This window comes from Scyliorhinus torazame, chromosome 3, assembly GCF_047496885.1.
Source record: "Scyliorhinus torazame isolate Kashiwa2021f chromosome 3, sScyTor2.1, whole genome shotgun sequence".
NCBI classification, from domain to species: domain Eukaryota; kingdom Metazoa; phylum Chordata; class Chondrichthyes; order Carcharhiniformes; family Scyliorhinidae; genus Scyliorhinus; species Scyliorhinus torazame.
The window spans coordinates 234,351,993-234,404,124 of NC_092709.1; the positions used below are offsets into that span (position 1 = coordinate 234,351,993).

Sequence of the window (52,132 nt, forward strand, 5' to 3'; positions counted from 1 at the left end):
GTACTGGCACTGGAGGGTGTGCAGAGGAGATTCACTAGGTTAATCCCAGAGCTGAAGGGGTTGGATTACGAGGAGAGGTTGAGTAGACTGGGACTGTACTCGTTGGAATTTAGAAGGATGAGGGGGGATCTTATAGAAACATATAAGATTATGAAGGGAATAGATAGGATAGATGCGGGCAGGTTGTTTCCACTGGCGGGTAAAAGCAGAACTAGGGGGCATAGCCTCAAAATAAGGGGAAGTAGATTTAGGACTGAGTTTAGGAGGAATTTCTTCACCCAAAGGGTTGTGAATCTATGGAATTCCTTGCCCAGTGAAGCAGTAGAGGCTCCTTCATTAAATGTTTTTAAGATAAAGATAGATCGTTTTTTGAAGAATAAAGGGATTAAGGGGTATGGTATTCGGGCCGGAAAGTGGAGCTGAGTCCACAAAAGATCAGCCATGATCTCATTGAATGGTGGAGCAGGCTCGAGGGGCCAGATGGCCTACTCCTGCTCCTAGTTCTTATGTTCTTATGTTCCCCCATATCCCCCCTCCCCCATATCCCCCCTCCCCCATATCCCCCCTCCCCCACTGACCGAACACGAGGAAAGGGCCCTGGAACTGGCTGGCGGACCTGAGGACCGGGAGGTTGCTGATGCAGAGGTCGGGGGCATACTAGCAAGTGAGCCACCGACAGCCCATCCCCATATCCCCCCTCCTCTATATCCCCCTCCCCCATATCACCTGATCACTGCCTGCGTGTCTAACCATGCATGCTTCATTGTGTATCGCAGGAGCAAACGTCGAGGCACTCATCCCCGCAGATGCAGACCGCCCGCATGATGCCCCTCGGAGGCCACGGGAGACGGAGAGACCCGGACCCTCCGGCATGCGACGCCCGCAGGATGCCCCTCGCACACCACGGGAGACGGAGAGACCCGGACCCTCCGGCATGCGACGCCCGCAGGATGCTCCTCACACACCACTGGAGACGGAGAGACCCGGACCCTCCGGCATGCGACGCCCGCAGGATGTCCCTTGGAGACCACTGGTGACGGAGAGACCTGGAGCATCAGGGAGACGACGCCCCCATCTCGTGCGGGTGCGACGACGCAGGCGTGTGCCACCCAGCGACGAGAGGGGCAGCCACAGGCCCCCGTCACAGCCGAGCCAGGACACCACTCCCCAGGACACCACTCCCCAGGACACCACTACCCAGGACACCTCTAGCCGGGACAGCACTACCCAGGAAAATGAAATACCGGACAGTGACACAGAGTGGATGGGTGGAGACGAACCCCCACCCCAAAGTGCCATGGACTCAGAGTGGGACGAAGAGCACGACACAACGCCACTGCTGTCACCAACACCCTCCACCATCGCAGAAACACTCACCTCGGTTGGGCACTTTAGTGATGAGGCGTCTGGTACACTCACTGGTGCGCACAACACAGCCGTCCCGGTACAGCAGGCGGAGGTAGGAGCAGCAGAGGGGCCGGGCGGTCGGAGGGCATCCCAGCCCAAGCGAACATCTGCCGCCCAGATGGATCCCGGGTTCCTGGAGTTACCACACCCACCCACAGATCCGATGCAACCACTGAACGGGAGACGAGCGAAGAGGGTGACGGCCGGCTTGCGGCGGCTGCAGTTGCAGGTGGAGGAGTCCACCCGCGTCCAGGAGCTGGGAGTGGTGCCGGTCATACGTGCCACCCAGGCCGACACCGCACGGGTGGCGTCCGCGGTGGAGGCAATGGGTGCGACAGTGTCAGACATGGGGAACGGTTTGCGAGGCCTGGGGCTTTCCGTGCAGGCGGCGTCTGTGGCCCAGGACATGGCTGCCCTCTCACAGGAGGCCATGAGCCAGTGCCAGCGCCAGATGGCAGAGGCGCTCAACGCCATGGCCCAGTCTCAGCAGGCCATAGCCCAGTCTCTGCAGGCCATGGCCCAGTCTTAGCAGGCCATGGCCCAGTCTCTGCAGGCCATGGCCCAGTCTCCGCAGGCCATGGCCCAGTCTCTGCAGGCCATCGCTGAGGGCATCGGCGCCATTGGCCATGTGCGAGCCGGCGTCGCACAGTCACAGACAGGGTTTGCCAATCCCCTGAGCTCCATGGCTGCAAACCTGCAGACCCCTGTCGATACTAGCACGGGCCTCCAGGACTGGCAGCGCCAGATGTCGGGGGGGCGTCGGATGGCCAGTCCGTTCGCATCCCCCACCCATGTAGAGGCCTGGGGGCCATCGGGCACCCCGAGGGAGGAAGAGGTGCTGTGGTCCGTCCCGGGTCCCTCTGTAGGGGAGGTCCCGGAACACCGCGACACCTCGGACTCCCCCCCCCCCCCCCCTTCCGTCCCAGGTGCATCGAGTGGGCAACCGGCAGGACAGGCTGGCAGCTTGCCATCCCAGTCGCCCGGGCCGCAGCCTGGCCCATCTAGGCCAGGACGCCCCAGGAAACGGCCGCCAAAGGGATCCCGTGTCAGAGGGCAGGAATCACAGGAGTGCACCTCCAGTTCTGCTGTACCGTCTTGGGAACCACGTAGACGTAGTCATAGGGTCCGTAAGGCCAAACAACTAGACACTGAGTAAGTTGGCACGGGTGCAGGGCACAGATGAGTTTTAGGGGCTAGGGCACGTGCATGAACTCTGTTCGTTATTAAAATCAATGTTACACCTACAGAAGCTGCCTTTGTGCTCTGTCCAAAGCGTGCGGGGGGTGTCATGTACGTTGAGCGCAAGTATGTGTGTGAGGGGTGGTCTTACCTCAGCCCCAGGTGAGTCTGCCCCCTTCCCCCTGGGCCGCCATCAACATCCCCCCGGGCAGAGGACGGGACCGTGCGCTGCAGTGTCACAGCCGAATGCAGGGATGGTCCGGGTGGATGGTGGTACTGTGGCCATGGGTCAGACATAGTCTAACGCTGTGGAGCCAGGAGCTCATCGCAGGGCGGGTTGTCATCATCCTCCATGGCCTGCAATAGACACGCGTCCACCGGCAACTGTGTGAGCCCAGCCGTTGGGTCGAAGGTGGATCGGCAATGGGGGGTGGTGTGCATGCGGGTGGGGTGGGTGGGGTTGGGGAGGGGGGTGAGGGCGCTGGGTGGGTGGATGGGTGGGGGGTGTGGGTGGTCGGCTGTTGCCACGGTGTGCGGTCTGTGGCCATACTACCCGATTCCCACGCCCATCTAGTCAGTGAAGCGGGCGGCTATCAGCCTGTTCCGTGCCCGCTGGCCCAGCCGGTAACGGTGGACAGCCACCCGCCCGTGTCTAGCCCATCTGCCCTGACCATTGCCCCCATTCCCCTCATCTGGGAGGACTGCGCCTCTTCCTGCTGCTCCTCCACTCCGCCCTCCTCTGCCTGCGGCACATCGCCCCTCTGCTGGGCTATGTTGTGCAGGACGCAGCCCACAACAATGATGCGGCCGAACCTATCAGACCGATACTGGAGGGCGCCCCTAGAGAGGTCCAGGCACCTGAAACGCATCTTCAGCACGTCAAAGCACCTCTGTATCACTCCCCTTGCCGCTACATGGGCATCATTGTAGCGGTTCTCCGCCTCATTGCGTGGCCTCCGTATAGGCGTCATCAGCCACGATCACAATGGGTAGCCCCTGTCGCCCAGCAACCAGCCCCTCAGCCGGGGATGGCGTCCCTCGTACATGCCGGTGATGGATGACCGCGACAACACGTATGAGTCGTGTACACTGCCCGGGTAACAGGCGCAGACGTGCAGGATCATCATGCGGTGGTCGCAGACCACCTGTATGTTCATCGAATAGGTCCCCTTCCTATTGGTGAACACGGCCCTGTTATCTGCAGGTGGCCGCACGGTGATGTGCATCCCATCAATCGCGCCCTGGACCATGGGGAACCCGGCCACGGCAGAGAAGCCCACTGCCCGGGCATCTTGGCTGGCCCGGTCCACAGGGAAGCGGATGTCATATAGGGCGTCTGTCACTGCCCGGATGCACCGATGTCTGCGATGTGCCGGACAGGTCCCCACTCGGTGCCTGGAATGACCCCGTTGCATAAAGGTTGAGGGCCACCGTATCCTTGACGGACACGGGGAGAGGGTGTCCCCCGCCAGTGCCACGCGGTGACAGGTGTGCCAGCAGATGGCAGATGTGTGCCACGGTTTCCCACCTCATCCGGAGTCTCCTCCTGCATTCCCGGTCCGTGAGGTCCTGGTATGACTGCCGGGGCCGGTACACACGGGGCGCCCTTGGGTGCCTCCGTTGCTGTGGGGCCGCGATGTCCTCCTCCCCCTCCTCGTCCTGTCGGTCAGGTGTCCCTCCAGCCTGGGCGGCTGCCACCTGCCCCTCTGCGGCAGCCTGCGCCGCCTCTCTGGCACGCTCCTCCTCCTCATCCAGTGCAACACAGACATTAGCGGCTGCCGCCACGGCGGCCAACATCGCTGGCTGATCGGAAAAAATGATGGCCTGGTGTGGGGGGGGGAACGACGACATGTCATCATTGCCCATACCCCCTCCTCCCCCCAGCCAGGTGGCATGGACCGCATGGGTCCAACTGTTGGAGGCTGGCACCTGGACAGGTGGACCAACTCACTTGCCCTCGCACCCACCCTCACCGTCACGGACCCCACCATCCCCCCTCCCCGGCACGGACCCCCCGATCCCCCCTCCCCGGCACGGACACCCCCCATCCTCCTCCCCGACACGGACCCCCCCATCCCCTCTCCCCGGACCCCCCAATCCTCCTGCCTGGCACGGACCCCCACATCCCGGGCACGGACGTCCCATCCTCCTCCCCGGCACGGACCCCCCCATCCCCTCTCCCCGGCACGGACCTCTCCATCCCCCCTCCCCGGCCCGGACCCCCCCATCCCCCCTCCCCGGCACGGACCCCTCCATCCCCCACACGGACCCCCCCCATCCTCCTCCCCGGCATGGACCCCCCCCATTCCCCGGCACGGACCCCCCCATCCTCCTCCCCGGCACGGACCCCCCCCCCATTCCCCGGCACGGACCCCCCATCCTCCTCCCCGGCACGAACCCCCCCATCCCCAGCCCTCCCCGGCACGGACCCCCCCAGCCTCCTCCCCGGCACAGACACCCCCCATCCCCGGCACGGACCCCCCCCCACCCTCCTCCCCGGCACGGACCCCCATATCCATCCTCCCCGGCATAGACCCCCACCCATCCTCCTCCCCGGCACGGACCCCTCCATCCCCCCTCCCCAGCCGGGCCCCCCCCTCCATCCCCGGCACGGACCCCCCAATCCCCCCTCCCCGGCACGGTCCCCCCCATCCTCCTCCCCGGCACGACCCCCCCATCCCCCCTCCCCGGCACGGACCCCCCCATCCTCCTCCCCGGCACGGACCCCTCCATCCCCCCTCCCCGGCACGGACCCCCCCCATCCCCGGCACGGACCCCCCCATCCTCCTCCCCGGCACGGACCCCCCATCCCCCCTCCCCGGCACGGACCCCCCCCCATCCTCCTCCCCGGCACGAAGTCCCCCATCCTCCTTCCCGGCACGGACCCCCTGTGGTAGTATGTATTGGGGGTCATGTGGGACTGGAAGCCCTAATGTCATTGGCTGACAGATCCCGGGTCCTGGTTGGCCGTTGACCTCTAGCTCCGCCCTGAAGGCGGAGTATAAGAAGCCGGAGTCCTCCCCCGCTGGCCATTCTACTATCGAGCTGCGGGGGAACAGACACGCTTAATAAAGCCTCATCGACTTCACTCTATTCGTCTCACAGAGTCTTTGTGCGCTACACCCCCCATCCCCGGCACGGACTCCCACATCCTCCTCCCAGGCACGGACCCCCCCCAATCTCCTCCCCGGCACGGACACCCCCATCGCCCCTCCACGGCCCGGACCCCCCCATCCTCCTCCCCGGCACGAAGACCCCATCCTCCTCCCCGGCACGGACCACCCCCCATCCCCCCTCCCCAACCCGGACCCCTCCATCCCCGGCCCGGACCCCCCCATCCCCCCTCCCCGGCACGGACAGCCCCCCATCCTCCTGCCCGGCACGGACCCCTCCACCCCCCCTCCCCGGCACGGACCCCCCCATCCCCCCTCCCCGGAGCCCCCATCCCCCCTCCCTGGCACGGAACCCCCCATCCTCCTCCCCGGCACGGACCCCCCCACCCCGGCACGGACCCCTCCATCCCCCCTCCCCGGCACGGACCCCCCCATCGCCCCTCCCCGGCACGGACCCCCCCCATCCCCCCTCCCTGGCACGGAACCCCCCATCCTCCTCCCCGGCACAGACCCCCCCCATCCTCCTCCCCGGCACAGACCCCTCCACCCCCCCCTCCCCGGCACGGACCCCCTCATCCTCCTCCCCGGCACGGACCCCCCCATCCCCCCCCCCCCGGACCCCCCCATCCTCCTCCCCGGCACGAAGCCCCCCATCCTCCTCCCCGGCACGGACCCCCCCATCCCCCCTCCCCGGCACGGACCCCCCCATCCTCCTCCGCGGCACGGACCCCCCCATCCACCCTCCCCGGCACGGACCCCCCCCCATCCTCCTCCCCGGCACGGACCCCTCCACCCCCCCTCCCCGGCACGGACCCCCCCATCGCCCCTCCCCGGCACGGACCCCCCCCATCCCCCCTCCCCGGCACGGAGCCCCCATCCCCCCTCCCTGGCACGGAACCCCCCATCCTCCTCCCCGGCACGGACCCCCCCACCCCGGCACGGACCCCTCCATCCCCCCTCCCCGGCACGGACCCCCCCATCGCCCCTCCCCGGCACGGACCCCCCCCCCATCCCCCCTCCCTGGCACGGAACCCCCCATCCTCCTCCCCGGCACAGACCCCCCCCATCCTCCTCCCCGGCACAGACCCCCCCCATCCTCCTCCCCGGCACAGACCCCTCCACCCCCCTCCCCGGCACGGACCCCCCCATCGCCCCTCCCCGGCACGGACCCCCTCATCCTCCTCCCCGGCACGGACCCCCCCATCCCCCCCCCCCAAGCACGGACCCCCCCATCCTCCTCCCCGGCACGAAGCCCCCCATCCTCCTCCCCGGCACGGACCCCCCCATCCACCCTCCCCGGCACGGACCCCCCCATCGCCCCTCCCCGGCACGGACCCCCTCATCCTCCATCCCGGCACGGACCCCCCCATCCCCCCCCCCCCCGGCACGGACCCCCCCATCCTCCTCCCCGGCACGAAGCCCCCCATCCTCCTCCCCGGCACGGACCCCCCATCCCCCCTCCCCGGCACGGACCCCCCCATCCTCCTCCGCGGCACGGACCCCTCCACCCCCCCTCCCCGGCACGGACCCCCCCATCGCCCCTCCCCGGCACGGACCCCCCCCATCCCCCCTCCCCGGCACGGAGCCCCCATCCCCCCTCCCTGGCACGGAACCCCCCATCCTCCTCCCCGGCACGGACCCCCCCACCCCGGCACGGACCCCTCCATCCCCCCTCCCCGGCACGGACCCCCCCATCCTCCTCCCCGGCACGGACACCCCCATCCCCCCTCCCCGGCCCGGACCCCCCCCTTCCCCCCTCCCCGGCACGGGCCCCCCCATCCTCCTCCCCGGCACGAAGCCCCCCATCCTCCTCCCCGGCACGAACCCCCCCATCCCCCCTCCCCGGCACGGACCCCCCCATCCTCCTCCCCGGCACGGACCCCCCCCCATCCCCTCTCCCCAGCACGGACCCCCCCCATCCTCCTCCCCGGCACGGACACCCCCATCCCCCCTCCCCAGCCCGGACCCCCCCATCCCCCCTCCCTGGCACAGACCCCCCCATCCCCGGCTCTCCCCGGCACGGAACCCCCATCCCCCTCCCCGGCACGGACCCCTCCATCCCGCCTCCCCGGCACGGACCCCCCCATCCCCCCTCCCCAGCACGGACCCCCCCCATCCTCCTCCCCGGCACGGACACCCACATCCCCCCTCCCCAGCCCGGACCCCCCCATCCCCCCTCCCTGGCACAGACCCCCCCATCCCCGGCTCTCCCCGGCACGGACCCCCCATCCCCCTCCCCGGCACGGACCCCTCCATCCCGCCTCCCCGGCACGGACCCCCCCCATGCCCCCTCCCCGGCACGGACCCCCCCATCCTCCTCCCCGGCACGAAGCCCCCCATCCTCCTCCCCGGCACGGACCCCCCATCCCCCCTCCCCGGCACGGATCCCCCCATCCCGCCTCCCCGGCACGGACCCCCCCATCCCCGGCACGGACCCCCCATCCACCCTCCCAGGCCCTCCCCGGCACGGACACCCCCATCCTCCTCCCCGGCACGGACCCCCCATCCCCCCTCCCCGGCATGGACCCCCCCATCCCCCCTCCCCGGCACGGACCCCCCCATCCACCCTCCCAGGCCCTCCCCAGCACGGACTCCCCCATCCCCCCTCCCCGGCACGGACCCCCCCATCCCCCGTCCCCGGCCCTCCCCGGCACGGACCCCCCCATCCCCTCTCCCCGGCACGGACCCCCCCATCCCCCCTCCCCGGCACGGACACCCCCATCCCCGGCCCTCCCTGGCACGGACCCCCCATCCTCCTCCCCGGCACGGACCCCCCCATCCCCCCTCCCCGGCACGGACCCCCCCATCCTCCTCCCCGGCACTCACCACCCCCTCTCCCGGCACTCCTCCGGAGCCCAGGCCACTCTTACCACCGCCCCCCCCCCGCCCCCGCCGCACACACACACACAAAACCCTAGACACACCTCTCCCCCACACATTCAGACTGCGGCCACGCCATCGCCTGTCCAGCGGCCAACCCCCCAGGCCGTCACCCACCTCCACGCTGGTCGGCGTAAACCTGGAGCACAGGTTGACGCCGATTAAAAGGAGGTTTGATTTACGTCGACGTGACCCGTCATCACGTCGACGGGACTTCGGCCCATCCGGACGGGAGAATATCGGGAGGCCCAAAATCGACTGCCTTGCGCCCACCCGTGCCATTCTCCGAGGTCTGCGACGCCATTGACGCCCCGCCAACTTTTCTCCCTTCGGAGACTTCGGCGGGGGCGGAATTCACGGCGGCCAACGGCCATTCTCCGACCCTCTGGGTGGGTCGGAGAATGGCGCCCCAGGTTCTGACGCTAAACTCGTGGCGGGCGGCGATTTGACACCAAATCGCAATTCTCCCATCACCGCGACAGTAGTGTCAATGTGGTCCGGAATGCACCTAAACACCGTCTGCATATCATTAGCGGGCCTGACCCGTTACTCTCCGGGGCCTCCGCGATTCTCCGCCTCCTCAAACTGGGAATCAAAATAAAATAAATCAACTTCACCACTTTGAGTTGATTTCAGTCAAATTGCATTTGCACTGTTCTCTACGTGTTAACACAAAGTGGTGGTTGTTAATTTTTAATACAAAAGTTACGTGTTTCAAAAGGGGCTTGTTTGTCCTTCTCATCCAAATGACAATGCAATTCATCACTTAGTAAAAAGCTGTTTGTAAAGCAATAATCGAAGAATTTGGATAAAATGAGAAACTCCACACTGCTTGGGATGAAGTTCCTGATGTCACTCGTGTCCTGGTTTTTAATGCACTATAGTGTAGTAATTAGAGAACAGCTCTTCTCCCTTTTCTATGTCTCTAAGTGCCACAAGAACCACACATCGCAAAGGCCTGCAATACAAAACAAATGGAAATCTTGAGGTTCAGAAACAGATGAAACATTTAAATTGCGAGCACCACAAAGCACCGCAGAAGTGTATGTGCAGTAGGAAGCTAATTCAATTCATTCTGACTGTGCTTGCTCTATTTTGTCTGGGTTTTTTAAATCTTTCTCTATTTCTTTTAATGCTTGTCTTCAAGTGCTTATCCAATGATGGAGTTGGCTTAAATAATAAATAATAACATATTCCCTATTGTAAACATTTTGCAGGAAAAAAAAATTATTCCAACCTACCTCTTTATGCTCTAAAACTAGAACAAAGAACAAAGAAAAGTACAGCACAGGAACAGGCCCTTCAGCCCTCCAAGCCTGCACCGACCATACTGCCCATCTAAACTAAAATCTTCTCCACTTCCGGAGTCCGTATCCCTCTATTCCCATCCTGGAAGACTAATCCAAGATTTGTACCCATGTTACTGATTCACCAATCAATGGAAATAATCTTTCACTATTTACACCCTGAAACCCTTCACAATTCTAACACTTCAATTATGTCTTCCTGTAACATTTTCTATTACAGTGAATAAAATCCTAGGTTTTCAAGACTTCCCTCATGATTATACCCACTCATTCCAACATATTTATATTAAATCCATGTTAATCTTTTTCCCATGGTTCCAATATTATTTCTTTATCAAGAAATCTAGTGTTCCAACAATGCTTCAGTATATTGTACAAATTGATCGTCAACACCATATTTTTGTATTCATGAAGCCCAGAGTCCCATTAGCACTTCTGTGGCCTTTTCTGTTTACACGTCAGCTTTTAAAAGTTATGTATTTTCTGTATTGGATTTCTATGTTCTTCCATTCCACTGGCAATAGCACTATTTAGGATACATTTTACATAAAATGTACTACTTTGACCTTTATTTTTGGTTGAATTGGATTTGCCATATATTTGTCCGCTTTGCTGGCTTGTCTAGGTTCTCCTGTAGTTTTCAAAGTCCCTTAATTTGGTACTATGAACAAACATTCATATCGTTCTCTCCATACCCAGGCCCAAATCATTTATGTATTGGAGAATAACAGAAGTCTCAATACAGAACACTGGGCTATAGCAGTAGCACTAACTCGATGTCCATTTGCTCCAACTCTTTATTCTTTTATCCATGCCATTACTTTAGCTTTAATAGAACACCACCGATGTTTGCAACAATTATATTCAAAACCTATTTGAAAGTCTAAGTATGTCACACCCAATGCATTCCCTTTGTCCATCCAACAGGTAATTTAGTTGAGGAATTTGATGGAGTCAAGTGTGATCTGTCCTTTACAATCTTAAGTTGCCTGCCGGTAAGATTCTTACTAATATCGTTTTCTATTCTAGCAGTTCTCCTACATTGGCAGCTCCCACATGGACATTATGACTGGTTCCTATCTTGCACAATCTTTTCTAACTTTTGTGATATGTCCTTCCTTTGGCACCTGGAAGACAACAAAACACCTGGAACTGAAAGTTTGGACTGCAAAAGATTATGTCAGCCCCTCTAAATACTGTCGCTATTGCATTTCCAGTTGTGCATTCGAAGCTCCAAAATTTGAGACATCTGTAGTTTGTTAATGCCATTGATATTTATTTTTTGTCTTTGCTCATGTCCTCCAGAAGAGGCTAAAGTTTCAAATCAGTTTGATATCTAAGGCCTAATTCTCTGGCCGTTCGCTGGTGGTGGGATCCTCTGCTCCGGTGGGCAGCACACCCCCGCTCACCGGCGTGGGGTGGCTTCAATGGGGATTCTCATTGACAGCGGCGGGAGGAGAGAATCCCACAGTGGGTTGATGGGCCGAATAGCCTCCTTCTGCACTGTCGGGATTGCTTTTTTTTGTTGTTATTTACAGCACAGAAGGCTATTCGGCCCATCATGTCCGCACTAGCTCCCAAAAGAGCTACCCAGCTAGTCCCATTCTCTATTCCTATCTCCTTAACACTCTAAATTAATCACTTTCAAAGAAGTACCAAGCTCTCTTTTGAAACCTCCTGTGGAACCCTCCTCTGCCACTCTCCCAGGCAGTGCATTCCAAATCATAACAACTCTGAGTAAAGAAGTTTCTCCTCATCTCACTCCTAACTCCCTTGCTGACCATCTTGAAATTGTGACCCCCTAGTCACTGACATATCAACTAGTAGAAACAGAATATCCTTGTTTAGCCTGACAAAACTGTACAGAATCTTGAACACCTCAATAAGGTGCTCCAAGGAGAACAAGCCCAACTTCTCCAATCTTTCCTTGTATCTAAAATTCCTCATTCCTGGTATCTTTCTAGTAATCTCATCTGCATTTCTTCAGGGTTTTAACATCCTTCCTTAAATAAGGTGCCCCAAACTGAACACAATACTCCAAATGTGGTCTGACCAATGATCTGTAGAGGTGTAGCATCACTTCCTTGGTTTTATACTCTATGCCTCCATTTATAAACCCAAGGATACTGTAAGCCCTGTTAACAACTATTTCAACTTGTCCGGCCACCTTCAGAGAATTATGCACTTGAGCCCCAAGGTCCCTCTGCTCCTGTACTCCCTTTGAAGTTGTACCATTGAGCCTATATTGTCTCCCATATTTCTTTTACCAAAATGCATTATTTCATCTTTCGCTGAATTTACGTTCATCTGCCAGGTGTCTGCCCATTTGGCCAACTTGTCAATGTCCCTCCTGAAGTCACTCAGCGTCATCCTCCCAATTCACTATTCTCCCTAGCTTAATATCATCTGCAAATTTAGAGATTTTGCAATCAACACCCATCTCTAAATCATTTATATAAATTAGAAAAAACAGTGAGCCCTGGGTAACACCACTTTCAACTCGTCTACAGTCTGAGAAATGCCCATCTATACATACCCTCTGTTTCCTATCTCTTTGCCAACTTCTAATCCATGCTGCCAAGGACCCATCGATCCCAAACATTTTTAATTTGCTCCCAACCTGCCATGTGGCACCGTATCAAATGCTTTCTGAAAGTCCAAATATACAGACTGCATCCACGGCACTACCTTTGTCCACTGTCTGTCATCAAATAACTCATTTGTCAGACATGATCTGCCCCTGACAAAGTCATGTTGACTGTCTAGTATTAACTAAGTGTATACTTATCTCACCAGTAATATGGCCTCCATCAGTTTTCCCATTGTTAATGTCAAGCTGATTGGATTCTATGAAAATGCACATTCTGAAATCTTGCCATAGCTTCTCACAGCCTTGCTTGAATTTTAAGACTACACTCCTTATTTAAAACTCCTCCATTAGAGAATATTGTTTCTCTCTTTATCTATCTCCAGTAACTTTCCCATGTGAAATGTTTTATTTCATTAAGTGTGCAAGTTGTGCAGTTGCATTTTGCACCATGTCACTGTCCTGTGAGACGTTTTGGCTGTGTTATTAAATATGGTACCAAATAATACTCATTAAATGGCGCAGTGGTTAGCACTGGGACTACGGCGCTGAGGACCCGGGTTCGGATCCCGGCCCTGGGTCACTGTCCGTGTGGAGTTTGCACATTCTCCCCGTGTCTGCGTGGGTTTCACCCCCACAACCCAAAACATGTGCAGGTTAGGTGGATTGGCCACACTAAATTGCCACTTAATTTGAAAAAAAATAATAATTGGGTACTCTAAATTTATTTTAAAAAATAATATCCATTAAATACTTTGTGTATAAATGACTAACAATTGGTGTCACATATTTCATCTATTAAGTTTGAACTACCACTTCTATACTGTATATGCAATCACTGTCGAAATTTATCTTAACTGAAGAAGGTTTGGACAGATATTTGTAAAGCTCTCCATCCAATGCATTTTGATGCTGCTTTTTGATGGCAAAATAGTAAATGATAGTTCAAATTCCAATTGGAACCAACCTTTCTGCAATATGACCATAGTTAACATTTGGAATATACTGACGGAGCTCTACAGGAAATGTTGCAGGAACATCAAACTCCTGATAACATACATTAGCTGCTTTCTCTGAAACAAAACAATATATAGGATTAGTTTTTATTTAAACACACTAATGAGATCTGCAGATTTTTTCCCGTTAATTTTCTGAATGCTTATTTTTATTATAGTACCTGAAATTCCTAGTTGCTGCTAGCTTTCAAATTCTGGGATAATCCACAATTATTAGTAAGGCTTTTTGTGTCATTTCATTGATCTTGTGGCATGTGGTACATACTTCTGGAAGTCCACTCCTGAATGTTGTATTGATTTCTCTGTCATCTCCACAGCCTCTGACAGAGATTGTGCACTTTTTAAATATGTTACCATTATATGGCGCTCCATCAAAGTTATCACCATGGTTTGTTTCCTTTCAAATATTTCTATATGTGCTAGCTCTTTAACTGAGTTTTCCAGGGGATCTCTGACCGTCCACATTTGAATTCTTCTTCACATCAATAACCTCCTGCCTTAATCATCTATTTTATCTGGCAGCAGAGGCATTCTCCTCAGTAAACCTTTAAGATCCTGAGGTGAGGGCAGCACGGTGGCGCAGTGGTTAGCACTGCTGCCTCACAGAGCTGAGGTCCCAGGTTCGACCTCGGCTCTGGGTCACTGTCCCTGTAGAGCTTGCACATTCTCCCCGTGTCTGTGTGGATCTCACCCCCACAACTGAAAGATGTGCAGGGTAGGTGGATTGGCCATGCTAAATTGCCCCTTAGTTGGAAAAAATGAATTGGGTACTCTACATTTATTAAAAAAAGACCCTGAGGCGTATTGGACTGGATGGATGTGGAGTGGATCATAGATCATAGAATTTACAGTGCAGAAGGAGGCCATCAAGTCTGCACCGGCTCTTGGAAAGAGCACCCTACCCAAGGTCAACACTTCCACCCTATCCCCATAACCCAGTAACCCCACCCAACATTAACGGCAATTTTGGACACTTAGGGCAATTTATCATGACCAATCCACCTAACCTGCACATCTTTGGACTGTGGGGGGAAACCGGAGCACCCGGAGGAAACCCACGCACACACGGGGAGAATGTGCAGACTCCGCACAGACAGTGACCCAAGCCGGAATCAATCTGGGACCCTGGAGCTGTGAAGCAAATGTGCTATCCACAATGCTACCGTGCTACCGACTTGTCAGAGAATCTAGAACTAGGGGTCACTGTTTAAAAATAAGGGATTGCTCATTTAAGTTCATCAGATATAAGAGCAGAATTAAGCCCATCCAGCTTGCTCCACCGTTCTATCATGACTGATATGTTCCTTATCTGCTACCTACAATGCCACAGACCAAGAGCTGGATTGCAAAATCAGCCAGAGCATCTCCTCCCTAGAACACATCACCTAGGAGCAGGAGTGGGCAATTTAGCCTTCCGAGCCTAAACACCTTCAATGTCCAACAGGTTTTTTTCAAATCACTATCTTTCGGAGCACTGCTCCTTCCTCAGGTTCACCTAAAGCTGGTGTTTTGAAACAAACCTGCTGTACTTTAACCTGGTGTTGTAAGACTTCTTACTGTGCTCACCCCAGTCCAACGCCGGCATCTCCACATCATGACCTTCAGTGTGATCATGGCTGATCCAATTCTGGCCTCAACTCCACTGTCCTGCCCGTTCTCCATAACCCTTCAACCCATTACCAATTAAAAATCTGTGTAACTCCTCCTTAAATGTACTCACTGTCCCAGCATCCACCGCACTCTGGGGTCGCAAATTCCACAGATTCATAACTCTTTGGGAGAAGTAGTTTCACCTCAAATCTGTTTTAAGTTTGCTACCGCTTAATCTAAGATTCTGACCTCTTATTTTAGAATGCCCCACAAGAGGGAGCATCAGCTCCATGTCTACTTTATCCATACCTTTTAGCATCTTGTATTCCTCGATTTGATCTCCCCTCATTCTTCTAAACTCTAGAGAGTATAGGCCTAAACTGTTCAATCTCTCCTCATATGACAAACCCATCATCTCTGGAATCAATCTAGTGAACCTCCTCTGAACTGTCTCCAATGTCACTACATCTTTCCTCAAATAAGGAGACAGAGATGAGAATTTTTTCCCCCTTAAGAGGCCTGTGCGTCTCTGGAACGCTCTCCTTCAAAAGGCAGTGCAGAGCAGTCTTTGAATATTTTTAAGGCAGAGATAGTAAGGGGTGAAAGGTTATCGAGAATAGGCAGGAATGTGGAGTTGAGGTCACAATCTGATCATAGAATCATAGAATTTATAGTGCAGAAGGAGGCCATTCGCCCATCGAGTCTACACCCGCCCTTGGAAAGAGCAGCCTACCCAAACACACACCTCCACCCTATCCCATAATCCCATCTAACCTTTTTGGACACTAAGGGCAATTTAGCATAGCCAATCCACCTAACCTGCACATCTTTGGAGTTTTAAAAAATTTGATTCCAATTTGTTTGGTTACCTGGAACGTTAGAGGTTTGAATGGCCCAGTGAAGAGGGCATTTGCCCATCTAAAGAAGTTAAACTTCGATGCTGTTAATTTACAGGTGACCCACTTCCGTGCCAGGGATCAGACCAGGCTGCACAGGGGGTCAGCTGGGAAATGTTTTCATTCAATGGCAGGGCCAGGGGTATGGAGATTCTAATGAATAAAATAGTTCAGTTTTCCTCCTCTCAGATTGTAGCTGACCCCAATGGTCAATATGCTGTTGTTTGTGGCTCCCTGTTGAACACCCCGGTAGTCATGGCTGTTAAGTAATGGGTTAAGAGACATTGCAATTAGTTGTCTCATTTAGTATCTATTAATTGACACTGATATGTAAAGGGACTTCAGGTGGCCTCTGTCAGGTGATGGATGGTTACAGTTTTGTGCAAAGTCTGTTGGAATGAAATAAATGTGTTTGTGAAAAAGGAACAGAACTTTAGACTCTTCATATCACAGCAACTAAAACATCTAACAATTGGTAGCAGAGGATGGTTGCTGTGTAAATATGAGGGGTTGAAAGATACAACTTTTCCAGATCAAACCAAGGAGTGAGTGAGAAAAGAAAAAAAAAGGGACATATGGCTGAACCGAGGATAGAGATGGCTGGATATGACTGTCCTCCCTTATTTTCTGAAAGGGAATCGTACAACCAATGGAGAAGTGCAGTAGTTATGTGGACTATGGTAACTGCTTTGGGAAAGAGAAAACAAGGTATGGCATTGGCTCTTTCTCTACCATATGGCAGTAAAATCCGAAACAAAGTGCTTTCTGAGCTGGAATTGGAAGAGTTAGACTCAGAAGAAGGTCTGGAGACCTTATTACATTATATGGATAAGATTTATAAGAAAGATGACTTGTTAAGTGCGTATTGTCATGATATTCAAACACACACATCATGATAGACACACCAACAGACAAATCAGAACACACAACACCACAACCAATAACAGAAAGATATAAAAGCACAGACACGACCCCTGGTGGTCAGTAAGAGCTGCAGAGGAGAACCAGGACACAGCTATTGCCAAAGACACTCAGGGAGACAGCACGTGCAGAGTATCCAGAACGAACTGTATTATAAGAGTTATAATAAAATAGAGTTGTACCACATACAACTGTGTTGGCTCATCTGTGCACCAGAGCACCCAACACCACACGTATGAAGCATGGTCGGATTTTGATAAGTTCCGGAAAATGGAGGATATCTCCATGGAAGACTATATAATGGAATTTGGCAGACTGTATAAAAGGCTGCAGAAACACAACCTGGAATTTCCACAGTCTGTGTTGGCCTTTAAATTACTTGACTGTGCTAGAGTGAGCAACATGGATAGGCTCCTGGTTTTGACAGGAGTTCAGTTTACTGATAAGGATACCTTATTCGAACAGATGACAAAAGCTTTCCAAAAGTTTCTGGGGAAACATTTGATTCCGATGGCTCTGATGACCCAAATAGGTCAGCCTGCAATAAGGCAGAATATGGAAGATACACTACTAACAGGATGGCAAAATCGTATGGCTACGAACAGGGCTCAAGACTATAGAAGGAGACCGAGACAAGGAAATTATGAAGACAGAAACCCAGTTAGAACCTACATTAAGAAGATGAACCCCAGAAATGCACGGGGCATGATAAATCAATGTTTTCGATGTGACTCTCAATACCATTATGCTTTCAACTGTCCAACTCGTTATGATAGAGTGTTTGAAGCAACACATGACACGGAAGAGTCAGAAGAGGAAAAAGATAGTGACCAGAAAGAAGGCATTGTCCTATTGACAAGCAGTTTTACACCGGTAATGAGGGTGTTGGTTGCAGAATCCTTCAACTGTGCTGTATTGGACAGTGGCTGCACATCTACTGTGTGTGGAATTGACTGGTTAAAATGTTACCTGGACTCTTTGAATACTGAAAATCGTAACAAGGTTAAGGAATTTGAAAGTTCCACAAGTTTCAGGTTTGGGGATGATAATACTCTGAAGTCGCTGAAAAGAGTGGTGATCCCTTGCAATATTGCCGGAGTGAATCATTTCATTAGCACGGATGTTGTATCAAGTGAGATACCTTTGCTTCTGAGCAGACCGTCGATGAAGAAAGCACACATGAAACTGGATATGGAACAGGATAAGGCAACAGTTTTTGGAAAGATGGTGGACTTACAATTTACAAGTCGGGACACTATTGTATTCCATTACTGACAAATTATATTTCAAGTAGAGTGGTTAAGGATGTGTTAATGGCAGTTGAAAATGGGACTTTAGCTGCTAAAAAGCTTGTGGTATTAAAACTGCATAGGCAATTTGCACATCCGTCTCCTCGGAGGCTGAAAAATGTATTAAAGGATGCAGGGGTAAGGGATGACGACTATACTAAACTGATAGAACAGGTTAGTGACCGCTGTGAAGTTTGTAGGAAGTACAGAAGGACACCAGCACGACCGATAGTAACCCTACCTTTGGCCAGGGATTTTAACGACATTGTGGCCATGGACCTTAAGATCTGGGATAAAGCAAATAATATATTTATTTTGCATTTTGTAGATTTAGCAACCAGATTTAGTCAATCAACGATTGTACGAAGTAAAGAAAAGAGAGTAATTCTGGATCAAATCGTGGAAAAATGGATAGAGACAGGAATGGGTCCACCGGCAAAATTCCTTACGGACAATGGGGGAGAATTTGCTAATGATGAGTTTAGGGATATGTGTGAAAACATGAATATCAGAGTTATGAATACAGCTGCAGAAAGCCCATTTAGTAATGGTGTCTGTGAAAAAAATCATGCTGTCATCGATGACATGCTTCGGAAAATTTTGGCAGATCGACCAAATTGCAGGCTAAATTCAGCTTTAGCATGGGCAGTACATGCAAAGAATTCATTGCAGATTGTTGGGGGCTATAGTCCTTATCAATTAGTGTTTTGTAGAAATCCTAAAATTCCGTCCATTTTGGATGACCAGCCTCCAATTAGCTCTGGTTTTGCTGAACATTTAAATGCATTACATAGCAGTAGAAAAGCTTTTTTGGAAGCAGAAGTCTCTGAAAGAATTCGCAGAGCTTTAAGACATAACGTACGGCCATCAGAAGAAAAGCTTTTTTGGAAGCAGAAGTCTCTGAAAGAATTCGCAGAGCTTTAAGACATAACGTACGGCCATCAGATGCCATTTTTCAGCAAGGAGGCATGGTATACTATAAGAGAGACAATTCTAATGAATGGAAAGGCCCAGGGAGGATCATAGGCATAGATGGCAAAACAATTATTTTGCAACATGGTAATCAAACTGTTAAGGTACATTCATCAAGGATAATGGGTACAGATTACAAATTTTCAAATTTAGACCGAGCAGACAGACATGACGAGGAATCAGAATCATCTGGTAAACATGTGTTACAGAACTATGAGGACCAATTAGCTGATATAGACAGGGGTTCTGTGGAGGAACACAACACTTCTGATGAATTAGAACAGGCCATTTTTCCGAAAGGGCAACTGCCAAAAGTTGGTAAAAAAGTGACATACTTGCCTGAAGGGTCTAGTCAATGGAAGGATGCAACTGTTATTAGTAGAGCAGGGAAGGCCACTGGAAAGTATAAACATTGGTTGAATGTACAGCATTCAGGGGAAGGAGTCAAGAGAATGGATTGGGAAACGAAGTTCAAAAATGGAGGGCACAGAAACGCAATGCCAGTTCAGATAGTACATCGGATAGTGAACAGGTCCGCAGGAAAAAGTTGAGAACTATTGAAAGGACATCCCACAGCAGAAGGGAAAGGTCAAGCAGTAGCAGTACAGAACGAGATACCAGGCGGGAGAGGGGGCGTAGTTTGTCAAGATCTCGGAACATGAGTAAGACTACGAATACTAATAGGAGTAGAAGCCCACATGCACGTGAGATTTTGGTGGCTTCAAATAAATTAGATGAAAAAGTTATTAAAGAAGCTAAACAGCAAGAATTGCATAGTTGGAGTGAATTTGGGGTATACACGGAAGTACCGGATAGGGGACAAAGAGCTCTATCCCACAGATGGATTTGCATGGAAAAGGTTCTTCCGGATGGAACTTATAAGGCAAAGGCGAGGCTTGAGGCAAGGGGATTTGAAGAAAACTTAGAAGATCAGGATTTAAGGGTAGATTCACCTACAGCAGGAAAGGTTATTTTAAAGATCTTCTTGGCTCTATTAGCCACAAAGGCATGTGAATGCAAACCTATAGATATAAAAGCTGCCTTTTTGCAGGGGCATCAGCTTCAGAGAGACATTTTTCTCCGTCCTCCTAAAGATGCAGCTAACACAGAAGGGGTATTCTGGAAGTTGAACAAATGTGTATATGGATTAAATGATGCATCTGGTATTTTTCGGTAAGGTCAGTTTTATTAAAGTTAGGCTGTTGCCAGTTGAAAGCAGATCCTGCAATGTTTTACTGGCACTATAAAGGAAATCTTTCTGGCATTTTTATGATGCATGTCGATGATTTTTTTGTGGGGTGGGGCTAGTGATTTTGAAGCTATTGTGATCTCTGGTTTGAGGAAAGAATTCAGGGTTGGAAGTCAGGCTACCGGTGCATTTAAATATATTGGACTGGAAATTGGACAAACTAAGTTAGGGGCAACTTTACGTCAGCAATTTTATTTGGAAAGCATCACCCCAATAGCAATTAGTCGTGGCCGAGTTTCACAAAAAGACGCAATGTTTTCAAAGATAGAAAAAGAGCAACTACGAAGTTTAATTGGGCAACTGAACTGGTTAGGTAGACAGACTAGACCGGACGTGAGTTTTGATGTCTTAGAGTTGAGTACAAAAATGAATGATCCCAAAGTGGAAGACATAATAAGAGCAAATAAAGCATTGGCCAAACTAAAAATGCAGGAGTGTGTTTTGAAGTTCCCGGTTTTAGGTGACCGTAAGCACTTGAAACTCATAGTTTATAGTGATGCGTCCTACGCAAATTTATGTGATGGGGTTTTATAATTTTCCTTTTGGGGAACAATGGTAAATGTTGCCCGCTTGAGTGGGAAACAAAGAAAATAAGGAGAGTGGTAAAAAGCACTTTGGCTGCTGAGACGTTAAGCCTTGTAGAGGTGGTGGATATGGCTTTTTATATAAGTATGATATTGACAGAAATTTTGGGATTAGGGGATTTGGGTAATATACCTATTGACTGTCACATTGACAAATCCCTGTGGGAAAATGTGCACTCTACAAAAAATATCAATGAAAAGAGTTTACGGATAGACATCGCAAGTTTGAAGCAGATGTTGGACAGGGGGGAAATAACAAAAATTAAATGGGTCGACAGGAGCTATCAACTGTCAGACTGTTTTACGAAGAGGGGCGAGTTCACAGAAACCTTTGGATATTGTTAATGAAGGGCACTTGTTTCTGTTACTGTGTTTTTTTTCTTTCTCGTCCAAACAAAAAAAAAAAGGGGAGGGAAATCATGTGTGTGTTTTTGAGTTTCTTGAAATTTTGTTTTCACTTAATTATTTTTTTTCTCCAAGGAAGGGGAGACTGTTAAGTAATGGGTTAAGGGACATTGCAATTAGTTGTCTCATTTATGTTAAGTATCCATTAATTGACACTGATATGTAAAGGGACTTCAGGTGGCCTCTGTCAGGTGATGTATAGTTAGAGTTTTGTGCGAAGGCTGTTGGAATGAAATAAGTGTGTGTTTGTGAAAAAGGAACAGAACTTTAGACTCTTCATATCACAGCAACTAAAACGTCTAACAATGGCTAATATTTATGCCTCCAACTGGAATAATATGAATTTTATTAACTCACTGCTGGCTTTCCTCCCCAACCTCGACTCACGCCAGCTTATTTTAGGTGGGGACCTGAATAGCGTTTTGGACCCTGGATTGGATCGTTCTAAATCTAAATCTCTTGTTCCATCTGGGAAAACCAGGGCTTTGTCTTCTTTATGACAGATGTGGGGTGTGGATCTTAGGTGCTTGTTTTGCAGCCAAACAATAGAGATTTCTCTTTTTTTTCACATGTCCACCATGCATATTCAAGGTTGATGAATTCCATTTGAGAGGTGGATCACCTGTACTCGCTTGATCCTACTCCGAAGCTATTGGCAAGTAGGGAAAAAAATTACAGACCCAGTTCGAGCTATTGTCGACCAGCAGGGCGGTACTACAGTTACAACACTCCAATGGTACTTTTTATGAGTACGAGGAGAAGGCCAGTCGTCTTCTGGCTCACCATCTCAAATGTCAAGTGGCCTGCCATGGGATCACTCAGATACTCAATTCGGGAGGCAACCTTGTGTCCGCCCCTCCCCAGGTCAATACGGCTTTTAAATCCTTTGACCATGAATTCTATAGATCGGAGCCCTCTGCAGACATATGGGTCAAGTCCAACTTTATGGACAGTCTACCCATCCCAATGGTTGAGGTGGATAAGAACAGTGAGTTGGACTCTCTGTTACGTCCCAACGAGATTTTAAAATGTATCGGGCTGATGCAGTCTGACAAGGTACCTGGTCCGGATGGCTTTCCAATTGAATTTTACAAGAAATTCTCAGAGCAGCTAGTACCTTTATTATTGGACATGTTCAATGATTCCCTAACCTGGGGGCGCTGCCTCCGACTCTCACTCAAGTCTCTATTTCCCTGCTTCTTAAGAGGGACAAGGACCTGACAGAGTGTGGCTCATACCATCCTACCTCATTTATGAATGCGGACGTTGAGCTGCTTATTAAGATGTTGGCACTCCGGTTGGAGCCTTGTCTCCCAAATATCATTTTGGAAGGTCAACCGGCTTTGTGAAAAGCCAACAATTGTCGGCCATTATACATCGCTTGTTAAATGTACCCGAATCTGAGGTGACAGTATCTCTTGATGCTGAAAAGACATTTGACAGAGTGGAATGGGAGTATTTATTTTAGGTTCTCAGGAGGTTTGGATTTGGTCATAAATTTACTTCCTGGATTTGCCTGTTATATAATGCCCCTACTGCCAGTGTTCTTACGAACACTTCAAACTCTGATTATTTTCCCTTGAGTAGGGGTACTAGGCAGGGCTGCCCACTTTCTCCACTCTTGTTCATCCTGGCAATGGAGCCACTCTCTATAATGTTGCGGTCCTCTAGTCAGTAGAAGGGTATTAGCTGAGATGGGGTGGAGCATCGGGTGCCTCTCCATGTGGTTGACCTACTTCTTTATATTACAGCTCCCTGCATAATGAAGTTACTTAACCCCTTCAGCTCTTTCCCTGGGTACAAACTGAATTTAGGCAAGAGTGAATGTTTCCCGGTTATCCCCCTGGGTGGCGAGCCCAATTGGGGACATTACCTTTTCGCCTTTCTAATACAAGCTTTTCCAATCTGGGGGTCCAGGTGGCCCACAACTGGGCCTCACTTCAGAAGTTGAATTCACAAGTCTGATTAATACTGTCAAAATAGATTTTCAGAGGTGGAACAACCTTCCTCTATCTTTGTGGGTGGGGGAACTTCCGGTGGCGGCATGTAGGTGTAAGTCACACGTTGAGTGGCTCCTGCTCGAGACTCTGGTTTTTGGAGTTTAATGGTTCCAGGGAAAGGTGCAGGAAGACACAAGGAAGGTGGCGAATGTCGAAGACCCAGAAACAAGCCACTGGGAAGAAAGGGGCGAGTGAATGTTCGCCGTCGTGCAAACAGGGGTCAGCCTGGCAGCAGGAAAGATGGTGGAGGCTGGGTCGCTGGATGGGCCCTTCACAGTGGAGACTCTGAGTGATGGCAGTGATGAAGGAGCTGGTGGAGGAGGCAATGGCGCCGGAGAAGGCGGTGGTATTGAAAACATCGGCCGAGGTACGGGGGCAAGGAGAAAATTGAAGGGGGTGGAGGAAGCTCTGTCGCAACACAGTGACCAGTTCACCTCGATGGGTGAGGAGCTGCAGAGGGTGATGGACGCCAACAAAGATGGCAGAGCCAAGGTGGAGGAACTAGAGAACAAGTCGAGGCGGTAGAATTTACGAATTGTAGGCCTGTCCGTGGGGGTGGAGAGCCCGAGGCTGACTGAGTACTTCGCAAAGATGTTGGCGGAGTTGTTGGGGGAGGGGGAAGAACCCTCCCAGTATGAACTGGACAGGGCGTATCGGTAGCTCAGGCCCAAGCCGAAGACAAACGAGCCGCCAATGGCGGTGATCATTTGTTTTCACAAATTTCATGTCAAGGAGAAGGTCTTGAGTTGGGCAAAACAAAGGTGTGAGATGCAGTGGGAAGGAGCTGGTATTCGTATATACCAGGACTTAACTGTGGAGCTGGCGACAAGGCGGACAGCCTTTGGAAGAGTGAAAGCAGCACTCTAGAGTAATGGTGTGAGGTTTGGTGTTGTCTACCCGGCGAAGCTGAAGGTGACCTATAACTCAAGGGACTTCTACTTTGAGACGGTGGAGGTGGCAGAGGCGTTGGTGAAGGCTGAAGGACTGGGATTAAAATGAGAGATGGGATTGGGGTTTAGTTCTGGACTGAGGAAAGAGGAGTGAAATGCTGTATACAGCCTCATTTCTTGTTTCAGGGTGTTTATTTGTTTTGTATGTTGGGGGGGGGGGACAGTTGGGGGTTTGGTTTTTGGTTTGGTTGGTGGGGAAGGGTAGTGTACCCTCTACTATGATAGGTTATTGATTTATTTATGGTTTTAGGTGCTAATTGAATGCATAGCTAAAGAGTGAAATTATTAAAAATGTCTTGACTGTGAGAATACAGTCATTGTTTCAGATAGTGAATTAACTATTGACTTTTGTGTCTTGACTGTGGAAATTTAGACATTGTTTTATGAATGTTTCATATAATGAATTGACTATTGTATTTCAGTGTATTTGGCAATAAGAATGCATCAACTAATTAGCTACAGCAAGGTCTATGGTCAGCAGTAGCATGAGAAACCTATTTTCATGAGACTGCGCATGTAGATGCTGAGCTAGCTTTGATAGACACCTGTCAATCTTAAGTAATGGCCAATGTTTGATTAATAAATCATCCTCTAAGTAACAGACATCCGTTTGAACAAATGAGGACGTCTCAGCTGAGAATTAGAAACCAATAAGAATAAATGAGGGATTTGGACAGAGATATCGATTCCCTTAAAAGTAGGACCTTATAGTCGAGGTCTCATTTCTGAATTTCTGCCTTCCTGAATTCTTGAATCACCTATCCATTTGTTTTAAAGTGATTTATTTATACTGTTATGTTTAATGCTTTTTTTGTCATGTATTTGACCCATTAATGTATTGTTTGAAATTTTATTTCTAAGTTTGATTCAGGTCTTATGCGAGTGTATTAAAGTGAGTAGTTAACAATAAAGGTGTATTTTCAACACCTCCAATCAACCAAACAATCGACTCTTCTTAGAAGAAGGTAAAACAAGAGTTCCACCATGTGGGTTACAGTGGGTAGGAGAATATTGAACTTTAGGATATGGCGGTTTTCTGGAACTTGGTTATTTTGCATTGGTTTTGTTTGTCTTTCTTTGTTTTCAGGGACTGGGTCACGGAGAAGGTGAGTGGGAGGAGGGGTGCCTGGGCAAGCGCCTCCTCACTATCATGCGAAGGTTGGCTAGTGAATGGGAGTGTGCTGGGGGGAGGGGCCGCGGTCGTTGGAACCTGGTTGAACAGGTTTCGATTGGCATGGGAGGTGTGAAAGGTCACGGGATGGGATTGATACTGGGGTGGTGTTTGCAAGAGGAAGTGGATGGGGAGATTCTGGGAGGGGGGGTTCGATGGCAACAAAGGGATGGGGTGGGTCAGGCCCAGTGGGCAGGACCCGGGGTGGTGATGATGGCGGATAGGAGGGGCGGGGGGGGGTGAGAGACATCTGGTCAGAATGGTAACGTGGAATGAGAGGGGATTGGGAGGGTCCGGTGAAGAGGTTGAGGGTGTTTGCGCATTTAAAGAGTCTAAAGGCCAACGTGGTGATGTTGCAGGAGACCGATTTGAGGGTGAACGATCAGGTGAGGCTCAGGAGCCTGGGTGAGTCATGTTTTCCATTCGGGGTTTCACAGCAGGGCTCAGCGGGGGAGGGGGGGTAGCAGTATTGGTGGGCAAGAGGGTGAGGTTTCAGATGAAGAAGGTGATGGCAGATCGGAGGGCTGGGACGTGATCATGACGGGGGCACTAGAGGGGAGGTTGGTGGAGTTGACGAGCGTATATGGCCTCAACTGGGATGATACAGGGTTTGCAAAGAGGGTACTGGGTGCCATCCCGGATTTGTTAATAGTAGGGAGGGATTGCAATATGGTGCAAGATCCGAGGATGGACAGGTCTCAGCCGAGCTCGCTTGCTCAGTCAGGGGGGGTGAAGGCGCTGGCTGGGCTCATGAGAGTGATGGGAGGAGTGGACCCGTGGAGGTTCCTGCACCCGAGGGAGCGGGTGTATTCATTTTTCACCCCGGTACATAAAGTGTACTCGAGAATAGACTTTTTCACAGTAACTTCATTGCAATGTTAATATCAGACTACTTGTGACACCAATAAAGATTATTATTATTTTATGGTGGGGAAGGTGCTATTGGCCGGGTCAAAGGGTTGGTGTATTCAGCGATATTGATTTTGGACCATGCGCCGCATTGGGTGGATGTGGTTCTATAGAAGGGGGTGTCAGAAGCCGGGGTGGAGAATGGATGTAGGGTTGTTAGGGGACCGGAATTTTTGCGATAAGATTGGGAAGGTGATCGAGGAATATGTGGGATTTAATTGCATAGGGAAAGTTTCACAGTCAGTGGTTTGGGAGGCTTTGAAGTAGTAAGGGGGGAGGTGATCTTGTTTAAGGCCAAGGTGGACAAGGAAGAGAGGGAGGAATGCCAAAGGTTGATCGAGGAGATGCAGAAGGTGGATAGGGGGTACGCGGGGGATCTGGGTCCGGCCCTTTTGGCCAGGAAGACAGAGCTTCAGGCGAAATGTGACCGGTTGTCCACAGGGAAAGCGGTGCGCCAGTTGAGAAGGGCGAGGGGGGCACGAACAAGGGGAGAAGGCGGAGGGATGTGGTGGCGAGGGAGATAGTCCAGGTGTAGGATAAGATGGGGAAGCTAGTGGTGGCCCCGGAGAAGATCAATAAAGTTTTTGAGGAGTTCTATGAGAAGTTGTATAGGTCGGAGCCACCAGGAGAGGAGCGAGAGATGAGGGAGTTCCTGAAGGGGTAGGAGTACCCGAGGTTGGGGGACGATAGGGCAGGGCTGGAGAGGCCGGTGGGGAGCAGAAAGTAAAGGAGGCAATTGGGAGGATGCAGTCCGGGAAGGCGATGGGATAGATGGATTCCCAGTGGAATATTATAAGAAGATTAAGGACATGTTGGCACCGCTGATGGTGGGAATGCTTAAGGAGGAGATAGTTAGGGGAGTCTTGCCACAGACGTTGGGGCAGGCTTCGATTTTCCTGCTGTTAAAGAACGATAAGGACCCGGTGGACTGTGGGTCGTATAGGTCCATATCCCTATTGAATGTAGGTGCCAAGTTATTGGCAAAGGTGCTGGGGGCAACGTTGGAGGGGTGTCCCAAAGGTGATAGGAGAGGATCAGACGAAGAAGCGAGCCACTTGCTGGCGCAACAGTTGTGGAGGCAGGCCGCGTCCAGGGGAATGTTGAAGATACGGACTGGGGCTGGAGATGTGGGGCTGGATTCTCCGCCAGCGGGATGCTCCATTTTGCCAGCACCCGGGGATATCCTGATGGCGTGAGGCTGCCCCATAATGGGAAACCCCACTGACCAGCCGGCGTAATGGAGCATCCCGCTGGCGGACTGAAACTTTTTTAAAAAATGTTGTTTTAACTTCCATCTGAGCCAGCAGGAAAAAGAATAGCTTGGTACGATATTTTACTGAAATGGGTTGTTTATGGATTGTCAATAAATCTGATTGGTACTGTGCTCAATAGTCTAACCCATGTACTTGTTTTACGGTCTTTTGAAGTCAAGGAGATCATGTGAGGTCATGGGATATAAATGTAAAGCTGAAAACAGTGAAGAAGTTTTTCGGTTTAAACCCTGACATTGTTATACATGCACTGGATGTGTAAAGTCTTACACTGGTTGTAGGAAGCAAGAGTTTACTAATGAGAAAGATTTCTGTTGCTGAGCACAAGGAAAGTCTGAGCTAAAAGTCCAGATATGTGTTAAAGAGTCTATTCCTAGTTGATTTTATTAATGGATTTTCTTGCTTTCACCATCTCCTCTGATCTCAACTGGAACTCTCACACCTTTTTCAATTGCTAATTCTGCCTTCCAGAATCTCAATTTACTTTTTGGTGAGTTACACATTTATTAATTGCACAGTTCCTATCTGTAGCAACAATGTTTATAAATATCCAAAAGAATATAACATACCATTAGAACAGTTGTTAACATACTGACCCACAGCTAACGGATTGACTGGGCTTTCTGAAAGCCAAGTGGCATCGCTTGTTTTATAAGGACCAAGCCTGTCCCGTCCATTGCATGATCTGAAAGTAGTTAGAGAAATGAAACTTATCATGATAAATGTGTAGACAATAAACCATTTATCAGAAAGCTACTTCTTTTTTAAAAATCCCAATAATATAAGGTATGTTGTGTTGCATTAAATAACAGTTTTAAAAGAAAGTGGTGAAATACTGCAATGTGTCAGAGTTTTGTCACACTGTATCACAGAATGCTAGGATTTGAGTGTGAACCTGCATTTGCACAGTGGTTAGCACTGTTGCTTCACAGCGCCAGGGACTTAGGTTCGATTCCCGGCTTGGATCACAGTCTGTGCGGAGTTTGCACGTTCTCCCCGTGTCTGCGTGGGTTTCCTCCGGGTGCTCTGGTTTCCTCCCACAGTCCAAAGATGTGCGGGTTAGGTGGATTGGTCACGGTAAATTCCCCGTAGTGTCCAAAAGTTAGTTGGTGTTGCTGGATTACAGTGATAGGGTGGAGGTGTGGCTTAGGTAGGGTGCGCTTTCAGGGGCTGGTGTAGACGCAATGGGCCAAATGGCCTCCTTCTGCACAGTAAATTCAATGATTCAGCAACATCCAAAATTCTCAGTCCTACATACCCCATCCTGGGCAGAAGTTGTGAGAAACCAGAGAAGAGAAGGCAAAATTGGAGGGCTAGTCTCAGTGAACAAGTGTTGAACACCTTTGATCGGATACTCTGTTCTATCTTCAGTCGTTCGCACTTGAAACGCAAACTCTGTTTGTCTCTCCACAGATGCTGTCAGATCTATTGAGTTTATCCAGCATTCTCTGTTTTTATTTCTGATTTTAAGCATAGTATTTACAGGAAGATTAATGATATTGATCAGGAGTTCTGTAAAATGCTGGAGTCTTTCAGTAATGAGTAAATTGCGCAAAGAACACACCTACAGCCATTCACTTAGTTGCCATTACAACAGAAATTAAAATCTGTATTTATATAGCTTATTTAACATAGTAAAAAGGATTCCAATCTTTCACGGAATCTTATCAAATAAAATTTGATCCCAAGCCAGCGAAGCCACATAAGGAGATATTAGGTAAGGTGACCAAAAGCTTGGTGAAAGAGCTTTAAGGAGAGCAAGGTAAAGAAGTTTAGGGAGGGGATTTCAGAGCATAGGGCCTAAGCAGCTGAAGGCCAATGGTGGAGTGATGAAAATATAGGATTCGCAAGAGATCAAAACTGGAAGGGATCAGAGATCTTGGAGTGTTGTAGAGGAGGATGCCGAGGTAGGGAAGGGCGAGTCATTTAATTGAGTTGTAAATTCCTACTACAGACTACTTTGAAAAATTACAAGTGCATTTGGGATTTTAAAACTGCAGTAACTGTGCTCACACCTTGAATAAAAAGGGAAATAAAACTTACCTATAAATAACTTTAGAAATTCCTTTGTCATTCCCATCAATCAACACGCCATCTATACATCGAAAAATGAAAGAGTTGCAAACAGACTGGAAAAAGATTGGTTCATATTGTTGATAGATAGTACCTGTTATTCATAAAAACAGAGCATTTGTTAAATACGGTTAATGATGTGCTTCTTAGGTTTTATAGATACACACATACTTACACCAGTTGAGAGCAGGGGGATGGTCTCATAAGCTGAAAATTCTAGCTTTTCAAATTTAGCCAAGAACCTAGTTTGATTTAAGCGATCTGTACATTTGCACATACGGTTTTCAAGTACTTATAATCAAAGGTAGATAGGGGAGAGGTATTCATTCTGCTTTATTTGATCGACTGAATCACACTTATTTTAGAGCCAAAAATTGATAACTTAGGGGGAACAACCACTCCTCATATTAACATTCAATGTAGTCCCAATCTGAAACAAGTCATTGCTTCGACAGGGATGGATGGTCCCGAATCTTCCACCCCCACCCAGACATTTATATGGATTGGATTTGTTTATTGTCACATGTACCGAGGTACAGTGAAAAGTATTGTTCTGCGTGCAGCTCAAACAGATCATTCCGTACATGAAAAGAAAATACATAATAGGACACTTGGGTTGAAAATTCAAATTGGCTTTGGATGTAAACTTCACATGCAGCAGCTTGAATTTTGTGCTCCAACGATTGATGTTTAGAGTGATGGCCCTTGGGAAATATTAATTGAGCAGCAACTTGCATTTATATGATGCCTTTAAGATAGTAAAATGACTCGTGCACTCAAATGTTATTAAAATGACACTGAGTCACGTGAGGAAATATATGGGTGTATGACTAACAGCTTGGTCAAAGAGATAGGTTTTAAGGAGAGGTAGAAAGGAGGATAGAGGGTGGGGATGCCAGTGCTTAGGACCTAAGCAGCTGAAGTCGGAGCCGTCACTGGTGGGATGATGAAAATCGGGGATGTGCAAGAGGTCAAAATTGGAGGAGTGCTCCAGGGCTGGAATCAGTTACAGCGACAAGGACAGGTGAGGCCATGGAGGGATTTGAAAACATGGACGAGAATTTTCAAACCAACGTGCTACCAGGAAGGCAATATAGATCAAGCTGGGTGATGGGTGAACTGCATTTGGTCTGAATTTTAAGATACAGGCAGAAATTTTGGATAAACTCAATCTTGCAGATGGTGCAAGGTGGGATGGCAAGGCAGCATTGGAATATCGGGTTCAGAATTAACAAAAGCACGGGTGAAGGTTTCAAGAGCCTATGCAGATTATAACAGCAACTAAAATCCAAAATGACTACACTGAAACCACTCTTCAATGCCATCATTTTTGTACACCATGGAGTTCACAGGGAAGTTTTTAATCAAGATATAAACCTTCAAACATATAAATAGATTTAAAACCCTGAGAGCAACAGTTGTTGAGACTTAGCAAACAATGACAGCACAAATTTGCGGTCTGCATGTCCCATCAGCAAATATCATAGTGAACACAGATGCCCAAGATGTTCCATTATAATTCAGAACCAATGAGTTATAATCCAGAGCTGATTAATAATGAATACTGTTCGTATGTGTGTTTTTTAAATATATATATATATATATATATATATATATATATACTGTAACACTGCAAAAGTAAAAGAATGGACCAAAGTTCCCTCAGAACTCCATGATATAAAACTAAAATAATATAAATATAACAAGATATAATATATGAATACCCGCAGAAAATACTGAGTGAGTTACAACAGTCAGTCTCAAAATACAATGAGAACTCCTGTTTGGCTTTGTCAATAAGAACCCCATGTTGAAAGTGTCAACATTTATCTACTGTATCTCTTCTGCTGTCGGTGAGACTGTGATTGCTACATATAATATTAAAAATATTAAAAATCTATCAAGTAACAAAAGCTGCAATCTCAGTACATGGGTATTTTTGGTCATAAAGTCAGCATGTGTCTAAGCATGCAGTTGCTTTAGAATTCCACTGGGTGGTACTGCAGAATAACTTTGTGGAAACATGTGACGACTTCTGCCATCTAGAAATTATGGGCAGGATTCACTGATTGCTGACGGCGAAATCGTGTTCGGCGATCGGCCGTAGAATCCCTTTTTACGCCAAAATCAGGGGCAGTGCCATTTTTTGGATGCTCCGCCCCCTCAAACGGCGTACTCGAGGAGTACGCCACACGCCATTGGGACGGCCTCAGGACGTCACCGACTTCCCGACAGCGTGGGACACGGGTCCTCTCAACGTTCGTGAACCTGGCGTGACGGCTGCGGACCGTGTTCAGCATCGCCACAGTCGGGAGAGGGAGCTGTTCTGCTGGCACGGGGGTCTTCAGTGGGGGCTGGGGGGTGGTCCGGAGGTGGCGAGGCGGGGTTACAGGGGAGCAGTATTTGGCAGGCTGGGTCGCCATGCTGTACGGCCATGGACCCGGCCATTCTGCGTCCGTATCGGCAGGTAAGGGCTTTACGTGGCGCGGCTGCTGGCCCCCCACTAGGCGAAGCATCGGTGCGGGGGTGGCGCCGACTTTTTGGTCTTCAGACCAGACACATCCTCTGGTAATAGCCGCAGAATCGGAGAATCCAGCCCTTCGAGTCACCGACTGCCTTAGGCTTCCGGTCAGTGACTAAACCCAGAATTACACTCCCAATCAGAAACATTACACCCAATACATTTTTTTCTCTTTTTAAAATTTAGAATACCAAATTATTTTTTTCCAATCAAGGGGCAATTTAGCATGGTCAATCCACCTAGCCTGCACATCTTTGGGTTGTGGGGGTGAGACCCACGTAGATACGGGGAGAATGTACAAACTCCACTCAGACAGTGACCCAGGACCGGGATCGAACCCGGGTCCTCAGCGCTGTAGGCAGCAGTGCTAACCATTGTGCCACGTGCCACCCCTCAACCCCAATATCTAATAATTCATTCCACCCCAGACACCTGAAGATCTAATGTGCAAACATCAGCCTGCGCATGGTTCCACACCAATTATGACTCAGATTTCAGCTGAATACCCCTTCCCCAAACCTGCCCCACCTGCTGTGAAGCCACTGTGTCGCCACTGCCTTCAATGCAGTGCAGTTTGTGACAGGCACTCCGCAAACAACCTCACACTTTTCCTCTTGATGCTGCACCACCCTCCAAAATGTTTTTTCAGCCCTGCATCTACCAGGATGTTCTTGGGTTGCAATCCTCCCTTAACAAAGAAATGGCAGTCTTTGCCACCACCACCCTCCTCCCCTCACCCCACCAAAACTGTCAGACTTTCTGGTGATTGAAAACCCCACCCCCAATCAATTGCAGGATTTGATAACTCTCTTCCAGCACCCTCCCAACTGATCATCTTTCAAATTCTGTTAACCTTGAAGGGGAGCCAGGTGAGGGGTATGGATGGAGAATCGGGCGGGGAGGCCGCCGGGGGGAAAGCTGGAGGAGGGAGGCGGGGGCACGCGGCTGGCCGAAAAAGGGAGATGGCTAGTCGGCGGGATGGGGGGGGGGGGGGGGGGGGGGTCAACCCCCCGACCAGGCTGATCACGTGGAACGTGAGGGTCCTGAATGGGCCAGTCAAGTGGTCCCGCGTGTTCTCGCATTTAAAGGGGTTGAAGGCGGAAGTGGCCATGTTGCAAGAGACGCACTTAAAGCTCGCTGACCAGACGAGGCTGAGGAAAGGATGGGTGGGACAGGTGTTTCGCTCAGGGTTAAACTCCAAGACCAGAGGAGTGGCCATTTTGGTCAGTAAACGAGTGGCATTTGAGGTGGCGAGCATCGTGGTGGACAAGGGGGGCAGGTATATAATGGTGAGTGTCAAGCTGAAGGGGGCCCAGGTAGTGTTAGTGAATGTATATGCCCCGAACTGGGTCGATGCGGACTTCATGAGCAGAGCGGGTGGAGGGACTGGGGGCCCCGATTGAGTTGGAGGAGGTAGTCAGAGGGCTGGCAGGCATGCAGAGTCCAAGGCCCCGGGCCCGGATGGCTTCCCCGTAGAATTTTAGAAGAAGTTCTCGGAGCTGCTGAGCCCGCTCCTGCTGAGAACCTTCAATGAGGCAAAGGAGAAAGGGACTCTCCCTCCGACAATGTTGCAGGCATTGATCTCGCTCATCCTGAAGAAGGAGAAGAATCCACTTCAGTGTGGGTCCTACAGGCCGATATCGCTCCTGAACGTAGATGCCAAGCTGTTGTCAGAAATTCTGGCCACCAGAATAGAGGACTGTGTCCCGGGAGTGATTGGGGAGGACCAGATGGGTTTTGTTAAGGGCAGGCAGCTGAACACGAATGTGAGGAGGCTCCTGAATATTATCATGGTGCCCTCGGAGGGGGGGGCGGTGGTTGCGATGGATGCGGAGAAGGCCTTCGACAGGGTGGAGTGGGAGTATCTGTGGGAGGCGCTCGACAGGTTTGGATTTGGGGAGGGATTTATAGGGTGGGTCAAGCTGCTGTATCAGGCCCCGGTAGCGAGTGTGTCCACAAACCGGCTAAGGTTGGAATATTTCAGGCTGCACCGGGGGACGAGACAGGGGTGGCCTCTGTCCCCATTGCTGTTTGCCCTGACAATTGAGCCGTTGGCCATTGCGCTCAGGACTTCGGGGGATTGGAGGGGGCTGGTGCGCAGAGGGGAGGAGCACCGGGTCTCCCTCTACGCGGATGACCTGCTGTTGTATATTGCGGATCCGTTAGAGGGGATGGGGGAGGTCATGCGGATCCTGGGGGACTTTGGGAGGTTCTCGGGGTATAAGTTGAACGTGGGGAAGAGTGAGCTGTTCATGGTCCAAGGTAGAGGCCAGGAGGAGAGACTGAGGGAGCTCCCGCTCAGGATAGTGGAGGAGCTTTCGGTACTTGGGGATACAAGTGGCCAGGAACTGGGATGCCCTGCACAGGCTCAACTTAACCCGGCTAGTGGAGCAGATGGAGGGAGAGTTTAAAATGTGGGATATGCTCCCGCTTTCCTTAGCGGGACGGGTGCAGACTGTGAAGATGACGGTTCTCCCCAGGTTCCTCTTCGTATTTCAGTGCCTCCCCATTTTCATCCCCAAGTCCTTCTTTAAGCGGGTGAATAGGATTGTTAAGGGATTTGTGTGGGCGAATAAAACCCCGTGAGTCAAAAGGGTATTATTGGAGCATAGCCCCCCCCCCCCGTGGGGGGGGGGGGGGGGGACTGGCTCTGCCGAACTTCTGCAGTTATTACTGGGCGGCCAATGTGGCCATGATCAGGAAATGGATGATGGAGGAGGGGGCGGTGTGGGGGCGGCGTCGTGTAGAGACACCAGTCTAGGGGCACTTGTTACAGCTCCGCTGCCGTTCTCGCCGGCGCGATACACCACTAGTCCGGTGGTGACGACGGCACTGAGGATCTGGGGGCAGTGGAGGAGACACAGGGGAGAGGAGGGGGCCTCGGTGTGGACCCCGATACGGAATAACCACAGATTTGCTCCGGGTAGGTTGGATGGGGGATACCAAGGCTGGTATAGGGCAAGTATTAGGAGGATGGGGGACCTGTTTATAGACGGGGTTTTCCCCAGCATGCAGGCGCTGGAGGAGAGGTTCGGCCTGCCCCCGGGGAATGCGTTCAGGTACCTTCAGGTTCGGGACTTCCTTAGAAAACAGGTGGGGACATTCTCGCGGCTGCCCCCACGTAGGATCCAGGATAGGGTGGTGTCTGGCATCTGGGTAGGGGAGGGGAAGGTTTCGGACATATATCAGGAGCTGCAGGAGGTAGAGGAAGCCTCAGTGGGGGAGTTGAAGGATAAGTGGGAGGAGGAGCTGGTCGAGGAGCTGGATGAGGGCCTGTGGGCCGATGCCCTGGGCAGGGTGAACTCCTCCTCATCATGTGCCAGGCTCGGATTAATCCAGTTTAATGTGGTGCATCGGGCGCATATAACGGCGGCAAGAATGAGTAGGTTTTTTGGGGTGGAGGACAGGTGCCCGAGGTGTGCAGGGAGTCCGGCGAATCATGCCCAAATGTTTTGGGCATGCCCGGCGCTTAAAGGATTCTGGCAGGGGTTTGCAAGGGTGATGTCTAGGGTTTTGGACGCTATATTTGGGGTGGCGGAGGATCCGGGAGTGCAGGAAGCGAAAGAGGCCGAGGTACTGGCCTTTGCCTCCCTGGTAGCCCGGAGACGGATTTTGTTAATGTGGAGGGACTCGAAACCCCGAGTGTGGAGACCTGGGTGAGCAACATGGCGGGGTTCCTCAGCCTGGAACGAATAAAGTTCGTCTTGAGAGGGTCCTTGATGGGGTTCTCCCGACGGTGGCAACCTTTCCTTGACTTTCTAGGGGAGCAGTAAGTGTCAGCAGCAGCATCCTGGGGCGGAGGGGGGGGGGGGGGGGGGGTTCAGGTGGGGGGGGGGGGTACTGTTGATATAATGTGAGTTGGGCATGGAGACAAAACCCACCTTGTTCTGTTAAAAAAAAATCTGTTTTGTAATTAGTTTTATTGTAAGCTTTGGGCTATGATTATTTTTTATTACCATCTGTATTTCTATTTTTGTTATGTAAAAACGCTGATTGGAAAAACTTTAATAAAACATTTATTTTTTAAAATAAATAAGTTTAAAAAAATTAAAAGAAATTCTGTTAACCTTACTCCCCCACTATTGAAAGGCATTCTGAGCCTATTGCTGAATGTTATTTGTCCCCCTCCACCACCTTTTGAGTTTGTAATCATATCCTTTCCTCCCAGGAGGAAGAAGAGAAGTGAGGAAGAGATAAACAAGGGTAAGAAAGTGTTAAGGGGAAGCTGAGGGGGAATAAGGAAGAGGGAAGTGACAACGAGGAAAAAACATTCTTATTTCCCCGTTTTATTGTGTTTTTCCTTTGGGAGAGGAGAGGACAGCAGTGAGCAGGGCTAAAGAAGGAAGGGTGGGGGGGGGGATTTCAAGAGAGCTGGCAAGTAGGGAGGAATTGCAAAGGTGGTTCAGAACGGATGAGGCAGGGATGACCTGTGGACAGGCATAGAAGCAAGTACAGGGGAGGAGCGGGGAGATGGAGATAAAAGCAGTGAAATATCATACTCCTAGCAACTAGTGCAAATGATTTCAGCAAACAGTATCTGAAGTAGCTCAGTACTAATCTACAGAATAAAACAGCGGTCACATCATCATAAACAGTAACTTAACATTATGCATATAAAATTGCAGGATATAAAAGTTGTAAAAAAAAGAGTTCCGTACCAGGATACATGCAAACAACTGTTCCTTTAGGCACCTTTCCTGTTGTAACAAATACCCCTCTTCCTGCAAAGGAAAGCGAACTAGTGGCTCGATTGATAATGAATCCAAGTGTTTCAAACATTGCCTCATGAGGGTTCAAATCCATTCCACTTCCTTTTGTTTCTTTCTCAGTTTCTTTAATTGACCGGAAATTAGTTAACATATGGAAGTATTTTGATTGGCTATTTTCTGGCAGCAGGTTAAGAAACTCGGCTTGATTGCTCAAATCACTCAAGAACAAAATACGAAATAGCTTCAATAATGATGACTCAACCAGTTGATCAGAAATAACTTTATCCAAAGGATCTTCTGAAACAAATCGTAGTGTCCTGTAATAATCAATGAAAATAATTATTTGCCTGCTTTGAGAATGTCCTGGAACTCCCTCCCTAAAAGCACTGTGGGTGTACCTACACCACAAAGACTGCAGCAGTTCAAGAAGGCAGCTTACCACTACCTTCTTGAGTGCAATTAGGAATGGATAATAAATTCTGGTCTAGTCTGCGAGGCCCACGAAAGAATTTTTTTTTTTCCAATCACTGTGCTTCTGAGAGGGAATAATCAAATTCTGGCTCTGGGGAAGATGGCATCTGCACAAGCCGGATGGGTTGGACCGGATAAGAGCTGGGATTGAGTTCCTTGCAGGGTGTTTTGCTAGTGCTATTGGGAGGGCTTTAAACTAACTCTACAGGGGTGTGGGAAACAAGAGGAAATATTAGAGAGGAATGCCAGGGTGCATAAAATACTGGGAGGGACAGAAAGCACTAGTTTAAAGAATAGTAAGTAAATGTGTAAAGCTGGAGTAAGGGAGAAAAAAATTCTGTCTAAATCAGGGTTGCTGTTCATATATGTGAATGCACGGAGTATGGTAAATAAGATTGGGGAGTTACAGGCACAAATTGCATTGTGAATTATGATGTTGCGGCGATAACAGAAACCTGGCTCAAGGAAGGGCAAGACTGGGTGTTAAATATCCCTGGGTACAAGGTATTCAGAAAAGATAGGAAAGGAATGAAAATGGGAGGGATGGCAGTATTAATGGCAATGCTGGCGATAAAGGATGTCCCTGAGGATTCAAGGACCGAATCAATTGTGGGCGGCATGGTAGCACAATGGTTAGCACTGTTGCTTCACAGCTCCAGGGTCCCAGGTTGGATTCTCGGCTTGGGTCACTGTCGGTGTGGAGTCTGCACGTTCTCCCCGTGTCTGCGTGGGTTTCCTCCGGCTGCTCCGGTTTCCTCCCACAAGTCCTGAAAGACATGCTGTTAGGTGAATTGGACATTCTGAATTCTCCCTCTGTGTACCTGAACAGGCGCCGGAATGTGGCGACTTGGGGTTTTTCACAGTAACTTCATTGAAGTGTTAATGTATGCTTACTTGTGACAATAAAGATTATTAAATTTGGATAGTGTTAAGAAACAAAAGGGGTGCAATTACATTGCTTGGTGTAGTCTATAGAATGCCAACTAGTGAGACGGGTGAGGAAGAAAAATATGTAGGGAAATTACAGAGAAATGCAAACATTATAAAGTGGTTTTAATGGGGGTCTTTAATTACCCAAATATAGCCTTGGGTCAGTGGTAGTGTAAAGGATGGAGAGGGCAAACCTTCCTAGATTGTTTTCAGGAAGATTTTCTACAGCAGTGTGTGTCCAGTCCAACAGAAAAGGATGCACTGTTGGACCCGGTTCTTGGAACTGAGGTGGGGCGAACTAGATCAAGTAGGATATAGTGATCATTGTATTGTAACATTTAGGATGATGATAGAAAAGGAAAATAGGCAATCCAGAGTAAAAATAATTAACTCCGGGAGAGCAGACTACAAAGGGGCAGGAACGGAGCTGGCCCAGTTAGACTGGAACAAAAGGTTGGCAGGAAAAACTGTAGCTCAACAATCGGCCACCTTCAAAACAGAAATGGTCCAGGCACAGTCCAGGTATATTCCCTTAAAAGGGAAAGATAAGTCAAAAAAATCCATAGATCCCGGGATGGAAAAGGAGATAGAAATTAAGATAAGGGAGAAAAAATGTGTTTATGACAGGTGTCAAGTAGAAAATAAATTGACAATTGAGAACCAAGAGGTGAAAAAGCATATTAGATAAACCAAGAGGGATGATAAGTAAAGACTGGCAGCCAACATAAAGGGGATTCCCAAGCTCCTCCGTGGCATATAAATAATAAAATAGTGGTAAAAGGAGTAGGGTCGATTAGGAACCTAAAAAGGAATTTACACATGGAGGCAGGGTGCAAGGCTGAGGGATTAAAGGTAATTACAGACCAGTGGTGGGCAAGCTTCTGGAAATAATTATTCGAATTAGCGTCAGTAGTCACAAGGAAAAACGTGGGTTAATTAGGAAGAGCCAATGGGGAACTAGTGTTTAATTAGCTTGCTGGAGTTTTTTTCAGGAGGTAACAGAAAGTGTCATTGAAGGTGATGCTTTTAGTGGACTTTCAGAAGGCATTTGGTACAGTGCCACACAACAGACGTGTGAAAAAGTTTATAGCTCATGGAATAAAGGACAGGAGCAACATGGATACAAAACTGTCTGAGTAATAGGAAGCAGAGAGTAATGGTCAATGGATATTTTTCAGGCTGGAGGAAGGTTTGTAGTGGTGTTCCCCAGGGGTCGGTATTGGGACCCTTGCTTTTCCTGATATATATTAATGAAGATGACACAAAACTTGGAAGTATTGTAAACTGTGAAGAGGACAGTGTAGAACTTCAAAAGGACTTAGACAAGTTGGTGGAGTGGGTAAATTAGGTGACAGATGAAGTTCAATGCAGAGAAGTGTGGGGTTATGCATTTTGGTAGGAGAGACAATATTGAATAAGGGGTAAAATTCTTCAAAAGGTGCAGGAGCAGAGGGACCTCGGTATATGCACATAGATCACGGAAGGTGGCAGGACAGATGGAGAGAGCAGTTAATAAAGCATATGGTATTCTGGGCTTTAGTAATAAGGGCAAGGAGGTTATGCTAGCTTATATAAGATGCCAGTTAGACCTCAGCTGTAGAATTGTGTACTGTTCTGGGTGCCACACTGTAGGAAGGACGTGAAAGCATTGAAGAGAGTGCAGAAGAGATTTATAAGAATGGCTCCAGGGATGAGAAACTTCAGTTATGAGGATAGAATAGAGAGGTTGGGACTGTTCTCCTTGGAAAGAAGAAGGCTAAGAGATTTGATAGAGATGTTCAAAATCATGAGGAGGTTGGAGAGAGTAGATAGGGAGAAACTCTTCCCACTTGTAAAAGGATCAAGAATATTGGGGCACAGATTTGCAAAGAAGCAAATGTGATGTGAGGAAAAAACATTCCCACACAATGAGTGGTCGATGTCCGGAATACACTGCCTGGAAGTGTGGTGGAGGCAGTTTCAATCGAGGCATTCAAGAGGGCATTAGATGGTTACTTGAATAGAAACAATGTACAGGGGTATGGGGAAAAGGCAGGGGTATGGCACTAAGCTATGCATTTGGAGAGCCAGTGCAGACACGATGGACCAAATGGCCTCCTTCTGTGTCATAATAATTCTGTGATTCAGGACTGACCAATTGCAGGTGCCAACTACAAATTGAGAATGGTGTTTTCTGAACTACTTTTAACTATGACCTATATAATATGTTCCTGGAATAAGACCAATCAAATAAAACTAAGGGCAGAATTTTATTACCTTAGACCCTGCTAAAACGGTGAGACAAATTTCAGGTCTGGAACCCCAAGTCTCCCCACATCACACCTGGCCATTGCTTTTTTTTTCGTCATTGCTTTTTAGCAGAGAAAACTAATTCACATCCACCTCTGGCTCCCAGACCAATTAAAAGGCATCTGAATTATGTTTCCATTCAGTCAAAGCAAGTATTTCTAATTCAAGAGACCACAGCATGGGTTACAAATGATCGCAGATTCAGGGTTAAAACACCTCATAATTGTTTTACCAATCTCAACCATTTCTTAAATACTTCCCCGAAAGGCACAGCCCTCCTTCAATACCGCCTTGGGGGGGGGGGGGGAAAGCCGGAAAGGGCAGGATTACTTTAGAATCTCAACCTGACATCAATTTCCAGGACTTTCTCACCCTGCCTGCCACAGAACCTTCCCCCACTGTGCTGGGAGAATTCTGCCCAAAGACTCTGGTTGCAGTTTCAAGCAGATACAATCAGTTGTCAGCAATTTCAGTACTTACATATTAATGGACATGAATCTTGCAGGCTGTCACTCACATAAACTGAAAACCCCAGCATCTTCTATTCTAAAGTGACTCACAACACTAAATCTTTAGAAAGCACTGGCTATCCGTCCATTGGAGTATTATGTCCAAAACTGGGCACTGCATTTTAGGAAGCATATGAAGGTCTTGGAAAGGGTCCAGAAGAGAAATGGAATGGGATCAAAGTTGAGGGATTTCAGTTATGTAAAAAGACTGCTGAAGCTGGAGTTGGCCTGCTTAGAGGAGAGGAAAAAGGAAGTAAGAAGTGCATATATACAGCGCTTTTCACAAACACTAGGGGGGCAATTTTCCGTGGCGCGGACCAAGTGCCCGCGGCGTCGTGAATGCTGTCGCGTTTCACGACGGCTCGAACAGGGCCCGGGCACGACCTATTCTGGCCCCCTGCACGGCGCTGGAGCGGTTCACGCTGCTCCAGTGTCCTTACGCAGTGGCAAATGGGCGCCGCGCCAACCCGCGCATGCGCAGTTGGGCCGCGCCATCCTCCGCATGCGCGGGGAACTGGTGTTCTGGGGCCACTCGCAGAAGGAGGTAGGCCCGGGGGGGGGGGGGGGGGGGGGGGGAGGGTGGGCCGGCCTGCCGATCGGTGGGCCCCGATCGTGGGCCAGACCCCATCGGAGGCCACCCCCGGTGAAGGAGCCCCCTCCCCCCCCCACCACAGGCCACCTCCCAGCGTTCCCGCAGAGTTCCCGCCGGCAGCGACCAGGGGTGGCCGGCGCAGGCGGGAACCTGTCGTGTCGTAGCGGCCGCTCGGCCCATCCGGGCCGGAGAATCGGCACTCGCCGTTTGCCACGATTCTCCGAGCGGCCCGGCACGAATCGCGCACCGCTGGTTTTGGGGTGTGGGAGAATCGCGTGCGGGGGTCGGGGTGCGATCAGCACGGTGCCCTGCCAATTCTCTCACCCGGCGTGGGGGGGGGGGGGAGAATCCCGCCCTTGATGCCTCACAGCGTTTTAGAGTCAATTAAGTATATTTCAAAGTGTAGTCACTGTTGTAACATGGGAAAGACGATGCCACTTTGCACACAGCAAACTGCCAAAGACAGCAACGCGATAATGACCAGATGATCTATTTTTGTAATGTTGATTGAGAGATAAATATTAGTCAAGACACAAAGGATAACTTCTCTGCTCTTCAAATTAGTGCCATGGGCTCCTTTACAACCACCAAACACGCAAACAGGTTTAACATCTCATTTGAAAGACTGTGCTGCACCCCCTTGGTACTGCACTGGAATTGCCTTGATTTTTGTGCTCAAGTCCTGGAATTGGATTTGAACTCAAAACTCTGTGATTTATAGGCAAGGGTGCTACAAATTAAGCTACAGGCGACACTAATGGAGATTTGATAGATGTATTTTTTTCTTCTTTTATGGGATGTGGGTATCATTGCTGGCAAGGCCAGCATTTGTTGCCCTTCCCTTGTTTGAACTGAGTGGCTTGCTGGGCCATTTCAGAGAACAGTTAAGAGTCAAGAGCAAAGAAAACTACAGCACAGGAACAGGCCCTTCGGCCCTCCAAGCCTGTGCCGACCATGCTTCCCGTCTAAACTAAAATCTTCTCCACTTCCTGGGTCCGTATCCATCTATTCCCATCCTATTCATGTATTTGTCAAGATGCCCCTTAAATGTCACTATCGTCCCTGCTTCCACCACCTCCTCCAGCAGCGAGTTCCAGACACCCACTGTCCACTGTGTAAAAAAACTTGCCTCATACATCTCCTCTAAACCTTGCCTCTTGCACCTTAAGCCTATGCCCCCTAGTAATTGACCCCTCTACCCTGGGAAAAAGCCTCTGACTATCCACTCTGTCTATGCCCCTCATAATTTTGTTGACCTCGATCAGGTCGCCCCTCAACCTCCATCGTTCCAGTGAGAACAAATCAAGTTTATTCAACCTCGCTCCTCATAGCTAATGCCCTCCATACCAGGCAACAGTCAACCATATTGCTGTGTTTCCAGAGTCTCATTGTAGGCCAGACTGGGCCTACACTGGGCCTGATAGAGGTCATAATTTTGTTGACCTCTATCAGGTCGCCCCTCAACCTCCATCGTTCCAGTGAGAACAAATCAAGTTTATTCAACCTCGCTCCTCATAGCTAATGCCCTCCATACCAGGCAACAGTCAACCATATTGCTGTGTTTCCAGAGTCTCATTGTAGGCCAGACTGGGTAAGGATGGCAAATTTCCTTCCCTAAAGGGCATTAGTGAACTAGAAGGGTTTTATACAACATGGTCACCATTACTGAGACTCGCTTTAAATTGCATATTTATTAATTGAGTTTAAAGTTCATCAGCTGCTGTGGTTGGATTGGAACCCATGACCCCAGAGCATTATTCTGGGCCTCTAGATTACTGGTCCAGTGACATTACCATTATGCCACCATCTCTCCTTATTTAGAATTGAGATATTTAGAGTCATGAATGGTTTTGATAGGGTGAATAAAGAGAAACTATTCCAGTGGTAGAAGAGGGTACAGATTTAATGAGATCAGCAAAGGAACCTGAGATGACACGAGAAAACATTTTCTTACACAGCAATTTGTGATGATCTGGAATTCACAGCCAGAAAGGGTAGTGGAGTAGAATTAACATCATTCAAAAAAAAATGTGGAAAAAGCAAGGGAATGGAATTAATTGGATAGCTACACAAACGTGCCAACATAGGCACAATAGACCCAAAAGCCTCCTTCTTTGATGTATCGTTCAATGAAAGCACAGCGCCTCTCCTCCAGAAACAAACACTACACAATGAACTTATTAAAAGATCATATCCTCTCATTTAGCTATAGAAAATGTTACTGTAGATTTACTTTGTATCATAAACTTGCAGGTTGAGTCCGTAATTAAGAAAGCAAATGCAATGTTGTCATTCATCTCAAGAGGCTTGGAATATAAAAGCAGGGATGTACTTCTGAAGCTTTATAAAGCATTAGTTAGGCCCCATTTAGAATACTGTGAGCAATTTTGGGCCCCACACCTCAGGAAGGACATACTGGCACTGGAGCGGGTCCAGCGGAGATTCACACGTATGATCCCAGGAATAGTAGGCCTAACATACGATGAACGTCTGAGGATCCTGGGATTATATTCATTGGAGTTTAGGAGGTTGAGGGGAGATCGAATAGAAACTTACAAGATAATGAATGGCTTAGATAGGGTGGATGTAGGGAAGTTGTTTCCATTAGCAGGGGAGACTAGGACCCGGGGGCACAGCCTTAGAATAAAAGGGAGTCACTTTAGAACAGAGATGAGGAGACATTTCTTCAGCCAGAGAGTGGTGGGTCTGTGGAATTCACTGCCACGGAGGGTGGTGGAGGCCGGGACGTTGAGTGTCTTTAAGACAGAAGTTGATAAATTCTTGATTTCTCGAGGAATTAAGGGCTATGGAGAGAGAGCGGATAAATGGAGTTGAAATCAGCCATGATTGAATGGTGGAGTGGACTCGATGGGCCGAATGGCCTTACTTCCGCTCCTATGTCTTATGGTCTTATATACACACTGAATAAGCAGTATTAACCAGATTAAGGTGTATGAGGGTCCAAAGCCTATCCAGTTCTTCAATGTGGAAGTGTAACTACTGGTACATAGTGCTATAAGGAAAAGGAGGTGCTTATGGAAGAGTTTACTTTTGAATTGGGATTTAAACATTTTCCACCAGTTCAAAATGAGGCAATTGAAGAAATCTTTCTTTTCCTTTAATTTATATTAGTAAAAGATTTTGTGTTTGGTGTACAATGGGGCAGCACGTTAACACAGTGGTTAGCACTGTTGCTTCACATCGCCAGGGTCCCAGGTTTGATTCCCGGCTTGGGTCACTGTCTGTGCGGAGTCTGCAAGTTCTCCCCGTGTCTGTGGGGTTTCCTCCGGGTGCTCCGGTTTCCTCCCACAAGTCCCGAGAGAGGAGACTCGACACAGACATTTGGTGCATGTTACTTTATTTAATATCTTCAGTTCCTATTGTTTGATATTTTATTTCCATTAATATCTTACTCTATTATTTATGGTGTAATAAATGTATTTTAAATAAGTTTGTGTTGCTCAATTAAATTGTTGAATATTTTGCATTGACTATACTATTACAGTTCTAGTGTTAATTCTACAGTTGTAATATGGGTGTAATGACTATTTTGTGATGCAGAGTTTGAGTTGGTTATTTATTGGTGTTTTTACCTTTGGTTTTTCCACAGGTTCAGGGCGATCCAGGGCACCAGCCTGTATTTATAGCGATTCCAGCCCAACACCAGCTTCTTCAGCATTGCCGCGGCCGACAGCCCAGAGCCCGGCCAGGCGCACGGCTCTCCCCTGGAGGGAGGGAACAGGCCCGGTTCTCCCCGGGAGGAAATAGGCCGGCTCGGTCCCCGGGAGGTTAGGCCGGACTCGGCCCCCGCTCTCCCCGGGAGGTTAGGCCGGACTCGGCCCCCGCTCTCCCCGGGAGGTTAGGCTCGGCTCCCCGGGAGGGTAGGTCGGGCTCGGCCCCCGCTCTTCCCGGTTCAGCTCCTCAATCCGTGTTGAGCTGTTCCTTCACTGAGTCAGTTGATGTCACTGTGAACACTAACGTTGGTGTATGTCACCGTTATTATTAGTTCCAGGTTTAGTCTGGTTGTTTCGGTCAAATGTGCCTCTTTTTTTGTTTGTTTTTTCTTTCTCATAAAATGGAGCAATTCACCTGGTGCCACTCCTCTGCATTTTCCATTTCGCCCTGCAGATTTTTTTCTCTTCAGATGACAATCCCATTCTCCTTTTGAAAACCATGATTAAATCTGCCTCCAGCACTCTCTCACATGGTGCATTCCAGGTCATAACCACTTGCTGTGCATAGAACATTTTCATCATGTCACTATTGCTTCTTTTGATAATCGCCTGAAATCAGCATCCTCAATCAGTGTGGTTCTTCATCGTTTTACCATTGGGAACTGTTTCTTTCTATCTACTCTGTCCATAAGGTCATAAGAAATGGGAACAGGCCTACTTGAGCCTGCTCCACCATTCAGTAAGATCATGGTTGATCTGATTGTAGCCATAACTCCACTTCTCTACGCAACCCCAAATAACCCTTGACTTCTTTGTCAATCAAAAATCGAACTTGGCCTTGAATATGTGCAATGACCCAGTCTGCACTGCTCTTTGTGGAAGAAGAATAACAAGTCTCACAACACCAGGTTAAAGTCCAACAGGTTTATTTGAAATCACATGCTTTTGGAGCACTGCTCTTTCATCTGGTGAAGTGGAAGAAACTACTAAAGACCCTTCATGATTTTGAATGCCTCCATCAAATCCTCTCTTAACCTTCACTTTTCCAAGGAGAACAATCTCATCTTCTCAATCTATCCACATAACTAAAGTTCCTCAGCCTTGGAAACATTCTCCATTTTTTTCTGCGCACCCTTTAAATCTTCATTTTCTTCAAAAATCTTGACACAACCCACCTTTTTTTTTAGAAATGAAACGCTATTATTTAAAGACAATTTCATTTCTCAACCACAAGTTCTACCTTATCTAACATTTCGAAGATCCAAATGCATGTATTAACATAAAATATCAGCCATGACATGATCTGCCATGATAATAAATGGCGGAGCATGCTCGAAGGGCAGAATGGCCACCTCCTGCTTCTATTTTTATGTATGTATATACCCCACAGTATTTTCACATAAGGTCTACGTCAATCCTTTTCCACTCGCGACAGTGCATCAGCAATGATGTTCTCCAAACCAGGTGAATGATTTTCAAATTAAACAGTTGAAATAACACTCCCATCAAAACAACCCGGGTGTTCAAATTTCAAAACATCTTCGGTAACATCAGGGGATTATGGTCTGTGTATGAGATTGTTTCTGCTGTATTACCGGCAACGTAAATCTCAATGTTGGAATGCCAATACCAAACTCAAAATCTCTTTACCAATTATAGAATACTTCTGTTGATGAGAATTTAATTTCCTGGAGAAATTCCCAGTGACTTCTCATTCAAAGTTCATTTTCTTGCAACAACACAGTCTCCACACCAATATCACTAACATCCACAGCCATTTTAAACTGTCATAATTTGGTGGCGCCGTCAACCGTTTTTAAATGTTGGTATGCAGTTTGGCAGTTTACTGTCCAGTTAAATTTCTTATTCTTCTTCAAGACTTCTGTTAGTGGTGCCATAACACTGATAAAGTTTGGCACAAATTTACGATAAAACCTACTCATTCCCAGAAATCTTAAAATCTCTTTTCTGGTTGTAGGTTCTGGAAAATCCCAAATGGCCTGTGTGATTCCCGTACCAGCCTCCCCGAACAGGCACCGGAATGTGGTGACTAGGGGCTTTTCACAGTAACTTCATTTGAAGCCTACTTGTGACAATAAGCGATTTTCATTTCATTGCAGAACAGAAAATCTAGGTCACCACCAGTGGATGAAAACAACAACTATTTAATTACAGGCAGAAAACCATTTAAAAGTGGCTATTTTACAAACATAACATGGCAAAACAACAACAATTCCTACCCTCCTGCTGTCCAGACCTTGACTGTGGTTTTTAAAGGCTTGCTCTCCAGCTAAAACAGCGCGGGCTCTGGTTCCATTGGCCGGGAGTCACGTGGATTCCGAGATTTGCTGAAACCGCGGATGAGGGGGTAACGTGGTCTCAAAGGTTCACCGCAACATCCTTCCCCCTTTTGCTCCCCTAGAACCTGAAAATCTCAACCTCAATATCCCAGTCTATCAGGCTACTTCTGTTTACGTTGAGAGTGACAGAGTATTACTGGTTGGGCTTCTTCCTCGGGAGTTGTCGTGATCTTCATTTACCTCTCCTGGTACAGATAGCTCCTCGGCTGCTGCTTCTCCTACCCTAGTGGCAACAAGTTCTGGGTTTACAACAGCCTGTTTGGTCCCTTCAGTACTTTGATCAGTATTAACAGCAGGCATGTCTGGGGTTGGTGATGCTACCAGCTCTTGTGGAGGCTCTTTTTTATCAAATGGTCTAAATGTTTTCTCAGGAACTTATCCTGGGTTCTGACGACATATGATACTGGCCCTGTCTTAGCCATAGCCATCCCGAGACCCAGCTAGGACCACTTCCAAAATTTCTTATGAAAACTGGGTCGTTCACTTCAAATGTTCTCTCCATCTTTGATGAGTCATGGTTTTTTGAATATCTTGCCTAGACGCCACCTTTTCCGCTAAATTTGGGAATATGAGGCTTAGTCTGTTACATAGCCGCACCCCATTAGCAGTTCCGCTGGGGCAATGCCTGTTGTTGAGTGTGGGGTAGTTCTATACAACAGTGAAAATCGTGAAATCTTGGTATTAATGGAGGCTGGCAACTGCTTCCTAATTCCGGACTTGAAAGTTTATACAGCCTATTCCACCAAACCATTTCATGACAAGTGGTATGCGCTGTTTTCATTGAATTTACAGGGCAGAAGGAGGCCATTCGGCCCATCGAGTCTGCACCGGCTCTTTGAAAGAGCACCCTACCCAAGCCCACACTTCCACCCTATCCCCATAACCCAGTAACCCCACCCAACACTAAGGGCAATTTTGGACACTATGGGCAATTTAGCATCGCCAATCCACCTAACCTGCACATCTTTGGACTGTGGGAGGAAACCGGAGCACCCGGAGGAAACCCACGCACACACGGGGAGAACGTGCAGACTCCGCACAGACAGTGACCCAAGTCGGGAATCAAAGCTGGGACCCTGGAGCTGTGAAGCAATTGTGCTAATCACCATGCTACCGTGCTGCCCCTGATGGGAATATGATGTGCCTCTGACATGCTCTTGTAGCCGTAATATTTATATGGCTATTCCACTTGTGTTTCTGGTCAATGGCAAGCCCCAGGATGTTGATTGGGGGGTTCAGCATTGGTAATGCAATTAAATGCCAAGGGGCGATGGTCAGATTATCTTTTGTTGGTCATGGCTATTGCCTGACGCTTGTGTGGTGCGAATGTTACTTGCTACTTGTCAGCCCAAGCCTGGATATTGTCCAAGTCTTGTTGCATTTGGACATGGACTGTTTCAGTATCTGAGGAGTTGTTGAATATTGTGAAATCATCTGCCAACAAACATCCCCACTTCTGACTTTATGATCGGAGGAAGGTAATTGATGAAACAGCTGAAGATGGTTGGGAAGAGGACACTACTCTGAGGAACTCATAAATCCCCTAAAACCGATGTTGGATTAGGATCCCAAGATCACTCCCACCTTCTTCTGGGTTTCACCATGGAAGGATTGAAGACAGATGTCAGGCTGCTGCTCACAGCACTCCTTTTTCTCAAAAAGTGTGATCACTGCTTGATAGGTGGCTGTCAACTTGTTGGAAAGCACTTAACTCGTCTTCAACTGCACTTTGCTGCTGCCAGCCTTCATCACGCAATGGGAGCAGCTTATGAAGCTCTACCTTGCATCTCTGCTGAGGGGCAAGAGGAAAGGCCACACTACTGCTTCCTCCTCAGCCATGGTAGAGGTAATGGACACCAAAATCTACCTGGGAGGAGGCAACGACCTCTGCAAGCAAAGGATCAGCTTTCTCTATATGTCTGAGCACCTGTGTCTTGAGAGCATTGCAGCGTCTTCGAACAAGAAATATCTCCTTCGCAGTGAAACATCCACATGATGTGAGCGCTCAAGCGGCTGCATTTTCACAAGCTCCGGCCCTGCTCAACTTAAAAAAAATCTTTTATCCGTGTGTACATCTCTTTTATGTCCTTTCTTAGTTTACATGCGTTTTAATATTAAAACGCTCCATCAACAGTGTTCTTTCTGCGACAAGAACCAACTCGAGATTTGTCGGTCAGTGTTTTGGCACTAGTGTGTCAAGACAAAATGGACTGAATGGCCTCCTTTTGCACTGGAGGAATTCATGGTTCAATTACTGGAAAGTTTTACAGCATTCAGTTGAAAATCACTGGATCAGAGCAAACCTCAAAGTTTAGTGAGACCTGGGTCTGCCTTTGTGTGCAGAGCCTTTTGATCTGGGGATAAATTCATGAGAGTACCACCCGCAAATCTTGTTCCACTGACAAGCTCTCCCTCATTGGAAATGCTAGTTTGCAGAGGTATGTTGTCAGAAATGGCAAGAGTACAGCAATAGCATGGTCAAAGATTATCGAATATCCATGTGCCGCAGTCAACCAAAACACCTCCAAAGATATTTCTCCAAACGTCAGCTTTGTTGTGCGATCCATCCATAGTTCTGCATATTCCTCTTTTTCTTTTAATGTCTGCTTTTGTCATGAATTGGAAGAAAATGAACTAAACAGATCACGAATCCAGTCATCCACGTCTGTAGTGGAGACGTAGCACTTGAACCTCTCGCAGCATTTTGAGATGTTGGAATATGAGCTGGGTCTGCCGCTGACGATGCTAGTGGAAACATCTCAAGTGAAACCCCTGCCATTGTTTCTTGCCAAAGGCCCAGTTTTGACCTGAAATCAGAAAGTTTATCTGTGATGGTCAGGGTTGTCCCGTTCTTCCCCTGCATTTTAGTATTCAGCTCATTCAGATGGCTGAAAATGCCTGTGAGACTTGCAAGCTTAGCCCACCAGTAATTATCAGATAGTAACTCTTGAGAAGACAGTTCATGCATAGTTGAAAACTCTCAGTTCTCTCTAGAGCTCATGAACACGGGTGAGAACCTTCCCCCGCGATAACCATCACACCTCGGTGTGTAGCAGTAAACTCTGATGCTCGGCCCCCATCTCTGCACTCAAAATAGTGAACAAATCTGATTTTAATGGCTGTGATTTTGTGTAATTCACGATTTTCATGGCTTGCTCCAATACTGCAGCTGAATGGTACCAGTGTTTTGGCTACATAAGCTTCACGGTGGGGGAATACAATGGATGATAGGAATTTCAGGATTTTGCTTTTTCACCATACTGACAAATCCTTTTCCCCATCATGAAGGCTGCTGTGTCAGTGCAAATGCTGCAACAATGACCCAGGTAAGTTTGTTTTCCTTCAAGTTAGTATCTGTTACCCAAAATATTTCCTCATGACTCGGTAGCTCCTTACAAAATAAAAAATTCTCCTGAATGGAATCTCCACTAACATACTGAACTTTCCGCCTCCACCTCGTGTGTGAGGTTGGGGCTGATACAGCTGAAGGTGGTATGTAGAGCACACCTCACGAGGGCGAGGATGAGCTGGCTCTTTGCGGGGGTAGAAGATGTGTGTGAACGTGGTGGGGGGTTGGCCTGTATATCACATTCATATGTTTTGGTCCTGTCCAAAGCTGGAGGATTACTGGAAGGAGGTTTTTAGGGTAATTTCTAAAGTGGTGCATGTGAAACTGGACCCGGGCCTCCGGGAGGCCATATTCGAGGTGTCGGACCAGCCAGGGTTGGAAACGGGTGCGGAGGTAGATGTTGTAGCCTTCGCCTCGTTGATCGCCCAAAGGCGGATCCTGTTGGGATGGAGATCAACCTCTCCACCCTGTGCCCTGGCGTGGCGGGGAGGACCTGTTGGAATTCTTTTTTTTTAAATAAATGTTTTTATTGGATTTTTGAACAGAGTATATTTTGCCATTATGTACACAGGATATGATATATCTATATATATGTAAGTAGGCATCCGTTCGTGCCGGCGAGGCACTTCCGGTGTGCAATCCTCGAGTGGGCCTGGTGCCCGTGTTGCCCCTCGCTTCTCCCAATCGGATTTCGCCGCCGTTGTCTTCTCGTGCACGCTGCCGCTTCAGCCAGCCTTCCCGTCCTCCACCTGTATTCTTCTTTTTCTCTGTTCCTATGGATGTCAGGTTGGTTAACGCCCCCCCCCCCCCCCCCCGCACCTCCCTGGCTCTCCTCTATTGTTCCCTGTCTCTTCTCTCCCCCCCCCCCACCCCCCACGGTTCACCTTTCTTTTCCTCCTCCACCCCCCCACCCCACCCCCACTCCTATGGTTCGCCTTTCCTTCCTCTTAGACTGAGTT

At 48.9% G+C, this 52,132-nt stretch overlaps 1 protein-coding gene across 3 annotated transcripts; it reads right to left on the bottom strand.

Annotated features, from left to right (window-relative positions):
• Nucleotides 1-9,205: 9,205 nt before the first annotated feature.
• setd9 (SET domain containing 9) lies at nucleotides 9,206-45,984 on the bottom strand. Of its 3 annotated transcripts, none has more exons than XM_072497001.1 (6): nucleotides 45,384-45,978; nucleotides 36,949-37,316; nucleotides 29,740-29,863; nucleotides 28,266-28,381; nucleotides 13,441-13,546; nucleotides 9,206-9,537 (listed from the first exon to the last, which is right to left on the bottom strand). In XM_072497001.1, the coding sequence occupies exons 1-6, from the start codon at nucleotides 45,467-45,469 to the stop codon at nucleotides 9,450-9,452; spliced, it is 888 nt and encodes a 295-aa protein (XP_072353102.1). In that variant the 5' UTR covers nucleotides 45,470-45,978; the 3' UTR covers nucleotides 9,206-9,449. The 3 variants fall into 3 exon arrangements, with proteins under 3 accessions (XP_072353102.1, XP_072353104.1, XP_072353103.1); XM_072497003.1 differs by having other exon boundaries at nucleotides 36,949-37,011; nucleotides 45,384-45,974; XM_072497002.1 differs by lacking the exon at nucleotides 13,441-13,546 and having other exon boundaries at nucleotides 45,384-45,984.
• Nucleotides 45,985-52,132: the final 6,148 nt, after the last annotated feature.

Coding starts and splice junctions, on each gene's coding strand:
- setd9 (XM_072497001.1), bottom strand. CDS start 45,469: ATGCTGAAGAAGCTGGTGTTGGGCTGGAATCGCTATAAATACAGGCTG. Junction 29,864..36,948: donor AGTTGTTTGCATGTATCCTG/GTACGGAACTCT, acceptor TATGAATAACAG/GTACTATCTATCAACAATAT. Junction 9,538..13,440: donor TATGGTCATATTGCAGAAAG/GTTGGTTCCAAT, acceptor TTTGTATTGCAG/GCCTTTGCGATGTGTGGTTC.